Source organism: Vicia villosa, linkage group LG2 (genome assembly GCF_029867415.1).
Source record: "Vicia villosa cultivar HV-30 ecotype Madison, WI linkage group LG2, Vvil1.0, whole genome shotgun sequence".
Lineage (NCBI taxonomy): Eukaryota > Viridiplantae > Streptophyta > Magnoliopsida > Fabales > Fabaceae > Vicia > Vicia villosa.
The window spans coordinates 176,125,590-176,196,051 of record NC_081181.1 but is presented as its reverse complement, the minus strand read 5'-3'; the positions used below and the strand labels follow the sequence as shown (position 1 = coordinate 176,196,051).

Here is a 70,462-nt window from a genome sequence, read left to right as displayed (position 1 = left end):
ATCGCCTTTTTGGGCGTTCAAACCTTGCGTACGAGGGTTTACATTTTGTAAACCCATACTTCAAATTGATGGAACATGGTTATACGACAAATATAAGGGAACCATGCTTATGGTGGTTGCACAGGACGGGAACAACAATATATTTCCAGTGGCGTTCGCAATTGTTGAAGGTGAAACTGCCGCTACTTAGAGTTTCTTTCTAAGAAATCTCCGAGAACATGTTACTCCTCAGCCTGACCTCTATTTAATCTCTGATAGGAACGCTTCCATTGAGAGTGCTTATAACAATCCATCAAACGTATGGCATGACTGTCATACCCCTAAATTTGCCCTTTTATTTTAAGCATGTTATTGCTTTTCTATTTTATTTACTATTAAGATATAAGGGGTATATTCAAAATATGGAAATTATTGGTTGTTACATTTTAATTGTTAAAGCCCATTTCTAAAAAGGAGTTATCTTTCTCTAAATTTTCATTCAAATAGAGGGGTGTATTTTTTAAGGGAAAAATCATATAGGCCCATTAGGATAAAGTCCATTAAATTACTAAGCTTGTTTTTTATCCTTCTTTTATATAACATATGTTTTTTATTAATTAATTCTTTTATAAAAAAAATATAGTAACAAGAGGGCGCTTGTGTCCATGTTTTTAGGCTAAATTTCTGTACTATTTTTATAATAATAAACCAACGTAAAAATATAAATTATGATGACTTTTTCAATGATAAAAACTACCACTAGTACACTACAGTACATTACTTACTACTCCCTCCGTCCCAAAATAAGTGTCACATTTACTTTTTAGGTTCATTGAATATTTAATGTATCTAGTTTGTATAGAGACCAGATACATTAAATATTCAATGATTAATTAATTGTTGTTATAATTTGTTTTAATCTCTTCACGTAAATCATTATAATTATGATTATTATTTTAGTTAACACTTAGTGTCAATGTTAACCTCTAATTGTATTATCATGCATTATTTGCTATTATTGTTAACTAATATTATTAATCATTATTGTTAAATAATCTTTTTTTAATTATTATTATTAGTTTATTTTTATTAATTTATTATTTATTTTGACTAAATCAAAATTAGGGTTCTTTGAGAACTATTCATCTTCTTCCCCAACCACCAAGCGGCCGCCACCCTTCATCCAACACCAACCACTAAAACAAAATTTGAATCAATGAACAAAACTTGAATCGAATCAAAGGTTTAAGAAAGGAAATGATCTTCATTAAAGAAATAAACTTATTACAACCAAATCGAATCAAGAGTTTATAGAAGCAACAAATCCCAAAATATTAAATCCACCTCCAAATCTGGAAACAATTCATATCGAAATCAAACCTATTCAAAACCAAATCAAATCGTAATATTAATCTGAATCAAAGCTATTAAAAGTGATTTCCTAATTCGTTTGGTCCTAAATCGCTATAAATTAAAACTCTCAAATAGACCGAAGGAAAAGAAAAAAGAGAACAGATTTAGAGAAGAGGAGAAGGAGAGAAGGAGACGGATAAAGAGCTCGCCGCGCTGCCGATTTAAAACCTGGAACGAAGAAGAAGCGGAATCAAATCAAGATCGGAGAGGAAAACTAACGTAAAGAATTTCTGGGAAGAGGTAATCCGAATACTTAGCTTAAGATGTTATATTGATGAACATGATTTGAACTTGATTGTTGTTTAAGTGTTGATTTCTGAAGAAATTGGGTTGGGTTTCATGATGTCTGGGATAGGGATTGGTGTTTATGTTCTTGCTTTTTTTTCCTAGAGATTCTGCTAATGGGAGAGAGGAAGGGGATGAAGATCATAAGATCTTCATCTTGCTGTTCATTTTCTGGGTTTTGTTGTTCTTTACAGAGAAAGAGAGAGACCGTAAGGTGAGAGATAAGAATTAAAATTGTAAAAACAAAATATAATTAAGTCCCCACCTCAAGCGTGATCGCGACACGTGGCCATTTAAAGGCCACGTGATTGGTCAAGTGGGTGGTGCCCCACATAATCTTATCATACTCTCTCGTTTAAAATAAATACATGCAGACTATTCGATTAAAATATTCTAGATCTACGTCTACAAATCATGATTTTGTTGACCATCTGATCTGGATCAACGATCGTACCTCTGCAACCCACCGTAACACCGTGAACCCTTCCGCACCATGTCCAACGGATCTTGAATCATATTGGGCTGAATCTATTAATAATAACAACCCCCACAATTACTTGTAAACATAAAACACACCTCCCGTTTTTTAAATTAATAAATTTCTAATCTTATCCTTTTTAATAAACAATTAAAATAGTATTATAATAATTATTTTAGTATTTCCCTAATATATTATTTTATTAATTAAACATATGAATGATATTATTAATTTCCTTTTTATACATGATTTCTTATATACAACAACAATTATTTTCCTAATTTATATCGTTTTATTAATCTAGATAGTTAATAACTAAATTGTATCTAGTTTAGAAAAGTAATTTAACGACTAATTTAATCAATTCTTTTGGTTTAGTATATTTTCTAACCATGCTAAGATGGACTCATGTAATTGTTAATCCATTAATTCTTTTAGACGTGGAGCATTATTAATCTTTTAGATTACATTCCGGTTAATATCATATACTTGTAATCAAAAAGAAAACATTTAGTTAATTTCTCTTTATAAAATTATAAGAGCGCTTTAATTTATGTTTTGTTCCTAAATTAATAATTTCCAACCTCTTTTTTAAATAAAATATCAAATTATCTAATTTCAAATTTAACACACATAATTATTTAAATACAAAAAAATATTTAAAAAATAGGGATTGTACACAAGAATCATTTTTTCAACTACGAACTACGATAACTGCGAACTGCGTGAACTCACTAAAACACACTTCAACATACAAAAATAATGGTGTACAATCCCATAAAAAACACCAACAAACACTTCGAACTACGTTGACTCTGATCCTCCATAAGGAGGTACGTAGGCACTTGGCAACAAGGCGAGTCCCCTTTCCCTAAAATTAAGTAGGTTTGAGATCTTATTCTCTGCCCTGCTTTTAACCACAATTTTTTTATTTTTTATAGATCATAAACCTTGCCATAAAACTCTTACCCTAGAGACATTTAGAAAACCTTAAGGAAGGGTCAAGGGTGCCTAACACCTTCCCTCGACCCTAATTTCTCAACTTACCTAGAAAATCTTATTAGGTTTTTATCCCATGTTTACCCTTATCTTAGGATAAAATAAAAACATAGGTGGCGACTCTGTTGTTTAAGTTAATAAACTTAAAATTTAAAGTCGGTCGTAACAATGACCCACCATCAACTCACGTGTATTATATTCTCCACATCGCCCAGAACTTCATGCGGGAGATCAAGGATAGGAAGCTCAGGAAGGCTCTGGTCACTGCTGGCTATGCATTAATCCAACCTACATTCCAGCATTATCGGAGTGAGATTGTACTGACAAATCCATATGCGGTAACTTGGATAAATAACCTTTCTAGGGAGTAATGGACAAGGGCTTATGACAACGGCGTGCGATGGGGCCACATGACGACAAATCTGGTAGAATCCATGAATAGAGTTTTCAAAGGCATTCGTAACCTTCCTATCACTGCACTACTGGAGGCAACCTACTTTAGGATGGCTTCACTTTTCTCAACGAGAGGGAAGAAGTGGAGTTATGTTAGACAATCGGGTCAATTGTTTAGTGATAATTACATGAAATTTATGCAAGAGCAATCGACAAAAGCAAACACTCATCAAGTAACTGCTTTCGATCGATTCAACAGCACCTTCAATGTTCGCGAAACAATTGACAACAATAAGGGTTTGCCAAGACAACAATATCGGGTTCTGATAAAAGACCATTGGTGCGACTATGGAAAGTTTCAAGCTTTCTGCATGCCTTGCTCACATGTCATAGCAGCATGTGCATTTGCGCACTGCAACGCAATATCACTGTTGTCTCTAATTTACAAGGCTGAGACATTGCTCCGAGTTTACAGTGCTGCATTTCCAGTGGTGGCCAAGGAGGATTAATGGCCTGAGTATGATGGGGAGGTAGTTTAGCATAATGATGCAATGCGGCGAAAGAAAAAGGGTCGCCCAAATAGTACACGGATTATAATCGAAATGGAAGTCCACGACAAAATGGAAAGAAAATGCAGCATTTGTCGTCAGGTGGGGCACAATAAAAAAAATGTCCTAGTCGTGGCTCGACCTCGTCACAAGTTTAATATACTGTGTAATTATTTTTTTACGACAATGTATCAATTTCGTTTACCACCTCTTGTAACCTTTCTTTAGTCTTTCATCAATAAAGTGTGCTTTATTAAAAAACCGAAATGGACAACGCAAACATTATTCAGGGTTATTATGAATTTTACGAAATCGATTTATCGGACGTTTTTACGAAATTAAAAAACCGGAATAAAAAACTTTGCGCGAAATTACACAAAAGGGATTATTTAAAAAAAAAATACCCCAACACATCGGAGCTAAATGAAATGGCGCCAATGTGTGGGTTCATGTATGCATGTGCCAAATCAATTGGCTCACAATGTTTTGTCCTAATTTTTGCTCATATGCGCCAAATGGTTTGGCATGTGGTACACTGATGCGCCATTTCATTTGGCACATTCACCTTTCGGGGTCCCAAACCTAGACATTTTGGTAAATAATCTGAAAAATATGGTTTTTTTTGTATTTTTTTTAAACATGGTTATTTAATTTTCTGCTTCCTTTTCTTACACTTAAATTAATAATATAGCACGCTTTAGAAAAGCCTTAAAACAAACCAATTTAATATAAAAAATAAATAAATATTGATTAAACAACATTAAAGGAAAAAAATTAAATATTTAGGTTTAAAAAAATATACAAAAAAAAATCAGTTTTTTAGAAAACTTACCAAAGTGTTTAGGTTTGGCAGTACACTCTGGGGTATGCGCCAAACCAAATGGCGCATTGGTACAAAAATTTGGTGAATGAGCCAAACCAAATGGCACAAATGTGGAAGCCACAATAGGTTAGCCATATCAAATGGCGCCTATGTGGGCTTCCTTTTTTTATAAATAATAATTAGGGGCCTATTTGGACTACCGGAATCAGCTATCGAAACAACGATTGAAATAAATAAAGTCGGAAGTAAACAATTTTGTTAATTTGAACGGAAAGATACAACGGAAACAACAAATGATAAACTGAAACTTAAAAAACCCTAGTGACTGTCATCACCATAACGCCCTTCCCTTTCACATCTAGGTGCTTGTGTAACACGTTGAGGACGTGTATTGCCGCCGCGAACCTTAGGGACACCCCATCCCCTTCCCCTTCCTCTCGGTGGTTCATGTTGCGTCTGTGTAGATGGCCCTGGAATTATGGTATCCCGGATGTCACTGTCAAGGAATTTGTCAAGGCCACCATAATGTCCCGGAAGCCGACTGTCGTATCGGTTACCCAAGCCCTCAAATATGCTAAATAGTGGTGGGGGAGTAGGTTGAGATACGAATTCTGGTTGGTATCACTCAGCGGCACTTGAAATACCTTGATAAAAGCCAATTTGATTGTTTGATGTTGCAAACCCAAACGGGGTACGATGGGGAGATGATTGTGATATTAAAGGGTCGCGGGGGTCATATTCATCAGGTGGAGCCTCGTCCGGACTTAGTGGGAGTCTTGATGAACCAGGCTCGTTGTGTTTGCTGAATGATCTTGGGGAGCCTGCCTCTTGGTAGTGGGAGGGGTGTCCAAGGCTTTAGCGAGGTGGTTGACTACAAGGTTGAAAATGGTTGGGAATGGGTCTGAATGGGTTTTCATCTTGGTGTTGGTTGTCATGTTGATAGAGTGGTTGGGACTGAGTTTGGAACGGGTTAAACTGTCGGTAGTTTTGTTGCTCGGAGTGGTATTAGTATTGGGGGTATTGTTGTTGTGTGTATTTTTGTTGTTGTTATTGTTGTTGTGTGTATTGTTGTTGTGGGATGATATAATTTTGACGGTAGGGGTCTATTAAGTTGAACGGTTCAGCCACAAATAAATTCGGGATGGTAACAGTTATGTACCAACTCATGTATTGTGGTGATGGTTTCATTTCATGATCACTTACAAGGAAGTTGAGGACATGTTGGGCACGATATTTCCACAACAGGCGTCATTCGGGAGCGAAATCCTTCCAATTTTGGACATCCCATTGATAATTGACTTGTTTAATGTGCCATTCTCCCAAATTAGTTGGAGGATAAGGGATACCTTGATGCATCTCGAACTGGAGTTTCACCCGGTCACTTTGATGCATCTCGACGATGTTGTATCGAATAATGGTCGTCTTTGCAGTCCAAACATCGGCATCTTCAACTCTAGGTTCATGATTGCAGTCCAAATATGGTCTCCATATAAACTGCATAAATAAAACTTATAAATTATTTTGGACATATATTAAAAAATAGGGATTGATAAAAGAGGAAAATATTAGAGATTATACATCCTCCTGTCGTAAGTGATCCAGAACCTGGCGGTACATCGTGATATTTTACCTCGAATTCTTTTTGTAGTCCATCCCTTTTATGCAAAATCTAAAACGCAATATATATTTGTTAGTTGAAGTAAACCCTAAATATTTTATTTTAATTAAAATATGATTAAAATACTTACTTTGTTGCGTAGGGGAACGTCCAGTGGGTTTTGTTTTCGGGGGCCAGTATAGGAATTATCCACCACCCCCAAATTTGGACTAAGAGAGTGCGTCCATAGAACGTGTAAGAATCCTTCTTAACATTCTTACAAAGGGATTGATACAACATAGCTAGGACAGCAGACCCCCAGCTATATTGACCCATTCTATTAATGTCCATAGGCAAACGTAAATACATTAAATTTATCGTGTTACCGGTACTGTCTGGAAATAACACGTTTTCAAAAAGCAACATCGGGTAACTCCTTGTTTTCATTAGTATTCTCTCTTCAGACGAATTTTCGTCCAAATGAAATTGACTATAATATAACTTTAGGGCCTTTAGGTTGACACCCTGGCCCCTAGAACCTACATCACCTTCTATCAGATTGATGCCCAATGCTTGCTCGCAAAGGGCGTTGGCTTGTTGTACAGCCCCATTAACGGCCTTACCTACTATCGGAAGGCCCAACAACATGTACACATCTTTCAGGGTTTTGGTGCATTCTCCGGTTGGAAGATGGAACGTGTGAGTCTCTGGCCTCCATCGTTCTAACATGGTCAGCACAAATTTTAGATTAATGCTTGTGTTTGTGATGCTGATGATGTGTCTGAAACCAGCCCTTCATAAATATGGTATTGTAAATTCATCAGGAGCGACGACAGAGTGACTACGGGTACAAAATCGGGCAATGTCCTGAAAAAATTAACACAAGATTAATATGCAGTTATAATAAAATCTAATGATAAGCATAGCTAAAACAATTACATATGTTTCGATGTTTTCCTTCGTCCCTCGGTGTAACACCCCATACATAACTGACTAGTATATTATGCATGAAACGTTAAAATTGATATTGAGTACATACAAAAGCTATAGTTATAGAAAGATCCATAATACAATACAACATGAAATTCTAATAAGAATTACAGAACATTTGTCTTCAATGGATCTGCACAGCGGAAAAAGAGATCTGACGAGGTCTCCGAGCCATCACCACTTCCAAGTCTTCAGTCCAAACCTGCTACTGACCAAACACTACTAAACTGCACCTGAAAAAATATAAGTTGATTGGGGTGAGATTACTAAATCTCAGTGAGTCCTCTTATCCTATGGGTCCACTCGGATCTACAGGGTACATGCATCAAAACCGAATCTGCCATTGATCCGGGGTTTAACCTCACATCCGGTACAAATACGGAGAAAACAAAGTGACTCGTCCACCATTGGACTTGTCTCAAGCAAATACACACTGTATAGCAAACAAGTATGCAAACCTGCATCCACACACGGGGAATCCAGAAGTGTAACAACCTCGGCTAGATTATGGAATAAATGCATCTTCGACGAGTAACCTCCTGCCTATATGTCAAGGGACTTGTACAAGCACACTGCAAGACGGTTAAACGGGTTCGCACAAGCCTAAATGGTCGCGAGATGACTTTTGCCTAAATGGCGTCATTGTTCTGTTAACCTTCTTCACGCTAGTGAGTTATGCCGAGTACAAACCGCCACCTTGACGCCTGAGCCCATCGGGCGAAAGCCTAGTATTAGTCTACGTGACTTTACTAGAGGTGAGTTACCACATTATGCATTAGCCTACGTAGCCGCATAACCCCACCATACCGAGCACGCAAGTGTGTTAACGGCAAGTGAGTAAAACCCCGTACGGAAACTCACGAGCACACTGCAACGGTAGCTTAGATGCACACCATATCGAACAATACACATGAACGGGTTATTCCATTGGACTACACGGTCCGGGAGGGCTCATAGACTACATAGTCGGAGCAGCGTCCCAATCGAGCCTTCCGGCCACTTCGATTCAAGCATACCGAAATTTGACGTAATGTCAAGGTCACAAACAAAGCAATCAATCCAATCGTTTAGCCAAAACGACGTTGTCCACAGGTTCCATGTATCATACATAATGGCATAACATTTTCAAACATGGATATACTATTCATAGGAGCAATAGGCATTCTATTCAATGCATGACATAATAAATTATTAATCAATTGGTAAAGACATAAGTTCCCATACTAATTCATTGATTCACTAAGTGGGGATCCACTATTATTAAATCAAACATTCTGGTTTGGGGACCAATTCTATTAGAAATTACACATCGCTATCTTTCCAACGATATAAAGTTTGCGCAATTCCGATACCCGAGCCGAAAGTTACGAATTTCTGAAGTTTGCTGATTTTTCCCTCTGCGCCCAGGGTATCCGATTACCCAGAGTCCAGTAACCGATTACTGGCCCTAAAACAGCCCAGAATTGCATTTTTAACAGCGTAATCGGTTACCCAAAGACCCGTAACCGATTACTCTGCATCAGAATGTGTTTTTTCAGCATTTTAAGGGTTCTAAATCCATTCTAACTTTAATCTAAACACTTCTAACATCCCAATATCATTTCAAAAGAGTGCATTATCAATTATTAGTAGAATCAACATGGAACACAAGCATACTATCAACATGCAATATAGTTTTATCATCAAAGAACATATATCATGCATCAAGTGTATCTCACCCTAGCCCCATAACATGGAATTTCCCAATTTCTACCCAAGTTGCTATCTAAGGACTCACCTTGATAAAAGGAGGTTGAGATGGTGCTCTTGTTACTATTGCATCTCCCTCTTGCTCAAACTTCCATCTCCATTATCAAGAAATTCGTAGCTCTCCATAACACACATTCAGCATAACTGACACAACTTCAAGGTCAGTTTTCTCCTCCAAAACAGAAGCTATGAACGCGAACCATAGGTGCAAATCGAAGAGAAATTCGTTAGCTATCCAACGAGACCAGAATCGAGGTTTGGTAGTGGCAAGTATGGGTCTTCACCAAAACAAGACCTAATATTCCATGCATTTATTCTTTAGTGCCCATGATGCCCTCCAACTTAGTGTTAATTACCATCATGCCATATGGTTGCACCCCAACTAAACACATGTGATTCTAACTTCTCCACTAATTCTTGTTATTAATCATTCTTTAGATTAATAGAGAATAAGACCAATGCTTTCTCTCTAATTACCATTTACTCATTTAAATGATAATTATCGGTGTCGAAGGATCGGGATATTACACTCGATGCTTGTTTCTCATTGTTAAGAGACACATACTTGATATTTGCAGACTGAAAATACTTAAGAAGCAAGATGAAACGAAATTTGGAAACTAGAAATTTTTGTTGCTGATGAGAAAGATGAGGAGATATTGCAAGTATATATAATGAGAAAGATGAAACGGTAACATGTTGCATGCTGGACACGTCACAACATGTAGTAGTGTTAGGTGTTGCTTGTGTAGACTAGGGTGGCATGCATGCAGTATAGGTGTAGGACAATCTAGGGTGGCATGCATGCAGTATAGATTTAGGTAACAGGATAGGGTGGCATGCATGCAATATAGGTTTATGTGACATTATTCGATTCAGACGCATGCAAGAGTAGTAGTACAGATCACATGATTCCATTCAGATGCATGCAGGTTAAAGGATTCAATTCTGACGCATGTGTGATAGGTGGGGACCACAAGAATGCCATGTGTACATGTGCGCCAAACCAAATGGTGCATGCTTCAAAAGTAACACATATGCGCCATTTCATTTGGCAATTTTCCTTCTTATGCGCCATTTGAAGTGGCACTTTCTAGTAAAAGGGAATTCCAAAACTAGGGTTCTCATTTTATCCTGCAGTGAAGATGCCTTGATGTCCCATGCCTTCAGTGTGTGTTTTGGATAGTCAGATATGCATGTTTTTGTCTAATCCCGTCATTTTTGAGTCTTCATAGTAGGCATTGATCTGTGTGCTTGCACTTATCAGAAATTTTACAACTTAGGCGTGTCTGTAAATAGCAGGCAACACTACTCCTTAGTCACCCAATCCTTCTATAAATTAGGGTTTCCTATGGATGAAATACTACACACAAACACAATAATGTCTCGCATTAGGTCAGAAGGACCGCACTGGAAATCATAGCCCCGACCATCAATGAAGCGTCTCGACTATGAACTGGAGTATCGCAGAAGGAACGGGCATGCCATATTCTCTCCCGTAAGACCCCCCATGCCGGTTATGTTTTGGAATATCAATTCCGTGGACCAACTCAAGAGGATTATCCTGAGGTTTTTGGATGGGGCGTACAAACCCGGCGAAGAGATCAAAATTATTAATAGGCTTATAACAAGGGGTGGTGTTGTGATCAGAGAAAGGGAACGTTGATGGGAGAATGTGGAATACGACATCGATTGCACTCGAATGATGCATGGAACAGATGACATTGTTTTAACCGTTGTAATTTCTTAGATGTTATAGTTTTCTTAATTTTTGTTTAGAACTTTCAATGTATCTTTCAATCAAATGCTCAATGCATATTGGCACTTTCAATGAATGGATGTTTTATCGTTACCACGTTATTAATAATGAAGAACACTAAAAATAATAAATAAATAAAAACAAATTATTAATAATTAATAATAATATTTCCCGTCAAAAATAAAATATTGTACTATATTTTCCCTCCAAAAAATTGGTAGAAGGGGTTTGATGTTCTATAAATAGAGGTGTGTGTGAAGGTTGAATTATCCATTCTTTTGTTGTTCTTACTTCCAGTAGTTACTAATCATGTCTGTTTGGGATGTAGTGTTTTTTGAGGAAGATAATCACATGAGGGTATGTTTGAATCCGCATTGGGATTTTAGTAGAATTGTGAGAGACATCAATGCTGGGTTTCGACAACTTAATGGTCCTACCCGCAAAGTTAAAAAAAATAGATTATCATTGTCCATACATAACCTTGACGGATGCAAGCCCAAAAGGCACCTACATGTATTATTGGAATCGTGTGCAAAATGATGTGGATGTGGATCTAATGTTTTGGACATACAATGGAGAAGTTAATCGAGGCGTTCAAGATACACTTGTTCTAGCAGCTATAGTTGAGTAGTTTAAATGGTGTATGTTGAGTGAGTCTTGATATGATGTGTTTTTGTTTGAAGTATGTATTTCAATGTTATGTTTATTGTGTTTCAATCTAATTTTAAATTGTTGTGTTGTTGCAATCTAATTTTAAATCGTTATGTTGTTGCAAACGTTATTATGATGTAACTAAAAGTTGGATAATTTAATTAAAGTTGTCATGGTTGTTGCAAACGTGATTTAGGTTAACAAACATTGATCAGTGTGCTTTCGTCTAGTCCCGTCATGCTGGAATCTTCAGAACAGACATTGATCAGTGTGCGTTTGTCTAGTCCCATCATGTTGGAATCTTCAGAATAGACATTGATCAGTGTGCGTTCGTCTTGTCCCATCATGTTGGAATCTTCATAACAGATATTGATCAGTATGTTTGACTGTAGGCGTGATGATAAACAGTATGCAACAGTAATATCTTAGGCTACTTAAGAATGCCAATATCTCTTTACAATCCAACACACACGGCCAAACACTTATCCAAAAGAATGGCATCCCCGCCTCAATATGTAGTCAATGCCCATCTAAACGGTGAAACATTCATATGTGAAACAGATGGTTTTCTAATGAGAAACACTGAAGTTATTACATTTTCATTAAGCCGAAAAGCCAAATTTGCATACTTCCGTAAGAGATAAGAGGAAAAGATTGCAATGGGTCATATTGCACAAAATTTCTACTAATATCCTTTTTTCCGTGACAACAACTCGGTTAAGTTTTATCAGGTTGAGGTTCAAAATGACGAAGACCTCTAGAATATGTTTGCTAATCATGAATATTCTGGGTACAAATGCATTGAGTTGTATGTTACCATACAGGCCGATACACAACAATCACAAGTTGTTCAATCACAAGTTATTGACCCACCTTCGACGAGCAAGCAGAGGTGGATGTTATAGACAAAGAAGAAGATGAACAGGAAACTGAAGTTAACGACATGGTCAATGAAGAATCTGAAGACGAGCAGGACATATCGGTGCCTCCAAGTCATGTGTACAAACCCCCTGCACATATGACTAACTTGAAATTACAAGGCGGCAAACCTTCATCTGATATCTTCTTCACCCCGTACATACAAAGTGAAGAAGTGTTAAAGAAAGGAGATAAGTTTCCTTCTAAGGAGGCATGTATGAGAACTATCAAAAAATGAAACATGACACATAATGTTGATTTTGAAGTAGATCGCTCGAACCTAGAAAGGTATATAATCATTTGTAAAAACCCTGAGTGTGTATTCAGACTGTGTGCTTCGTATAGGAAGAGAAGTGATGCCTGGGTCATAGGGTCAATTTCACAACAACACACATGTGCCAACTCCAATACGTCCCAAGATCATACGAAGCTTAGTTATGATCTTATCTGTTAGGAGATCTTGCCTCTTATCAACTGTGACCCGTCTGTGAAGGTGAAAACGATTATCTCACATATCGTTATAGCATACAACTATACTCCATCCTACAGAAAGGCTTGGATAGAGAAATCAAATGCCATTGAAATTGTATACATAAATTGAGAGGAGTCGTACAAAAATCTTCCACGTTACCTAACTGCGCTTCAAACATATGCTCCTGACACCGGTTCTATTCTTGAGACATTGCCAGCGCATGCCCCGGATTGAACTCGTGTCTAAGAAAAATGGAATATTCCCTCGCCTTTTCTGGGTTTCCAACCTTGCATACGAGGGTTTGCATATTGTAAACCGATACTGCAAATCTATGGAACTTGATTATATGGTAAATACAAAGGAACCATGTTGATGGTTGTTACACAAGATGGAAACAACAATATATTTACAGTGTCCTACACCTATAATGCATGCATGCCACCCTAGTCTACAAAAGCAACACCTAACACTACTACATGTTGAGACATTTCCAACATGCAACATGTTACCGTTTCATCTTTCTCATTATATATACTTGCAATCTCTCCTCATCTTTCTCATTAGCAACACAAATTTCTAGTGTCCAAATTTCATTCCGTCTTGCTTCTTAAGTATTTTCATTCTGCAAATACCAAGTATGTCTCTCTTAACAATGGGAAACAAGCACCGAGGGACGAAGGAAAACATCTAAACATATGTAAGGGTTTTAGTTATGCTTATCATTCGATTTTACTATAACTGCATATTAATCTTGTGTTAATTATTTTAGGACATTGCCCGATTTCGTACCCGTAGTCACTCTATCGTCGCTCCTGGTGAATTTATAATATCATATTTACGAAGGTCATTCAGACAACACAACGATACTGGTTCATCAAGACTCCCACTAAATCCTGACGAGGGTCCACTTGATGAATATGACACTCGCGGCCCTTTAATATCACAATCATCTCACCACCGTACCCCATTTGGGTTTGCAACACCAAACATTCAATTTGGCTTTTATCAAGGTAGTTCAAGTGCCGCTGAGTGCTACCAACCGGAATTTGTATCTTAACCTACTCCCCCACCATTATTTAGCACATTTGAGGGCTTGGGTAACCGACTTTACGACAATCGGCTTCCGGAATATTATGGTGGCCTTGACGAATTCCTTGACAGTGACATTCAGGACAACACAATTTTAGGTCCATCTACACAGACGCAACATGAACCACAAAGATAAAGGGGAGGGGGAAGGGGTGGCCCTTGGGTTCACAGCGGCAATACACGTCCTTAACGTGTTACACAAGCACCTCGATGCGGAACGGAATGGTGTTATGGTGATAACAGACACTAGGGGTTTTTTAAGTTTCTGTTTATCAATTGTTATTTTCGTTGTATCTTTCCATTCAAATTAATAAAATTATTTACTTTCGGCTTTATTTATTTCAATTGTTGTTTCAATAGCTGATTCCGGTAATCCAAATGGGCGCCATTTGATATGGCTAACCTAATGTGGCTTCCACATTTGCGCCATTCCATATGGCTCACTCACACATTTGCGCCATTTGGTTTGGCTCATTCACCAAACTTTTGTACCAATGCGCCATTTAGTTTGGTGCATACCCCAGGGTGTACTGCCAAACCTAGACACTTTGGTAAATTTTCTGAAAAACTGTTTTTTGATTTCTGGTAAACAACTGCTAGTCTTCCAAGTTATTAAATATATTTTGGTTACTTGCATGACCGACTAGATTGATCCTAGGATATATAGTGAAGAGTGTCTATCATGATGATTGAATTCATATCTCTGAGTTCTTCTTCTACAAGCAATATTTTAATCTAAGGTTTGATGTAAAAGACAATATAAAGTGTAACGCAACAAAAGAAATTGCAGAAAGGAATTTGAAAGTAAATTGACCGTAAATGTAAACGACTCGAACTGGAAACGTAAAAGTATTTAAATACTTGTGTTTATAAAACAAATTCTAAGTATTAAAAATACAATGGTGTTACAAGTACATTCTCAGCGAAACTCTTTCTCTTACCCCTTGGATCCTACCACTATGATCCTTCTTTATAGTAATTCAACCCTAACGGTCTTACTCTAATGAGACGCCACGTTTCTTGTTTGCATGCGTTTCAAATCCCTAGAGTTCCACGCGTCCTTCTGATTCAAACAAAATACTTTGAAATTCAAATATTGTTAGAATATAGTTTGGTTCTAATCTTATCGTAGTGTTTTGATTATAACAATTAAAAAAATTTTGTATAAGTAAATATGATACTCTAATTATATATCTCTTGTTTCAGAAGAAGTTCTAAACATATGCTGAAGTTCAAGCAAAACAAGTACCATCAGAACTTGGACTACATAAAAATGCTGAAAGACAGTCATGCTGAAGTCTAAAGAAGTTCTAATGAAGAAACTTCTTAAAGCACCAACCGCTAAAGCATAATTCTGATAAACGTTATCTCTACACAATCAGAAAGAAGTTTTCTTGAAGAAATACAAAGATAAAATAGTCTCACAGAAGAAAGATTATGTGTTTTAAGCAAACAATGTGCATATTACGTGCATCACATGGAATAAGTCAAAGTTACAAAAATGCACATTATGTGCTTAATAAAATGACAATAACACAGAAATTTTTCAAAATGTTGATAACTACTGAGTCATGCGCCTAGCAATGCCCTTCCACTTCTTCTTTGATGTACTACCACCATCTTCATCATCAATGGTCAAAGGTGCATCAAGTGTTGATCCATGCCCACCATGTCTTTTTGCATTTTTCTCTTCTTTCAATCTTTCACTGACCCTCTTTATTGATGACTTCCCAGTCATGACCTTTTTCTTAGTAGAAGATTTTTTTACATTAGTAGCAGCATGGGGTGTTTCATTCATTGCAGCAGGTTGTGTTTCATGTGATGCAGGAGGTTGCTTAGCTGCTAGTTGTGTGGGGTTGTCAACTTGTGATTGTTGTTCTTCATAAAGAGTCATCGTATTATTTAGCAATGCATCCAACTATGGGTCTTCTTCCACATGTCCATCAGCCACACTCCCACCTCCATCAACATTTGTAGTAGTTTATTAATGTCCATCAGCAACACTCCCACCTCCATCACATTTGTAGTAGTTTCTTGATGTCCATTTCCATCAGATTTTTTTAGAGACTTTGGTCCTGGGAGTCTTTCTCTACATTATTAAGTAACAAATATAAGAATCATATAAATGTATCAACAACATTGTAGACTTATCTCTCTACCATTTAAGACTGACCACTCCCTAATAGCATCTTTAAATTCAGTAAGAGATATGAACTCCATACCTAATTTGAATTGAAAGTATTTGTTAAGCAGCTCTGATCTGAACTTCTCATACTTTGGCTTGGAAGGTTTGTCATCCATGTCACTTTCATCAGCATTTGAACTTTCAAGTTCCTCACTAGCATAATCCACATCTTCACATTTGCTTGTGTTCCTCTTTGAACAAGATCCTAAGACACTCTTGGAAACCAAAACATTAACCTTCTTTATCATGTTCCTTGATTTCATCTTTTTGGGATCCTTGGATGCACAACGCTTGAATCTCATTGATTTCCCATTAATGTCCACCCTATTCCCACTAGCTGGAAAAACTACCTCCACATGTTCAAATTGTTCATCTTCTACTTCAATTACTCTTTCCTCTTCACTGTCATTGAAACATTGTCCTGCATCAACATCATCATCACTGCTATCATCTTCACTAGAGGTGCCGAAGTCATCGACATTAGGTAATAGCACATTGGTCGTCATGCCTTTTACACCATGCTCTACCCAAAAATGACCATCAATCTTACAAGACATGCAATGCTTAGCAATTTCTACATCTCTTGCATCATCAACAACATTTGTAAAGCCTTCATCCATTTGTAGAATCTTTCTCCATAGCCTAAAACCTTCATAGCCCCAATCTTTAACCAGACTTACAGCTTCAAAAAAGCTCCATTTATCTTCATCCTGACCTTTAACAATAGTCTCACTATCTCCTCTATAATACATATGACCGTCTTGCACAAAATTTCCCCCATGGTGAAACACTAAACTAAACACACCCATGTCTGCAGAAAACAAACAATAACCCGTACACCTTTTTAGAAAGATATTCAGTTGGGACCACATTCTTGTACTTGTATAAGTAGAAACTTTTAGAGAATAAACGTACCTTTTTTATCAGCAGAGTGGGATTAAACCCGAATGGAGCTTGGAAGTGATCCAAGGCGAAGTCGTATTCCCTTCAAAGTAGTTTTGCGAACGCAGGTTGACAAGGTTGAAAACGAATAGATTTAAGAACCCTAAAAGTAGGGTTTGAAATGAAACTAGAAATGTCACAAAAATATGTGTTTTAATAGTGTAAGAGGTAAGGGTAATAAGGTCATTATCTCTGTTGATTAAATGAGGTGGTATAATAACTCATTAAAAATTCAAAAAAAAAACTATTGAATCAGCATTTTTGATGATGTGGCGGGCTAAAGGTCCAAATTGAAACTTTTAAAATTTGTTAAGACAATAATTGCAACTTTTTTTTTGCAGGGGAGTTTTCAAACAAACTGCATATGACAGTAGGCAAAATAGGTATTAACCCTAGTTTTTATTCATACAAGTAAAAAATTAGAGGTATATTATAATTACATTTGTTAATAGTTTTATTTTCAAATGTTTTAATGATAAACATTTTTAATATCAAACATATTTATAATGTAAATCAATTATAATTATTAATTTGTTAAAAGTTTTTAACTTTAGATAATATTCTTCACTTTTTATCTCGCGTATGTGTAGCAACCTGCCCTAAAAATAAATGTTTTAGAGTCGCCACCTATTCTGAAGGGCGAATAGGAAACCCTACGCAGTAAGAGATCGGGGTAAGTTATTATAATCAGGTCGAGAGAAGGTGTTAGGCACCCTCAACCCTTTCCTAAGGTTTTATGTTCAAAGTAAAGGTTAATGGCTAAATATTGAGGTTTATAGCTAAGGAAGTGAATAGGGTGAAAATTGAGATTTGAACTGAATGGAGGTTTTAGGGAAGGGGACTCGCCTTGGTTATCCAAGTGCCTACGTATCTCCTTATGGAGAATCAGAGTCAACGTAGTTCGGGCACAGGGTTGTACGCCTTAGAATTTGATTTGAATGGTTTGAAGTTGTTTTGAGGCTTTTTGAATGGCCTATCGTAGTTTGTGATTTTGATTTGAAAGGCGTTTTGAATTGCCTGATTGAGAAGGATGAAAATCCGTAGTTTGTGGTTTGATGTGTTTTAAGTGTTTGGGCGTACAACCCTGATTAGATATAGCACCGTTAGATGCGGTGACCAATAGATTTGGTCAATATAGCTAACGGATTACGGGGCATTGCTGATTACTCGGATCGATAGATTGATCGTCGCGGGCAGCAAATTAAATATGTTTTGAATTTTATGTATTTTTTATCTCTCGTCTAATGCGACTAATAGCTTTAGTCGGGTTGAGGAGAGAATGATTGAGAGTTACTTAAATTTATAAATTAATCAGAACAATTTATTTCTCGTCTAATACGACTAATGGATTTAGTCGGTTCGAGGAGAAATTAAGTCATCAACAAAAACAATTAAACAAATTTTAGAAATTTGATTAATTAGTTTATCAAAATAGACAATTGACACATTTTAGAATTTTAGTTAATTAGTTATCAAAAAAACAAATTAATCTTTATTAAAATTAATTTAAATAAGTTTTATTTTGTTTATTCACAGGGGGTGTATTTTGTTGGGTGTTAGCAAATTGGGGTGGTGTAAGAAGTACAAGGCCAAGCCCAAAGCTATGTGGTAATCCGTTTGGTTGTGTGTGGCGCGCGTGTATGGTTTACGCTGTGTACCCAAGTGTGGAGCGTTGGATCTAGATCTACAGGCATCCTATGGCCTGCATGTATTTGCGTTGAAGGAGTATGATGAGGTATGCACACAGAATCAAAGTTCACGTGTGAGACGTATGGCTATCAAGAAGCCACATGTCATGCATCGGACAAAAGACGCTGCATATTCAGGATGAGATGATGTCTTATATGAGATTACCTGAAGAGGTTCCTGGAAAGGATATGAGATTGTCTTGAACAAGATTGTACTTTAAACAAAGCTCGGGGAGGCACGTTTGCAAAGAGGGTCAAAGAATCCCATAGAGGACAAGGATTATCTTAAGGAATGTGGTGTTTTTTTAAAAAACTCGGGAAAAGACCTTTCGAAGGAGACTGTCCTAGAAAGGATGGGATGCCGCCCTGAAGAGGACCGTACTTTAAACAAAGTTTGACAAGGTTTATAAGAGAAATTTGAAAATGTCTGAAAAGATTGACGGGTGTCTTTGAGAAGATTACCTAGAAAGGTTCCTGGAAAGGACAAGGGATTTTTTTTAGAGAATATTACCTGAAAAGGAATATCTTAAAGAAGACTGAAAAAGTTAAGAGACGTCTTACAGAAGACTACCTAGAAAAGGTTCTTAGAAAGGAATATGTCTTAGAGAAGACTATCTGAAACGATTTCTGAAAATGACAAGAGACACCTGGAAAGGTTTGTGGTAAGAACAAGAGGATGTGTCTTAAAGAAGACTATCTGAAGAGGGCTCCTAGAAAGGATAAGAGGTATTTGAACATGTCTTTAAGAAGACTGCATGAAAGGATTAAGAGACGTTTTTAAAGAAAATTGCCTAAAAAGGTTCCTAGAAAGGATGTGAGAATAGTATTAATACCATTTTATATGAAGTGACCTTTGCAACGTGCCCCCAGGTAATGGACTTGCCCCATGGGCTATTCAGAGTCCTTGAGAGATCCCATGGATCTTGATTAGATTGCCCCAGATAAATAAAATAACAACGGGCTATGCCCTGTGTATGCAACAGCCATCCGAGTCAGGAGATATTTCTACTTTGATGTGCTTTTAAAGCTATTGCGCCTGTCGGTAGGATTTTTTTTAGCCATTAGCCATGCCCCATGCAACTTCTCCCCGATGTTAAAACATTGGAATCTATATAGACTAGTGCGCTTTACGATGAAATTCATAAGATGCGAATGCATATGTCTGTCTTGAAAGCTTTAAAAAAACATTTTTTTTGAGTAAAACAAAGTCTTTTTTTGTACGAATGTGATATCAACTCAAGAGTTATAGTAGACCTTAAGGAGTCGGGATACCTTTTTGTAACGGTATGCTTTCGAACTAACCATGTTTCAGTTAGGACTTTTTAAGGGTTGTAACGTGGCCTGGTTCACGGTTTTAAGAAACAATGGATATAAGGCTCAAAGTTTATTTACCCCACCCCTTTCTCCTTGATGTTCTCCAGTCCTACGCTCAGTTAACCATGCATTTAGGCTCCAAAAGACTTTGGGAATTATAATATTGACATTTATGATGGTTCAAAAACCAAAGGTTTATCTGCAAAGACAGCCATCCTCCTTTTGTAATATTTTCCTTTTGTCAAGGGTATATAGTGACCCCTTTTTTTTACTATCCCTAATTTTTGCCTTAACTGTTTATTTAAAATTACAGTCAGCGGGATGCCCCAATCTCGCCTAAGTCTCCCTTAATAGGTTTTGACTTGGCGGGCCTTGCGTTGTTTTTTTCTTTTTCTTTGCGGACATTGAATGTCAAGCTTAATTATGACGGAGAACCATCAGTGATTATGTTCAAAGGAACAGTTTGGGATAATCAAGTTAGCTGAGCATCTACCCTACCCCAGGTTATATTTTGAGGGTTTTTATTTTGTACGTGAAGGAAAACTCCTACTTCTTAGGCTCAAAGGGGTTGACGAGGGATTAACATCCTTATATCTCCACTGTGTTGGAATTGAAACAATGCTTGTACATCGTCAACACGGTCTGTTCGAAAGCGTACTGTATGATATTGTGGTATCGTTTTCGTCATTCTCCCTCTAAAGGTACACATCTTTGAACAAAAGTTGAATATCACAAATAATAAAACCAAGTAAAAACACAGTTTTGAATATAGTGAAAACACTAGGAATAAACCAAGACAAACGTAAGAAATGCATTAATGATCATTGTAAAGTACATAGCGTATACCGCAAACCAATGTTTAAACAAACTGAAAGGAAATTGCAAATGAAAACAAAAACTAATGATCTAAGAAACCCTCTTTCTAGCCACTTATAGCATTAGGCTTGCGAGGCTCTTCGAACTCAATGAGCCCTTCTTCAATTAGATCTTGGATCTTGTGCTTCAATGGCCCACAATCCTCTGTATCATGACCAGGACTATCTGAATGATAAGCGCACCTAGCATGATGCTTGTACCCAGGAGCGGGGTTAGCTGGAGCTGAGTATGGAGGTAGCAGAGTTATCAAATTTTGACTGAGCAGGTATTGCAAAGCTTGAGACAGTGGCATGTGCAATGGAGTAAATGATCGTTTTGGCTTGGACCTCCAGGGGCGTTGGCCACCCTGTTGCGTTTGCTGATCCTTTTGTTGTACTGTCGGGGTCTGATTAACCAGGATTGCCCCCACAGTGTTGGGTTCCTTTTTTCCATCATATGATTTCTTTGCTTGATAGGAACCTGAGGATGCCCCTTGTATCTTCCCATTTTTTATCCCATTTTCAATCCTTACACCAATGACTACCAAGTCCGAGAACCCTGAAGATATGCTTCCGACCATCTTATCATAGTATGGTCCTTGCAAAGTACTCATAAATATGTCCACCAGTTCTTTTTCCATCAAGGGAGGTTGGACTCGAGAAGCCATTTCCCTCCACCTTTGGGCATACTCCTTGAATGATTCATCCTTCTTCTGTGACATGTTTTGTAATTGCATCCGATTGGGTGCCATGTCCAAGTTGTACTTGTACTGCTTCAAGAATGTATTAGTGTCATACCCCAAAATTTGCCCATTAAATTTTCATACTCAAGCTCATTTGAATATGGAAGTCTCAATACTCGACTGAGTATACACTCTCCTAAACAACAACCTTCCAACTAGGGTTTTCTCTTTCTCAAAGAAAAGTCAGGTTCTGAATGCCTCCAATGGACTCCATGGCCTCCCATATGATTCAAATGATCCTCATGTCAAGTGTCAAGCTCTGATTCAAAAGATTGCTCACTCAATGGTCCGAACGATCAGTAATCGACTAGTTGACCTAAAAGTCAAACTATGGTCAAACCACAGTCAAAACTTCCGATTTTTGGTCAACATCCTCATTATGAAGTACCATTCATCATTTGATCAAGGATTGAGCAGGATTCATCAAGAAAAGATCAGAAATCAACAATTCAAAAGTTTCTAAATTAGGGTTTCATAGGAGAAAGTCAACTGAACTTTGACCGGCCATAACTTCTACATGGAACATCAGAAATTTCCCATCCAAAGCTCAATTTGAAGGAAATTGAATTCTCTACAATTTTGTCTCTCACATGCCAAGACCAAAAATGCTTCATTTGAGAGATATGAGCCAATACATTACAGGTCCCTCTAAAGGATCGCGAAAAAGTCATTTTTCTCAAAGCTCATAACTTGGACATGGTAGACTCAATTGAGATGAAACCAAAGGGAGCCTTTAGAGGACCCTTTGAGCTTTCTAAAAAGTCCTATAACATGTTCATGCCACAAAAATTGAAGGAGATATGAGGCTCAGAAGTTGGTTAAATTTCAAGAAGTGCATGAAACCATAATTGAATAATTTTGTGTTTTTGAACTAATGAGCTCAAGTTTTGGACTTCAGACACATATATGACACAAATAAGGACCTATAAAACAATTCTCATATTTTTGGCATTTTACATATATTTATTTGAATTTTATTCATTTAAATGCAAAATAAATTGGGTAAAATATCAAAAATAGTAAAATAAATTATGGGGCTTTGTTTTGGATCACATAAGGGCCCAAGAAATACCTTGAGGGCCAGGGAATTTCGTTCAAGCATGTTTTGAATTTTTATTTTATTTATTTTTGATTTTTACTCAATTTAAATCAAGAAAAATAAAATAAAGATCAAATTGATATATGATCAAATCTTTTCATTCAAATATTATTCTTAGGACTCAATTAAATATTTGATTTGGGAAGAAATTGATTGAATGAAAATAGAAAGGTTTCATACAAAATAAATCAAATTTTTTCCAATATTCTCAAGTCATCAATCACACAAATTCTTTCCAAAACAATTGACCTAATCTCTCCCTCTATATATACCTAACTTATTCAGAAACAAAGGGGACGAATTGGCAGCCAAAGAACTAGGGTTTTCAAAGACACAAAAAATCAAAGAAAGATGTGGAACTAGGAGTCATCGTTGCAGCCACTTGCCAGGCCTCATACTCATTCAATCCCCTTTCTAAGGTAACATAGAACAGGAATCGAAGGTTTATTCGCAGCTGAATCTCCAGGAGAAGGCGCGGGTAAATCCGCAGGAAAAAGGGACCGGGAATGTGAAGAAGATGATGATCCGTACTGGGGTCCACAAGCCACGCGTGTGTGATTATGAGTAGCCGGTCAAAGTCAGCATCTCCTCCCTCCATTGTGATTGGTTCGTCAAACGTGCAAGAGGGGCCCGGTCTGACTTTTTCCATTTAACTAGTAATTTTGTATTTATTATCTTCTTGTTAATCCACTAACAGTTCATAGCGCTTAGTACAGTGGTTGGAGGGATGGATCTATGATCAAGGGGACGCTGGATCGATCCCCATTGTCCAGCAATTTATTTTTCCTTTTGCTTATTTGTACTTGTCTATATATCCAGCGCGTATAGTCAATGCAGGTTCATGGTGCACCTGCGCTTATCAGCCATAAGATCTCTATCCACGCAAATCCAAGGGTCCTGGAGACGCTGCCTCACCATACACCCTCATAGACCAGCAACACAAAATCCCAGCTAAGTAGTGCCTATTTTTATTATTCTATTATTGTTAATTTTAATTACAAACAATTTTATTTAAGTTCTTTTCCCTTCTTTTTTTATTATTATAACTCTTTATTCATATTTTTTATTTCAATAAGTTAATTTTTGCATTAAAATTTTAATCATTAATATTTAATCGAAATTCCGATTTTGTTTATATAATATTAAAAATAATTGTCTTTTTGCTAATAATGTCTTAGGGTAACTATTTAGCGTTTTGAACTAATTAAAATTATTTTATGTCTTAAATCTTGATTTCATCATGAACACTAATCATTGTTAGGTAGGTGTCATCCATCACATTAGTGTCTTTTCTCCTAAAAACTTCATTCCCTAAAAAATCAGGGTTTCCCTGAATCTTTTCAAAAAACCTCGTGTTTTTCTTATTTTATTTATTTTTAAACTATTTTATTCAGGGTTGACCTTTAAATACACTAACATCCTTTTTCTTTATGCCCAACTTTTCAGGGTTACCTCGAGATTCTCCGACTACGCGCCATGCCAATAAAGCTAAGTCTTGATTCTACACTCATTTAAATATTTTATATTTCGCCCTTTTATTTATTTTAGGGTTCGCCTTCAAAATAGAATGAACTCTGCATACACTCATCCTTTTCTGTTCGCCTTTTAATTTTCAGAGTTATAAAGGGTTCGAGGGTTGATCCAAGGTTCGAGGCAGATCAGAACATTCAAGATTTTCTAATTAATTATTGTCCTTTCATATTCTTTGCCTTTTAATTCCCCCGTCCCCGCAGGTGTTTATTGTAATAGCGTAGGTTTTAATTCCTGCCTTTAATTTCTGTCATTTTACAAACTGCGTGGTTAGTAATCTTAGGGAGTGCAAGCCTTGAAAATAAATTAGATCACTAATTATAAGATAAAATTATCTGAATATTAATCACGTGCTTGTTGCACACACTCACCTTTAGGGTACCTCTCTTATGTTGCCTGTTGCCTGTTGCCTTTCAATTCAAACATAATAGTCAAGTCCCTTCGAATATAGGGATACCTTAGCCTGCTGCCTTCGATTCAAAATCACCACGTCCCTCTGATAAAAGATCATAGTCCCTTCGAGTTGCCTACGATAAATATGATCTCGTCCCTCGATAAGATGGTGATAGTCCCTTCGAATGCTAAGGTATCTTTATTGTTGCCTCAATGACTATTTTATCCTTCCCTAAAGACTACTCACCTCTTCATGGTGAGGACAGTTTGTGGCGAATGATATTCTCTCGATGACCCGCACATCCAATTGAAAGACTTCCTACCTTCTCATGGTATGGATAGACCCTTTCAAACGAAAGACTTAAAGAACACGAAAGACAATGTAGGGTAGGTAGCTATTAATTGCTCGCTCGCATTCAAACAAATTCAAAATACTTTTCACACATCCTTTTCAAAATAATTTCAAAAACAAGGCTACGCTTATTTACAAGCTAAAGTCCTTAAACGAAATCTTTTACTATTCACACACGACACTTCAAACTTTTCAAACAAACAAGTGAGCTAAGCAATTAAGAGCCCATGGATAACCATGGATGCAAAGGGTGCCTTACACCTTCCCTTTGTATAACTTACCCCCCGAACTCAAAATCTTTCAAAGGTCTTTCCTGTTCTTTTTGCCTTTCCAATTGGATAAAATAAAAGTCGGTGGCGACTCTTGCTATCCGCGACATTTCGATCGATAAAAAGTCAGTTCACCGTGTTACAATTAGCAAGATCATTCCAGCTTCGGATATAGGATTTCTCCAATTGCATGTACCAGTCAACAGATGCCCCGCTTAAGCTATCTTGGAAGAAATGTATCATCAGCTTTTGATCGTGGGCATATGCAGCCATTTTTCGCACATACATGCGCAAGTGGTTTCTCGGACACGTGAGTCCTTTGTATTTCTCGAAGTCAGGAATCTTGAATTTGTGTGGGATAGTCAAGTCTGAGACCAAGCTCATTTCGAAGGCATCCACATCGAAAGCATTGTATCCTTCTACCACCTTTAGTCTCTCCTCTAGCGTTTTGATCTGTTCACTGTCCTTGAGGTCTTCCCTAGAGTTGAGATTAGACTGCTGCGTCTGAGGTGCTTGGTCTGTGTTGTCCACCTCTTGTACTCCGTATTGTAGATCCAGGTAATCATTATCCTTAAGGACATTGTTAGCAGGAACGCGAACTGTGCGGGTTGTCCCTTTTGTTTGTGGAGTGGGGACAAACCCTTCTTGAGAGGTCTCTCCTTTCTCTTGGAATTGGATAGCTTTCCTGACAGATCGGACCTGAGGTCTGTCCTTAGCCGGGCCAAAGCCTGAAACAAATCCTAGCAGCAAGTTTCCGTCGTTGGGGATCTCCTCATACTAGTCTTGAACCTCCTTAGCCTTTTCTTACTTATCCATGAGATCTTTCATGAAGCTCAGCATTTGGGTCATTCCTCCTTTGAGATCCTCAACAGTGCCTTTCAATTGGGTCACTTCCTCACGAAGGGCGGCTTGGTTTTGCTCTAGTTGTTCCATCGCTTTCTTTTGCTGAAATCTGGTCTGATAAGACGGTCGGGATGTTAGATTATCCTTCCCAATGGTCTCTTGCTCTGAAGGTAAAAGAGAGATCTTCTTTCAATGCCATGAAAATGATATGCATGCCATGAATGATATGCTTTATTCGTGTTTATGCCTTATCCACATCCATTGGTTAAATATAATAACTCCTTCTTTTTTCTTTTTTATCACCTTTTTTTTTATAAGACCCGATGCAAGAATGCACATGATGCACGATGAATGCCACAATTATATGAGATATATATATAAGAAATAATGAAAGCGTACAGTTAAACACATAAGCACATAAGCCCTAGGTTCATAGGTTCGACGTAACGGCTCAGGAGCCTACCCTTCCCACGGGAATGTTCTAGAAGGTCTCATGGGATTGTTCGTAGCCGCCGAGACTTTTTGTCTCTTTGGATTTTGGAACAACTCATTGGTCCATGAGGTTCGAATTTTAGGGGTTGGTTCCCAGAGAGATCAGCTAAATACCCAGTCCAGCCCTCAACAAGGTCGAGCCTCGTATCAGACCTTTCCGAATATTTAACCCACTCTGAGTGAAATTATAATAAGACTCGTAGGCGATGTAATTCCCCTCTGGTCATTATGATAATTCCCACGCTTAGGCTTAACAGCAATCACATATAAAACCCAACAGTGCAAATTATAACAATTAAGCATTTTATACAGATATGACAAATAAACATTTAATGAAAACCATAAATAAATAAATAATTAAATATTTATTATTAAAAAAATAAACCTTCCCCCAAACTCTAAAAATGGCAAATTTCCAAACCCTAATCGCTCGCCAAAAACCTAAGTAATTTGCCAAACCTAAACCCTCTCAAGCCTTAGGAGCATAATAATTCACCATTGATGATTTTCCCCAGCAGAGTCGCCAGCTGTAGCAACCTGCCCTAAAAATAAATGTTTTAGAGTCGCCACCTATTCTGAAGGGCGAATAGGAAACTCTACGCAGTTAAGAGATCGGGGTAAGTTATTATAATCAGGTCGAGGGAAGGTGTTAGGCACCCTCAACCCTTTCCTAAGGTTTTATGTTCAAAGTAAAGGTTAATGGCTAAATATTGAGGTTTATAGCTAAGGAAGTGAATAGGGTGAAAATTGAGATTTGAACTGAATGGAGGTTTTAGGGAAGGGGACTCGCCTTGGTTATCCAAGTGCCTACGTATCTCCTTATGGAGAATCAGAGTCAACGTAGTTCGGGCACAGGGTTGTACGCCTTAGAATTTGATTTGAATGGTTTGAAGTTGTTTTGAGGCTTTTTGAATGGCCTATCGTAGTTTGTGATTTTGATTTGAAAGGCGTTTTGAATTGCCTGATTGAGAAGGATGAAAATCCGTAGTTTGTGGTTTGATGTGTTTTAAGTGTTTGGGCGTACAACCCTGATTAGATATAGCACCGTTAGATGCGGTGACCAATAGATTTGGTCAATATAGCTAACGGATTACGGGGCATTGCTGATTACTCGGATCGATAGATTGATCGTCGCGGGCAGCAAATTAAATATGTTTTGAATTTTATGTATTTTTTATCTCTCGTCTAATGCGACTAATAGCTTTAGTCGGGTTGAGGAGAGAATGATTGAGAGTTACTTAAATTTATAAATTAATCAGAACAATTTATTTCTCGTCTAATACGACTAATGGATTTAGTCGGTTCGAGGAGAAATTAAGTCATCAACAAAAACAATTAAACAAATTTTAGAAATTTGATTAATTAGTTTATCAAAATAGACAATTGACACATTTTAGAATTTTAGTTAATTAGTTATCAAAAAAACAAATTAATCTTTATTAAAATTAATTTAAATAAGTTTTATTTTGTTTATTCACAGGGGGGTGTATTTTGTTGGGTGTTAGCAAATTGGGGTGGTGTAAGAAGTACAAGGCCAAGCCCAAAGCTATGTGGTAATCCGTTTGGTTGTGTGTGGCGCGCGTGTATGGTTCACGCTGTGTACCCAAGTGTGGAGCGTTGGATCTAGATCTACAGGCATCCTATGGCCTGCATGTATTTGCGTTGAAGGAGTATGATGAGGTATGCACACAGAATCAAAGTTCACGTGTGAGACGTATGGCTATCAAGAAGCCACATGTCATGCATCGGACGGCTGAACGAGTGTTACATCCCACCCTTTCTCATTTCTCCATTTCATTTCTCCACTTTTTCTCTCTCTCTTCTTTCTCGGTCTCTCTCCTCTCTCTTCTCTCTTCCTTACACTCAAACGAGACCCAGAAAATAAACCACAACCACCGTCGGCCACCCCTCACACCACCCTCCAGCCACCGTGAACCTTGAAAACCGATGAAGATTCCGATGAATCTTCATCGTCCCCACCCAGACCTTCATGTTTAAACCCAGAACCCTTCGAAACCCATGAACCCTAAGCCTAACCCCTTGAATACAAAAACCCTAACCCTAAATTGATGAACCCTAACCCTAAATCGAAACCTAAAACCTCCCAATTCGTACCCAGATTCAAAGCACAGTCACAATAGAGCATGCAATTCAAGATCTTAAGCTAAGTGGATTCGATTGATACCTTTAATCTTGTATTCTGGAAGTGTAAGCTCCCTCCTGATCTCCCTTTCTCCTCTTCTGTTTTGCAGGTTAAATCGAAGATGAAGACGCTTGAGCTTGCCGCGGCGAAAGGGTTTTTTTTCAGAAGAAATTTTCCGACCCTGCTTTGTTCTTTTTCTTCTCTTCTTATAGGCTTAGGTTTTCTTTTAATTAGGAAATCTTAGATTCACTTTAGGTTATTATGTTAGTCTCCTTACGTTTTGATTCAGATTTATTCATTCGTGATTGTAATCTTGTTCTGAGTTAATGAGAAGATTTGATTCAGTTTTTGTTTGTTGTATGATTGTGATTTTCTGTTATGATTCGTGTGGGCCTGGGTTGAGAGATTGGAACTAGGGTTTCACAGAGCAGTGGTGGCGCAGATGCGTGAGGGAGATGATGAATAGTGGCCGGGTCGGTTTGACCCGGTCCACTCCTTGGTCCATACGTGACCCCACCTGATAGGCCCATTGACCGTTTTTCTTGCTATTTGCGGCCCAAAGAAACAACAAAAATGACAACAACAAAAAAACCCAATTAACCATGAATTAATTTGTTTTAACTTAATTAATCAATTAATCAGTAACACTAATTAACTAATATAACCCAATAGAATGCTTTAATGAATAATGTTTTGATAACCAATTATATTAATACTAATAATAATAAAACTTAATTAATCTTTGATAACCCAATATTAATTTTAAAACTAATATCTAGGATTTAACAAATATTAATAAGCTATGATTAATAGTAATGTAACTGTTTAAATGATGATAAGCAAATGGGTCTATTGGGCCCCAAATTTTTTCTAAAACACACCTATCTGTTTTCTTATTCCTAAGAAGCAAAAAAAAGAAAAGACCCAATGCCAATTGGATTTAGAGAGATTTTTGCTATTTACACCCTTTTTATTTTAAACCAATTTATACAGGATTCTTATAGGAGAGCGAGTTTAATAATAGATATATCAAACCCTATGGCTCCTAATTTTTAACGCCCTTAATAAATTGGCGGATGCAAGTTTTATCGGGTAAATTTTGGGGTATGATAGTATGCATTCAGGCAAGTCATAGAATTATCAACCAGGGTACTCACATTGTACAAGTATCAACCATATCCATGTACCATGCACAACTGAACAAGTAGAAGCAAGAACTTAATCCAAACAACTGAACAAATTTCTTCCACGCACGATAAAAGGCATTAAGCAATAAGCATTAAAAAGAACTTACACTAAACACCAACAGTCATCATAATGTCTTCCATACTTACAAAGCATGAACATCAAATAATTAGAATCATGATCATCAAATAAATAGTATCATGATCATTCACTAAGTTGCAAACAGTAACAAACACTACATAGACTGTTAAGTTCAATTTTGATGAAGATCTTGAAGAGGTAGCCTCTTAGCAAACTTATTCCTTGAGACAGTCGAGCTAATGTCTTCCTTGTCAGTTTTAATGTTCTCTTTCATAGCAAAAGTACCAACACTATCTCTTGCTGCAGGTTTTTGAGACAAATTCATTTCAATCCTCATCTTTTTATGCATCATTGATGACTCATGGAGCCTGGGAGTAAAAATGATGCTTTTCTCTCCACTTGCTGCAATTGGTGTACCTGCTGATGATGAGTCCAATTTCTTTTGATAAGTATCTTCATCTTCAGAAGCAGTGTCTGGAAATCAAGGTTTACAAAAAAAAATCAATTCATTGGTTACGTAGAAAGACAGAGTCACTTATTTCAGAGAAAAAATACAGGGCAGTGCAATTGCAATTTGTTGAATACCATAAACACTTCAAATTTAAACTCCTACCTTTGGCAAAAAGTTGTTGAAGGCCGAAACCACATGACTCCATTTCACTAGATTGCACCGCAGCTGGAAAAAGCTCATCTGTTTTCAGCTCCTCATCTGAATTTGCACCACTAATATTATCGACATCACTCATTTTCCTTTTCCGGCTCGTCGAATAAGCTTGATTTTCATCTTTAGGTCCATCTAGACCAATATCATCATGAACATTGGAGGTGTCAAAAAACTTGCTTATTTCTCGCTGCGCTGAAATGCAATCCTCCCGATGGCTTTCCTCTTCAATCATGGAAATCTCCATCTCTTTATGCATCATGGATGATTCATTGAACTTTGGAGTAAATAGAATGCTTTTCTCGCCACTTGAAATTGCTGTAGCCTTTGATGGTGACTCCAACTTCTTTTGAATAACATCTTCATCTCCAGAAGCAGTGTCTAGAAATCAAGATTTACAAAAACAAAAATCAATCCATTGGTTACATAGAAAGACAGAGTCACTTGTTTCAGAGAAAAAATACAGGGCAGTGCAATTGCAATTTGTTGAATACCATAAACACTTGAAATTTAAACTCCTACCTTTAGCAAAAAGTTGTTGAAGGCCGAAACCACATGACTCCATTTCACTAGATTGCACCGCAGCTGGAAAAAGCTCATCTGTTTTCAGCTCCTCATCTGAATTTGCACCACTAATATTATCGACATCACTCATTTTCCTTTTCCGGCTCGTCGAATAAGCTTGATTTTCATCTTTAGGTCCATCTAGACCAATATCATCATGAACATTGGAGGTGTCAAAAAACTTGCTTATTTCTCGCTGCGCTGAAATGCAATCCTCCCGATGGTTTTCCTCTTCAATCATGGAAATCTCCATCTCTTTATGCATCATGGATGATTCATTGAACTTTGGAGTAAATAGAATGCTTTTCTCGCCACTTGAAATTGCTGTAGCCTTTGATGGTGACTCCAACTTCTTTTGAATAGCATCTTCATCTCCAGAAGCAGTGTCTAGAAATCAAGATTTACAAAAACAAAAATCAATCCATTGGTTACATAGAAAGACAGAGTCACTTGTTTCAGAGAAAAAATACAGGGCAGTGCAATTGCAATTTGTTGAATACCATAAACACTTGAAATTTAAACTCCTACCTTTAGCAAAAAGTTGTTGAAGGCCGAAACCACATGACTCCATTTCACTAGATTGCACCGCAGCTGGAAAAAGCTCATCTGTTTTCAGCTCCTCATCTGAATTTGCACCACTAATATTATCGACATCACTCATTTTCCTTTTCCGGCTCGTCGAATAAGCTTGATTTTCATCTTTAGGTCCATCTAGACCAATATCATCATGAACATTGGAGGTGTCAAAAAACTTGCTTATTTCTCGCTGCGCTGAAATGCAATCCTCCCGATGGTTTTCCTCTTCAATCATGGAAATCTCCATCTCTTTATGCATCATGGATGATTCATTGAACTTTGGAGTAAATAGAATGCTTTTCTCGCCACTTGAAATTGCTGTAGCCTTTGATGGTGACTCCAACTTCTTTTGAATAGCATCTTCATCTCCAGAAGCAGTGTCTAGAAATCAAGATTTACAAAAACAAAAATCAATCCATTGGTTACATAGAAAGACAGAGTCACTTGTTTCAGAGAAAAAATACAGGGCAGTGCAATTGCAATTTGTTGAATACCATAAACACTTGAAATTTAAACTCCTACCTTTAGCAAAAAGTTGTTGAAGGCCGAAACCACATGACTCCATTTCACTAGATTGCACCGCAGCTGGAAAAAGCTCATCTGTTTTCAGCTCCTCATCTGAATTTGCACCACTAATATTATCGACATCACTCATTTTCCTTTTCCGGCTCGTCGAATAAGCTTGATTTTCATCTTTAGGTCCATCTAGACCAATATCATCATGAACATTGGAGGTGTCAAAAAACTTGCTTATTTCTCGCTGCGCTGAAATGCAATCCTCCCGATGGTTTTCCTCTTCAATCATGGAAATCTCCATCTCTTTATGCATCATGGATGATTCATTGAACTTTGGAGTAAATAGAATGCTTTTCTCGCCACTTGAAATTGCTGTAGCCTTTGATGGTGACTCCAACTTCTTTTGAATAGCATCTTCATCTCCAGAAGAAGCAGTATCTACAAATAAAGGTTTACATACATCAATTAATTCTTATATAGAAAAATAATAATGTGTACAAAATTTTATCAAAAAAAAGATCTGCAACTGCAATCTGATTTGCATCACAGATGTTTTTAAACGTAATCTGTCTTCACAATTTTAGAAAAAATATATATATTTTCTTCAAAAATTTTGAAAATATATCTAACAACTTTAGAAATTTTAAAAATATCAATATTGTTTTCTTTGTTTCTGAAAACGCATTGTTTCCAAAAATAAACAGGGCAACGAAATTGCGACCATAACAATGATTTTAAACAATTCATGAATACATAAGCACTTGAACAGGAATTGAAATGAATTCCTTACTCAAAATTTAAACTACCTTGAGCAAAGAGTTGTTGAAGGCCAAAATCAGATGACTCCATTTCACTATATTGAGGCTCAGCTAGAACAAGCTCATTTGCTTTCACTTCCTTATTTGAATTTGCACCATTAATATCATCACCATCACCATCACTCCTTTTCCTTTTCTGGCTCGCATGATAAGCTTGATTTTCATCTTCTGCTGAGTCCAACTTCTTTTGATTAGAATCTTCATCTCCAGAAGCAGTGTCTACAAATAAAGGTTTACATGAACATCAATTTATCAATTAATTATATAGAAAAGATCATCTGTAAAATATTTAATTATATAAAGAAAATATCATGTGTAAAATATTTAATTACAGAAAGATCTGCAACCACAATCATGTATTTAACTGCAATGTAAGAGAAAGTTTACATTCGTATCATTTTAACTTCAATTAACAAACATAAAAATAATATCGGTCCAATATTTTCCTCATGAGTTAAAAACTACGTTGTTAATTTCGGATAGCGGGATGACCGCTACTGTGAGCTTTTAAGACCAAGGCAAATACTTAAAATAAGTTCCAACAACATGCATAATGCCTTAGAAACAGAAGTTCCAACAACACCATCAACATAAGTTCCCACCAAAATCAAATTATAAATGTACTCAAAATGACTAAACCAAATTCTAAACGTAAACAAAATGACTAAATCACATCCCCGTCTGTCTCATCTTCACTTCTAAGTTCCACCACATTAATATCATCTTGCTAATCTCTTGATTCAAACTCTTTATAGGAGTTCCAATGCCAACCTATGTCAATATTGTCACCAATAGGTTTTAAAAAAACCTTTGTTGTTGGAAGTGTGCCAACCTATCTTTCAAAATTTTGGAAAACAGATCTAACAGTTTTAGAAATTTTTAAAATGTCAACATTGTTTCAGAAAATAATCAGGGCAATGAAATTGTGACCATGACTATGATTTCACTCATTTCATGAATACATAAACACTTGAACAGAAACTGAAGTGCGTTCTCTACTCAAAATTCAAACTACCTTGAGCAAAAAGTTCTTGAAGGCCAAACTCACATGACTCCATTTCACTAGATTGCAGCACAGCTGGAACAAGCTCATCTGCTTTCACTTCCTCGTCTGAATTTGCACCATTATTATCATCCATATCACTCCATCCTATAAATGGTTACAAGGTTAAGAAATCTTGCTAATATATGTCTATACATGGCTAATCATCAACTATTTGGGTGGAAAAATTAATTTACCTGTTTCAAACATTTTGTGAACATTGAAATCACTAGTCTCTGCTTCCCTTAACAGATCAGTAGGCAGAAACTGAACTGGTGACCCAGCTGATTCTGCAAAACTAGATGAAAGAACCTCATCTAGAAGATCTCCACCAGTCACATAGGTGTTCATCAAACCAGTTTTTATGTTTGATCCTTGAGTGCTATTTCTGTCACCTGGGTTAACAGATCCAGGAACATTAAGATCACTGGACTTGCCTTTAATATGTGGAGAAGTGGTTGGAAACTGATCTGGTTCCTTATCAAGTAAATGACCAACCCTCACATTGGTCTTCTCCCAAAATTCCTTCTCAGCAACAGTATCTAGAAATATAAAGTTTGAAAAATTATAAATAAAACTAATATTCTTATAAAAAAAAAAAACAAAAATCAAATATAAAACTGATATAGAACTTGATATACCTGAAGCTTCCATTTGAACATCGATACCAATGTCAGAGTTCAATTGAGTGTTATTTGTGATACCTGGATTAACAGATCCAGGAACACTTTCAAGAAGATCAAATTTATCATCCACATTCGCAACTTCATCCTCCAACATAAGATCCTCATTATGGCTCATGACCATCGCATTAGGTTCTGCATGCATAACATCTTCATTGGGATCAATGTTCTCCCTATTAACACCAATCTGCACGCTTTCTTCCATATTACAAAATATAACATCTCTTGGGGACACTGAATTAATTTGCAACTTGGTAGATGAACCGACTATTTCCTTTGAAGCTGGATTTATACACATCTTTTGCGACAATTCAAACTTTGCCCCACTTGTACATGCATTTTTAGTAGCTGTGCCTAAAATATCAAGGTTAGAGATTATAACTCATTTGTATTAAAAAATGTTGAATGGTTAAGAAATATTTCTAACATGTACACTATGACTATATGTTATTTGGCTAAAGAAAACAATTTACCTGTAACAACCATTTTATCAGCATCAAGATCACTAGTGTCGACTTCGCTTAATGGATTAGTTTTTAGAAACTGAACTGGAGTCCCATCTGAATCTCCAAAACTAGACGAATGAACCTCATCTAGAGTATTCTCAACATTCACATTGGTGTTATCATCAGTACTTTTTGCACACGGTGATGCATCAAGGCAGGTTGTAGCAGCTTGGGATATTACACAATGATAATCTCCTAATTTGGGAACTTGATCAACTGATCCTTGATGGACATCAGTATCTTCATGAACATCAGTACTTTCACTCGATGTCTGAAAATCTCTCAACATCATATAGTTGCCAAACCCATCTAAAATATTGGCACTCATTTGAATGTCTTCTTCCACATAAAAAGATCCAACCTTGTCACTTCTTTCAGCTGACCTCACTTCACAGGCATCTATATGCCCAGCAGCAGTGCCTAAAATATAAGTGTTTCAGAAACTATACATTAATTCCAATAAAAAACAACTATATCACTTGTTTATGTCAGGTGGAAGAAATATTCAAAAAAATCATACTTCTATACTAGCAGAAAGACACACGTGATAGTGCTTGTCTGTCAACATTTTTCAATTTTCTTTACAATTATGACACCAATAATTTTCTATAGCCTTCATAAATAGTTGGAGATTGTAAGTTATACACATCAAATCACAAACTATCAATAACTTTCAAAAATCCTCCATTTACCTGAATCAATCATGTCATGAACATTATGATCACCAGGTGTTGCAATCTTCACTTCATAGGCATCTGCATTTTCAGCAGCAGTACCTAAAATATAAAGGTTTGAGATATCAAAACTAACAAAGTGTAAAAGATAAAAGTAAATTGATGTGTGGAAGTAATTTTAAAGAAAATAACAAATTAGAGGATTAAGAAATCCCACTTATATACTAGATTAGAAGAAAGATTAGTACATCAAAAGGTTTATGAGAACAATCATGGAAAAAATTAAAAATAAAAAATTATCCACCAAAAACTGGTAATTCCTTTATAAATAGTCATATAGATTACAAATTACAGACTAAATAAAATTTCAAAAAACTTCTCTGTACCCGAATCAACATTGTATTGATCGTTAAGATCGCGGGACTTGACTTCACCAAGTGGAGAAGTGTTTAGATCTGGTTCCTTATCAAGTAAATGCCCTGCTCTCACATCTGTCTTCTCATTAGAATCCTTCTCGGCAACAGTATCTAGATATATAGAGTTTAAAAAATTATAAATAAACTATAAACTAATATTCTGATAAAAACAAAAACCAAAGACAAAACTAATATAGAACTTGATATACCTGAAGCTTCCATTTGAGCATCAGTATCTTCGTCAAAGTTCAATTCTGTAATTTTCAAATTCGATTTGTCTTCATCGAATCGTAAGGGGCATGACACGAGATCATTAAGGTCACTGGACTTAACCTCATCAGTATGCGTTGCAACTGTTGATGCATCAAGGCACATATCAACAATCACAAACTATTATTAAATTTTAAAAAAAAAAAAAGAACTATACCTGAATCGACAATGTGACAAGTATTAAGATCACTTGGTGCAGGTGACTTCACTTCACAGGCTTCGGCATTTCCAGCGGCGATGCCTAAAATACATAAATTTGAGATTTTTAAAAAAATGTTCCAATAAAATTAAACACAACACTTTAAAATCCAAAACGTTCCCTATACCTGAATCGTCAGTGTGAGGAGCATTAAAATCAGATTTGCCTTCACTTATTGGAGAACTGGTTAGAACTTGATCTTGTTCCTCATCAAGTAAGTGTTCAGCACTTACATTAGTTTTCACATTAATATCCTTCTCAGCAACAGTATCTAGAATTATAAAGTTTGAAAAACTATAAATAAACAAATACTTATAAAAACAAAAATCAAATACAAAACTAACATAGAACTTGATATAACTAAACCTTCCATTTGAACATCAGAATCACTGTCAGAGTCCAATACTATAATTTCCACATTCGATTTGTCAGCATCAGATCGTAACCGGCGTGACCCGGGATTCTCATTTTTTTCTTCCTGTTTGCATAAGTAAGCCAAACCAATAACTAAATAAAGAAATAACTCAAGAGTAAAGACTATTTTAGGCCCTAAGACACACTGAAAAAAATCTGTAAAAAAAAAAAACTAAAAATTTAGACAACAAAACTAGTAATTATTAAGTTTCATATATTATCAGATGGACTAAGGTTCCTTTGTTACATACTATCACAACAACAAAAAAAACTTCTTGTATTAAAAAAATATATATCAATCAAAAATGATTTTAAAGACAAGCTACTCAAACAAAACAATTCTCTTATATTTAAAAATTGATTTTTTTTTTGTCTTTTCTAATTTAATCTACTTATCTACTTAATGTTGTAAGGGGAAAAACATGATTTTACAAAAAAAAAACTAAAATTCTATTTACCACTAATAATCTTGTTCCAGAAATCAAAAATAAATAAAACAGAAAAATACAATAAAACTGTGCTGTGCAAAACTATAAAAGATCACAAAAAGTGATTATTCAAAAACTCAATTTTTTTAAACTAGTTTATGTTCCTAATAATCACGTTAAAAGAGGAAAAAACATGATTTTTCCAAACCCTATAATTATAATTACCCTTAACAATTCTGATTTCAGCCATCAAAACTCAAAACAACCGACACCTCGGAAAAAAAGCGCGTCTTGTGAGACACTTGCACCGACACTTGTAGTTACGCTTAATTTATTATTGTTTTCAAATTATTATCGGTGTCGATGTATCAGTGTTAGTGTCGGTGTTCTATGTGTCCATGTTTCATAGCAACAAATAGAGAAAAAAAACATTAAACATTAGAAAATGAGCGTGATGAGAAACCCTAACCTTGTAGATCAAAGAAAGCTTCTCAGCCATGTCTTTATTCTTAAGATTAGCAGGAATACCGTGCTTCTTGCAGAGGCTTTGAAGCTTCTTCCTCTTCATTGCAAAGAAATCCATCTTTTTCTTTTGAGTTTGTGTAGAAAAAATCGCAACAGTTTTGGGAATTTTTCAGAGGGTTTGAGAGAGGAAAGAAAGTGAAATGAAAGGTTTGTGGAATTTGAAATTTGAAAAAGTGAAGAAATGGTTCGGTTTCCCGCTGTTGTTGGAACTTATTAACTGTATTGGATTTTCTTTTCGGGTTCGGTTTTATAGTCGTTTGGGGATTGTTTGTTTTGAGAGAATTAGGAGGGGGAGAAAGTGGTAAGAGAGAGTTATCAAAAGTGGTAAGAGAGAGTTATCAGAGAAATGAGATATTTCTTTTGTTTGGTTTGGTTTGGTAGTGAAATAGATACAAGAGAAAACAAAAAAAGTGGGTACAAGGAGATTTTTCTTTTCTTCGGCGGGATAATGATCTAAATATGATTTCAGTATTTTTAAATTATATAATAAATATTAAATATACATTATTTAGGATCGTTAGATTGAAATCTCACCGTCAATAAAGTCGTGACTATAGTAAATTACTAACTACAGCAAATCATGTTTCTTTTCTTTGTTGTTCGTAAAGAGATACAAGATGAGACCGTATTTGTTCATTCTTTATTTTTTATTTTGGTTTATATTGTTATGTGTTTGAGTCGCAAAAAGATAAATATTAGACAGAACGATACAATACAAATCTTAAAGGGTCGTTTAAGAGAAAGGGTTTTGGAGGCAAAGAAATGGCATATTGACGTAGCTCGCCAGTTTCTAAGAAGCAAAAAAAGAATGAGCTTTTTTTCTTGTGAGAGTAACTTGCAAGGGAAATTGTTGAAGATGTACCAAAAATGATCCATTTAATTGCTACCTCTTTCATTGATTCATCAAGAACTTCACTTTGTGGTGTCGGGAGTATATGTCACTCGTGTGGTCGACCTATGGCCTTTAAGGCGTCAAGCGGCCTTTGCAAAATACATATGACCCGTTTGATGGCCTTAACCTATGATGTCATCGATTCAGACAAGGCAATGTATGCAGAAATGAGCAATTTATTATAATTTTGTCGAGTCTTAGGAAAATATGTATGGTACTCTAACTCAAGAGGATAAACTATAATATAAGTTGACTGATAAATGGAAGAAGTTGAAGCGGTGTTAGTATAGTCTGAAGCAATGTTAGGAGAACATGGAAATGACTAATGAAATATATGAGGCTTCTGAGAGAGAAGTGGGGAAGCTTTAGGATATGAAAAGTCATATACGAGTAAAGTTGTTATTGCATACACAACATGTGAGTCAAAGAGTTACTCGTATGCAATGATTCAAGTTTCCCGAAATTGAAGCTGCAATATTCTCCCTGGCAAGTTTCCTTGGAACTTTATCTCAGTCTTCTCTGCTTATATTAAACATGCGGCATCATTGTCTCACCCTTCAATGCTTCAATACACTTTGCTTAAGTTAATATTTCTTGCATCTTCACTTTCCATAATCTAACAAAGTTCTCTCTAGAAAACATGTTGATCTACCATTTAGAATCCACGGTGCTCATTTGTATACAAAATCTCTTTGTCTCACGGTGGGTGCCACTTGTTGTGAAAAACTGGTAGAATAATTAAAAGCACTTTAGAAGAAATATTCAGAGTTAAATCACACCAAAAAAATTGATGTGTATGGATAATATACAATGACAACCAAAATAAATGATATCCAAAATGAAAGAAAAAATTATTTGTGCAATAAGACACCAATTTAACTTTGTAGAATAAATACAATAATTTATATATCCAGTTCGATCAAACGATCCAGTTCGATCAAACGATCTAGAGAGAGAGAGAGAGAGAGAGAGAGAGAGAGAGAGAGAGAGAGAGAGAGAGAGAGAGAGAGAGAGAGAGAGAGAGAGAGAGAGAGAGAGAGAGAGAGAGAGAGAGAGAGAGAGAGAGAGAGAGAGAGAGAGAGAGAGAACTCTCAAATTCACTATTCTTCCAAAAGTTATTACAAAATATTAAAGACGAGTTAGAAGAAAATAATCGTTCAAGTTCCTAAAAACAAATCTTATTTTTACCTAGATGTTATTCATTTTTTCCAACTCTCCATATATGAATCACACAAACCCAGTGTATTTAAAAGTGTTCTCAATTCCCCTTAGATATCTCCATGGATTTTCCATATTGTAATAACACTCTCTTAAGAATTTATTCTTGTCCACTCTAAGATTAGTATTAGGATTCTCAAACCCTTTTTTATGTCTTCGCCTCTAAAGTTAAGAAGGTTGTGATAACAAAGATGTAAGATATATATATATATATATATATATATATATATATATGTGTGTGTGTGTGTGTGTGTGTGTGTGTGTGTGTGTGTGTGTTTATAACTGCTGAAATTTATTGGATTCATAATAAGTCCAAAACTCAACTCATTGACGAATGAATCCACATACGAAGATGAAGAAGCCTAAAACACATGAATTGAGAAAATCGGATGGACATCATGATTACTTTTATGTCTTTTTGATTTCAATAGTCTCGAAATATATTTCACTTCTCCTGTATGTTAACATTTACTTTTATTTTTGAAATTGTAAAATATAAAATTGAATTGATTAATGTATAAGTAAGTTTAAAATAGAGTTATTAAATATAAAATTATTAAAAAAATTATTTATATTTGAGACCATTATTATTAGTTCTTTATTGCTTACTCACTTTCTAACAAAATATAGTATAGTAGAAACTTAATAATTTTTTATAATTAATTATAAGTGTACAAATCATTTTTATATATAAATTTGTTGATTTATAAATATTAAAAACAATTTTTTATTAATATATAATAAAAATATAAAAGAATATTATTTCGAAGGATTGGACTATAAAACAAAAAATTATATTTATCTATTTCAACTAATATTGTTCTATCACATTTACTTTTTTATTTTATTTTTCTTTATAAAATTATAAAATTTATTTCATTTAATTTATTTTTTCTCTAATCTCTCATATAACAATCCATCAACTAAATTTATTTTTATATTTTTCCCATAAAACTTACTACTATAAAATATGATCTCAAAGGATGGTTTTTGAGTTTTATTATTAAATATGATTTTTTTAATAATGAAGTTTATTCGACGAAGTAATACTAATTTGTCTATTCATTTTCTGTCTTAAATAAACATTAAATAAATAGTGAAAATTCATAATAATCAATAAAAAGATCACATACCGAGGGAGTAGATAATGAAATACAAGTTACTATAAAGTATGATCTCAAAGGATGGTTTTTGAGTTTTATTATTAAATATGATTTTTAAATATTTTGCTAATGATGAAGTTTATTCGACGAAGTAATACTAATTTGTCTACTCATTTTCTGTCTTAAATAAACATTAAATAAATTGTGAAAATTCATAATAATTAATAAAAAATCAGATACTGAATACAAGTTATATAGCGCCTGTACTGGGAATACATTTTGTAGGTAGTCACCACGTAAATAAAAGTAGATCTCAAAAACCGAAAAAGTACTCCTGTGTGGCTTGTACATGAATACTGTACTTCTAGTCAATCTAGTAATGTGTGTTTGGTTTCGTAGAATAAGAAAGGGGGTGATAAAGTAGGAAGAGAAATCACATAACAGTTGGTATTTATTTGTTTATTTATTTATTTGAAATTACCATTGGTATATATTTTCCATCGTTTGGAACCAACAGGAATCTCAAGGAAAGGAAATAAATGTTTAAGCAAATAATTAAGACAATTTTTTTATCGTCCCCATGAGATCAAGATTCGTGTTAAGAACTCCAAAATATCCGTAAATTTTTTTATCGTCCCCATGAGATGAAGATTCGTGTTAAGAACTCCAAAATATCCGTAAATTTCGGAGATGCATCTCCGAAATTACTCATTTTCACATTTTCAATTATTTCGAAAATGCATATCCAAAAATACTCTTTTTTGAATTTTTTTGGATATGCATATTTGAAATAACATATAGATCAGTTTCGGAGATGCATCTCTGAAATATTCTCTGAATTTTTTTTCTTTTCTAAACAATGATCAATCTCATATTTTACATTAATCTACAAAATATAACATAATCGACAAAATATAACACGTAAATTAGAATAAAATATCAATATTATAACTACGAAAATAGTTGTACGGGTAAGTGCTCAGTGTCAAAATATTACAACATGAGTACAAAAAAGTCATGAATAAAACATAAATAGGCAACTGCTAATGAGTATGCCTAATGTGAACACCCTACGACCTCCTCTGCCTCATATACGCCGCCACACCGGTCGCGTCATTAACCATCCTCTCCACAATGGCAACAGCCTCTGGACCGCCCTGCTCAATAATACGTCTGTCTAATGCATCATACCCAAGCATTTGTATTCGTTGGCATATCAGCAGGAGATCTGTGGCATGGTCATCCTCGACCGGCTGGTTCTCCAAGATCTCTTCATGTGCTGGCCTAGGTGGATCTCCAGGAGCATCGGATGTCATCAAAGGATGTGACACCCGATAAAACCATGCCACGTACCCATCTACACAGTGCCAGCTCTGGATGACCACCATCTGATACTCCTCAAGCACCAAATGATACACCCAATTGTCAAATATAGCAATGAGGCCCACTCGGGTAACGGTGTCAGGAGCAACCTCAAACGGAGACCTCAGTATCATCAGCATGCGTCCAAACTGTCTCATGCACCGCTCCGGCAGATACCTGACCATGGTGTTAGTCCCATATGTCAACCATCCAAAATATAATGTGATGCGATCGAATGGGACACCATTACCGTAATCAGTGAAGGGCATCCAATGGATGTCATCGTGAACAGTGCGGTCGAGGTACACACGATATGGGTCCATCTTGTTATTCCCCCTTTGGAGGATGTATCGTGCGGCCCTGGGCATGGCGTCATCGTACACAAGATCAATGTCGAAGTTGTGGATGCGGTGGAAGTATGAGATGATCCAACCTTGAAATACAAATACGATAATATGTTAAAAATAAATATGAACCATAATTAAATGTGAAATAATTAAAAAGAAATGTACCGTAAGGAGTGTGCAAGATCCAGTCAACTGTTTGGTCATCCAGTTGGAGGCTTCATTCAGCTTCTAGTATAGGTATACCAGAATGGCGGTCCCCCAGTTCCATTCGTGAACTGTAGTCAGATCAATAAAGTATAGGAGATAAGTCATGTCGACGTAGGTTGCACTTTTGTCCACAAAGAGTGCAGTGCCTACCAAGAACATGAACCAACACTGCAGAGCGCAACCACGGTGATACTCAACAAAAAGCCTTTCACCCTCCTCTTCAGACTCTGCTGCCACCACCAAGTGGTTCTCATAAAGCTCTTTCAAGCTGGAGAATCGGATATGCGTCCCACTCGTCGCTCTACACTCATAATCCACCATGTTTGGGTCCATACCCGGATAGTCCACCATCCACTTTATGGCTTCAACCCTTTGAATCCGAGAATGGTCCAGTAACCTCTCTTTGATCGGCAGGTGGAGCAGACAGACCACATCGTGTAGGGGATCATCAACTTCCTAACAGAAAAGTGGAAAGAAGACGTCTCCTTGTGCCACTGTTCGACAAAAGCCCCCTGCATGTCGTCGCTGATGGAACTATATTCGGTCATGAATAAGCCACCAAGCCCGCTCCCAACTACAACGTCATTAAACTACTGAGCCCGTGGTTTAAACAGATCACATATTTTTCGCGCATGGTTCACGGATTTTATGGTCGCCCGTTCCTGTCATAACAAAAACAAAAAACATTATTAGTTAAACCGCTAGAAGAAAGTGCAATAAAAACATAAATAAAAAACGGATAAATTATAAAGTGCAATAAAAAAACAACCTCTCCCTCCCAAGCTCGTTGAGCGACATGGTCATGGTAGTAAATCAACACAAATGTGTCTGCAGGCCCTCCCGAGTAGCCCTCCTCTTCCTCCGCATCATCCTCGTCGTGCTCAGAGTGAACATCGGGTATCTCTTCCTCCCCAATTCCCACCTCCTCTTTATCCTTACGTACCTCAACCTCACGGGAAGAAGACGCCCGAGCCAGCCGACTCCTCGATCCATACGAGGAACCTACAAGCGCCTCATCCATTTAGACGGGCACTCGTACTCGACCCCGCCCACGTGTCGCTGCTAGTTGTGTATCCCGCTTGCGTCGAGCCGATGCCGTCTGGGTTTCCCTACCCTGTATAAGTCGTGTCTGGTTTCCTGACATTTTCATTAAAAAAATTGCACCAGGTAAGACGTTGAAACAATTAAGAAAATAAAAAAGCAGTTCAGACTATATTCAAAAGTGCATTTTCGAAACTGGTCAAAGGTGATTTCGGAAATGCACTTCCGAAAACGCTTACGATTCTCCATTTTTGAAGTCCCCATTTCTTGCCCTAAACCATTTAAAATCCTATTTTTACCAACCAAACACTACTACATGTTGCTAATAACTTCAACTAACTACATTTTGTTAATTTCTATCACCCCTAACAAGATTAAATTCAATTCAGTTTAGTGTTTAGAAACTTACAATTTGTTTGAAGCTTTTAGTGTGCCTTTGAGTGAGCCTTTGAACCCTTTGATGTTGTAGAGCAACTTTAGATTGTGTAGAAAGTTTGGAGAAATGGATGTAGTGGTGAAATTTTGAAGTTTTGAGTAGAATGAAATCAGAGGGGTGGCTCTTTTGAAATAACAGAAAAATGCAGCATAATTCGGAGATGCATCTCCGAAGACGTAAAAAAAGGGTTATTTCAGAGATGCATCTTCGGAAACACCTTTTTTTTCAAAAATAATTAATTTCGTAAATGCATCTCCGAAATAATCCTTGTTTACGTATTCGGAGATGTATCTCCGAATTATAAGGGCATTTATGAAATTTTTCTAGGGGTTGCCAAGAAGCCAGGGAGGAGTATAAAGAAATTGTCATAATTAATTCTTGAAAATATATCCTTTTTTCTTTTAATATTTATAATTTCTTCTTTTTGGATTTGGTATTTGTAAATATTTTTATTTGATTTTTTGGTTCACATTCTTATGTTTTTTTGTATGAAAGGAATGAGGGCTAAGTCCAAAACAACAAACAAAACTCAACTGATACCACTAGAGCCCCTAAATAAAATATTGAGCATAAAATTCAGACAATCTAAAAACTCCAGACGTCTTTCTCCATAAAACTTTAGGCTATGTTTAGCCAAGGTGTCAGCACACATATTGACTTTTCTGTGAATTTTCACAACGTTGACCTCTTGGAAAGAAGACATGGTAGCCTTGATGTTGTGAATTAAATTCATATCCATTAACTTGTTGATCTTCCCCTAGATTATATTAACAACTTCTAGATTACTCACTTGGATTTCAATTTGATTGTAGTCTTTATTAAGAGCAAGTCTAAAACTTCAAGAGCACCCCAAAGTTCAGCGGTTAGGATACTACATTTACCAATACTCTTGGAGAAACCACACAACTAAACACCTTCACTATTTCTAGCTAAACCTCCATATCCAACATCGTTATTCTTTGAGACTGCACCATCAATATTGATGGAAATCCAATCTCTTTCAGGCGTTATCCACTTTGTATCCATGTTGTTTGGCTCTCTATTGATAGCCTTTTTTTACAACATCATACTTTGGTTGTAGCACCTGACAGGCTCCTTTATATACTCAACCATGTTATACGAAGTAACAAAATCTGGAACGAAATACCTTTCATTACGCCAGTACCAAAGTTGATGGCACGTAGTCGCCCAATGGATGTACCAATTATTAATTCTCCCAGGTTTCATCTTCACATTCAGAGGAAGCCAGTTTGGAATATTAGCTTCGAAAAATATATATGTGTAAAAAATTGTCAACATTTAAAGCCACACGGTTTTCGCATGCCGACAATCTCTCATAACATGAAGAATAATTTCTTCTTCTCTAGTGCAGTCTTCACAATAAGGATCCCTTAGGTTGAATTGACTAAGGTATTGATTGGTTTTGATTCCTTTATGGTGCAACATCCAAATAAAGCTTCGTATTCTCTCCAGAACATTCAATTTTCAAATGTGACGCCACAAATCCATATATTCTTCTATTGTTCCTGCTATAATGTTAATTCTCTATTTTATGGTTGGGATTATGTTTGGTAAAAACTAACTTATGGCAACATGTTAAACAAGATGTTATATCTTCAATCGGTGAGACATGTCGAGCAAGATGTCCTATGCAGGATCATCCGACAACGTGACTGTTATGGACAGTTGGTTCTTTCAAGTCTGTTTCATTTACAGTTGTAGAATGTTTTGGAATATTATGCAATCCTATGTGGTGCTTGATTCAGGGACAAAAGATTGTCTCTATTTTCAAGATACCTGATTAGCTTTTAAATATGGAGAAGATTTAGGAAACTAACAATTGGAGCCTTATCTTTATGGAGAAGATTTTGGAAAATATTTTGCAGGGCCATACTGCGATTTGAAGGCCCGATCCAGTCCAGAAGATTGTTTTAAATAGCAAGCAACAAACCTAATTGTTTCCTGGAACTTACAGTGTATTTTATGTTAGGGTTTGTGCAATCTTGTGAATTGTGAGCCTCTCTAATATTATCTTGATAGAAGAGTAGGATTGTGTCTTTGAGTTGTAAGTTTTGTCATTCACTCATAAGCTTTTAAGCATTGAGTGATTGTGTGTCTTGGAAGTGTGTCTTCTAAAGTTTTGAAATTGATTATCACAGTTGTGATTAAGGGGGATTGAGAACGGTCTCATACCTAGGTGAGTCTTAGGTAGAAGTGTATAACGGGTAGTGATTAGGCAAGAATGTTGTAAATTGGAGGTTGGTTACGTGTAAACTAGAGGTTGTTTGCATAGAACTTCAAACTGATATTATTATAGTGGACTTATCCCTGACTTGGTAGCCCCTGAGTAGGTGTTGTTATACACCAAATTGGGTGAACAATTTCTTGTGTTCATTTAAGTTTCTGCACTATTTTATTGTATACCCTGTCATTGTGTGTTGTTTAAAGATCATTGTCCCGACATCTCTTAGGACATTTGTGATCTAAACACCAGAATTTCAATTGGTATCAGAGCAGACATCCTGCTCTAACTCTGGGTGAGATTTTGGGAATATAATTTTTGGTACAATGGACAAGGAAGGATTAGGATTCATGAATAGTTGCTGGCCTCTTCGGATCAGTTTGTGGCTTTTTCCTTTGTTTTGGATGGTAAGGTATTGGCTTCTGATGTGGTTTGCACTTCCAATAATATGCCTAATAGAAAAGTTTTGTGGGATGATCTTAGTAATGTTTTGGAATTGCATTTGATTCTTGGTCGATTCTTGGTGATTTTAATGCTATCATTGGTGCCCATGAGCATAGTGGTATTCATGCTCTGGCGAATGGTCCTATGTGAAATTTTTAGTTAGGAACTGATGTGAACCAGCTGTTTCATGTCCCTACTAAGGGAGTTTATTTACTCGGTCCAATAAAAGGTTTTCCCCTTGTCTCATTAAGAGAAGGTTAGATAGGGTCATTGTCAATCAGGCTTGGTTGGATCTCTGTGTAGGTAATGCTATTTGTACTCTTACGAAGTTGCGTTTAGATCACTTTCCTCTTCTTCTTGAGTTCTCCATATCTTCCTCTAAAGTGGTTTCACAATTTAAGTTTTTGAAGACTTTGTCTCTACACAATGGTTGCAAGAAGTTACTTTCGGATTGTTGGAATCATAAGGTCTCGGGGTGTCTGTTAGAGGTTCTGGACAGGAAGCTTAATATTTTAAAGAAGGAGCTTAAAGTCTGGAATTATTCTAGTTTCGAGAATGTCACAGATAATGTTTTGATGGCTGAAACAGAGCTGGACCAGATTCAGCTTGTCCGATAGGGGCTGATGGTAATTTCAATAGGTTGGAGAAGGATGCTCAGGACCAGTTATCTCTTGCATTGGATATGGAGGAATGGTTTTGGAAAGAAAAAGATAAGATTAAATGGCATCTTAAGGGTGATTGGAACATATCATTCTTTCACCGTATGGCTAAAATTCGTAATGCGTTTAAGTCGATGTCTATTCTTAGGAAGGGAGAAGAGACTTTGACGGATCCGGTTTAGATTGCCTCGCATATGGTGGATCATTTCAAGAATCTTTTTGCTCATACCGTTTCTTTTTTTAGGATTGCTATTTGGTGGCTGACAGCATCCACTGGTTGGTAAATGTCGAGATGAACAAAATGCTCACTTTTATTCCCTCTTTGGTTGAGATAAAAGTTGCGGTGTTTGCGCTCAATTAAGATAACTCTCCTTGTCCGGACGGGTTTGGTGCTTCCTTCTATCATTCATATTGGGAGATTATTCATCACGACGTCGCAACTGCGGTTATTCAATTTTTCTATAATAGGTGGCTTCCCCCACAGTTTCAATGCTAATGTGTTAATGCTTATTCCGAATGTTGATAATGCAGATTCTTTGGATCTTTTTCGGCCTATAGCGTTATCTATCTTCAAGTGTATAGTATCTAAAATTATTGCGGTTAGACTTGCGACTATAATGCCGTTGTTAGTTTCTCAAGAGCAAATGGGTTTTATTCAAGGTAGACAAATCAAAGATTGTATTGCGTTGGCTTAAGAGGCGTTTAATCTTCTTGATTCCAAGACTTGGTGCGGTAATGTCGCGCTCAAGGTGGATATTACGAAGGCCTTTGACACGTTAAATTGGAATTTTCTTCTTCAAGTTCTCCATCAGTTCGGGTTCAATGAAAAGTTATGTCAATGGATTAAATGTATGATGTATCTTGCAGTTTGGTTGGCTTTCTATATCGGTAAACGACGCTCTTCATGGTTTCTTTAATTGTACTAGGGGAGTCCGGCAAGGTGACCCATTATCTTCGTTTTTTATTTTGTCTTGTGGAAGATGTTCTTGGAAGGAAAATCAGTAAGATGGTTAGCGCTGGAGCTCTTTCTTTGATTAGGGGGCCTAATCTCATTAAGGTTCCTTCTCATTTATTCTATGCCAACGATGTGCTGATTTTTTGTAAAGGAAGTGTTGCTAATACAAAGAACATGGTTATGACTTTTAAGGCTTATGAGGCAGCGTCTAGCCAGGCGGTTTATTGCATTAAGTCTTATATTTTTGGTGGAGCTATGTCACAATCTCAGTTGAATATTATCTCGGCTCTGTCGGGTTTCAATATTGCAAATTCTCCTTTAGTTTATCTCGGTGTCCCTATTTTTAAGAGAAAGTCTCGGGCTAAGTTCTTATGCCTATTGCGGACAAAATTATTCTTAAGCTTGCGTCGTGGAAAAGTTCTCTTCTTTCCTTCGCGGGTAGAGTGGAGTTGGTTAAATCTCCGATTCAAAGTATGCTTATCCGTTCTATATCCATCTATGATTGGCCAGTTTCGCTGTTGAGTTATATTGAGCGTGTTGTCCGTAATTTCATTTGGAACGGGGAGGTATCCAAGAGCAATATGGTCACTATAACGTGGAAAAAAATTGTAAACCTTATTTTGAAGGAGGGCTTGGTATTAAATCTCTGTTTCATCTTAATGTGACAACAAATCTAAAATTGGCGTGGGACTTTCTCAATTCGGCAGACTCTTGGGCTACTCTTGTTAGAGGAAAGTTCCTAAAGAAGAATAACTTCATCAAGCATCATATTTTTTCCTCTTGTTGGTCGAGCATAAAAAGTGAGATGTCGGTGATTTCTGATAATTCTTCACGACTGCTTGCAAATGATAACACTATTCGGTTCTGGTATGATTCGTGGTGTGGGGAACCGTTTAATGTAGAGTGTGGAAGCTTTTCGAATCCTACATATTTGATGGTTAATTCTTTTATTTCCGACGGGAAATGGTCTTTCCCGAATGATTTGGGTATGATTCCGGCTACTGTGAAGGACAAAATTCTACAATGCCACATTCCATACGATCTTTGTGCTATGGAAGAAGATATAATTTCTCATCTCTTTTTTTACTGTGCCTATAAGAGGCAGTTTTCGTTCTGGTTGTGCAAAGCTTTAAAGATCTCCTTCAGTATTTCGTCATGGGATGACATTTGGAGGGTTTGCAAGCGGAATTGGTCAAACCAATGTAAGTTAGTTTTTAACGTTGCCGTCATATTCTTGCTTAATTCTATTTGATTTACTCGTAATAGTTGCAGGGGTATTGCTAGAGATTTTGACGGTAGGTTTTTGGGGGCTTTTGCTAGCTTTTTAGGTGTTACTAATTCTCTCATTGCCGAACTCACATGTTCTATGTTAGCCATAAGTTCGTCCATGAGAAGGGTTGGCGTAAGATTTGGTTAGAAGCTGACTCTTTGGCTGTGGTTCGAGCTTTTTCTCCTCCTTTAAAAGTGCCTTGGCAAGTTCGGAATTGGTGAGTCAACTGTGTTAATATCACTAATAATATGAATTTTGTGGCTTCTCATATTTTCAGAGAAGGGAATAGTTGTGCTGATTTTTTAGCAAATATTAGACTAACAATATCATAATACACTAACTATAATTGCATTCTTAATTTTTTGCGGATAAATTTTATAAAGAATAAACTTGACGAGCCTTTCTTTAAATTCATTTTTTTGGAGAGAGTTTTTGTATAGTCCCTCTGTTTTTTTTTGTGTGACCGTTTTCTTTGTTTCAATGAAACTTTATTAAAAGAAATAAATTTAACTAATTTCAATTTTTGGGCCTTCTAACTCAATTTTATTAGGTCTTGTAACATACTACTACATAGAGCTAGAATTTCACAACTTAAAAACGAAACATCCGAGTATAACATACAAACGCACGCTCTCTCTCTCTCTCTCTCTCTCTCTCTCTCTCTGTCACCTACCCGCAAATACAGGTCAGTGAAAATATAAAACTCAGATTGATAATGCTAACTAAAGGCTACAAGACTCTAACTTTTACTGATAAATTGTTTGCTTGCATTTATTATCAATGATTGGTCCTTAAATAACCAATAGGTACAAAGCATATTCCTAAAGGATAAGACTGACAGCTGTTACATTAGTACTATGCTAGCTGTCACAGAAATGCTCTAGATTATTCTATTACAAGCAAGCTTTCTAACGGTACTCCCTTCTTTTACTTCATGGGCCCAGTGGCATAGTCTTTCAAGTATTTGGGCTTAACCTTGTTTCTTTTGGGCCTCCCCTGAGGTATTGTATCAGCCAACTTGTCCAGCTCTTGGTCCATATAGTCATCTTCTGTCACATCCCTCTTTCCATGCACAGAAACCTTGTCCTCAAGGTTTAACTCTGGATAGCGTAGCAGAATTTCCGTAGCGGGTTCCCAGGTAGCATCCTCAGGAAAAAGACCACTCCATTGAATTAGAATCATGTCTTTGCCATCTTCCTGTTTGCTGTCAAGGATAGCAATTGGTTCAATGAGAGGTTGGTTCTCAAAAGCATATGGAGGTAATTCAAGTGGGGAATCTGTAGGTCCATAATACGGTTTGAGTTGAGAAACATGGAAAGTGGGGTGGATTTTGCTGCTAGGAGGTAATTCCAGCTCAAATGCCACTGTTCCGATAGCGCGTCGAATCTTGAAAGGCCCATAGAAGCGTTTAGCTAGCTTCTTAGGATGGTAGCCGGTGACAGAGACTTGTCTGTATGGTTTCAGCCTCACAAGCACTAAGTCACCCACTAGAAAGTAATGGTCCTTCCTATGTTTATCTGCAAACTGTTTCATTTTTTCCTGTGCTTTCTGTAGGTTCTTCTTGAGCACAGTGAGAATTTGGTTGCGGGTAGCTAAGTCAGTATCAACTGCTTCGAGCTGACTAGCACCAGGGATATACTGATTCAGGGTAGGAGGTGGCTTACCGAAAACTATTTGATAAGGACTCATGCTTGTGCTCTCATGAATGGCAGTGTTGTAATGCCATTCCGCCCAATGAAGAAATTTTCCCCATGATTTTGGTTGATCATGAGCGAAACAACGGAGGTATTGTTGCAAAGCTTTGTTAACAATCTCCGTTTGTCCATCACTCTGTGGGTGGTAAGCTGAAGACATGCGAAGGGCCGTACCACTCAAGCGAAAGAGTTCTTGCCAAAATTTGCTAAGAAAGACCGGATCCCGATCACTTACCATACTTTTTGGCATGCCATGAACAGTAGCGACCAGTTTGGTAAATAATTCCGCGACTTTGACAGCTGTGAATTGTGTAGGAAGCATCCCAAAATGAGCCGCTTTCGATAGTCGATCAACAACTACAAGTACCACAGTAAAGTTTTGGAACGAAGGGAGCCCAACAATGAAGTCGAGAGAGATGTCTTCCCAAATGTTCGAAGGAATGGGAAGGGGCTGAAGTAATCCATATGGAGAGTGAGTTGGGACTTTTGTTTGCTGACATATGAGGCAGGTCTTAACAAATTCCGTGACATCGTTCCTCATTCCTTCCCAATAAACATTTTCCTTCAATCTTCCCAATGTTTTAGTTATTCCACTGTGTCCTCCGATAAGGGAAGAATGAAATTCCTCCAAAAGTGTGACCTTTAGATTGGAGGAAGTGGGAATATAGAGTTTCCCTTTGTAAAACAATAAGTCTTGAATGAGTTGTAGATGGGGAAAATCGGCAGCATTGTTCTGAACCTTAGATAGCAGCTCTTGATATGTTTGGTCTTGAAGACAATGAGAGCGCAATTTGTCGAGAAAAACAGAATGAGAAACTGTCAAGCCCATGCAAACAGGTGGTGACTCATGGATGCGTGACAAGGCATCAGCAACTTTGTTTTGGGCACCCGGTTTATAAACAATATCATAGCAGTAACCAAGGAGTTTGGCGAGATAGAATTGTTGTTCTGGTGTCTGCACAATTTGTGTCATTAATTCACGCAAACTGCGTTGATCCGTGTGGATAACAAACTTTCTGCCAAGAAGATATGTGCGCCATTTTTTAACTGCCGAGGTAATGGCACACAGTTCCCGTACATACGTCGAGGCAGCCAGCATTCGAGGGCAAAACTTCTTGCTGAAATAACAGATGGGATGGCTTTGTTGACATAATACTGCACCCATGCCTAAACCAGAAGCATCTGTTTCGAGCACAAACTCACCTTCAAAGTCAGGCAAGGCTAAAACTGGACTTTCGGTCATGGCCTGTTTCAATATATTAAAAGCAGAAGTAGCAGATTCATTCCAAATAAAAGAATCTTTCTTTAAAAGATCAGTTAAAGGCGAAGCAATGGATGCATAGTTCTTAACGAACTTGCGGTAAAACCCGGTTAACCCCAAGAAACCCCTTAATTGTTTCAAATTCTTTGGAATTGGCCAATTGACCATGGCATCAATCTTTTCAGGATCTGGACCAACTCCTTTGGCAGACACAATATGACCAAGGTACGAGATAGAAGGTTGAGCAAAAGAACACTTAGACTGTTTCAAAAAAAATTGGTTATCAAGTAACAATTGAAAAACCAGTTTTAGATGATCAACATGTTCTTGCAAAGACTTACTGAATACCAAAATATCATCAAAAAACACAATGACAAATTGCCGTAAGTAAGGTTCAAAAAGAATGTTCATGGTGGCTTGGAATGTAGAAGGTGCATTACAAAGACCAAAGGGCATTACCAAGAATTCATAATGGCCTTGGTGAGTACGAAAAGCAGTTTTAGAGATATCACCTGGATACATGAGGATTTGGTGATAACCGGAGCGTAAATCCAATTTGGAGAAGCAGTGGGTGCCATACAGTTCGTCCAGCAGCTCGTCGATGGATGGAATCGGAAAACGGTCTTTGATGGTGATAGCGTTGAGAGCACGGTAATCCACACAGAAACGCCATGTGCCATCCTTCTTGCGTACCAATAGAACTGGAGACGAAAAGGCGCTCATACTAGGACGAATGATGCCTTGAGTTAGCATGTCACGAATTTGAGTTTCAATTTCACGTTTCTGAAAATGCGGGTAGCGATATGGTCTAACATTCACTGGATTGGCCCCCACTTGGATGGGAATTTGGTGATCAGTGAGTCTAGAGGGAGGAAGGCTGGTTGGGGTTTCAAATAGAGGTTTAAATTCGTTCAATAAGCTGGTAATGCTGGCTGGGATGGATGTGGCAGTATATGGTGATGGTGGTGGGGAAATGAGGTGTAGTTGTAAACAAGTATCAATGGCTTTGGTTGAGATCATTCTTTTTAACTGGTGAAGAGAGGCTTCAGTTGGGTGAGGTTTGGGAATACCTTGCAGGAGAATTGTTTGGTTATCGACAATGAATTTCATGGTGAGTGTGTTGTAGTCAGTGAGTATTGGGCCTAAGGTTTTAAGCCACTGAACACCCAAAACAAGTTCCGCTCCACTTATGGGTAAAACAAAAAAATCCACAAAGAATTCATAGGAGCCCAATAAAATAGGTAATTGACGGCATAAGTAGTTGCAAGGCAATTCCTCACCGTTACCTACTAACACGTTAAAGGCCTCAGTAGGCTGAAGCTCTAAGCCCAATTGTTTAACAAGGCGGTCTTGGATGAAGTTGTTCGTGCTGCCACCATCTATTAGCACCGAGACCTGCTGCTTGCTGATGCTACCCATTACACGCAGTGTTTGAGGAACTTGATGGCCCACAAGAGCGTGATAGCTTATTTGAGCCGGGTCTTCAAGGGAAGAAGGTTCTGGGGTATGTGTAGTTGCGGCGTCAAGGAGAAGTTGTGTAGCAGTGTTTGGGTTATGGTCAAGTGGGTCTGGTTCAACAATGAGAAGGTGAAAGCGGCGTTGGCAACGGTGGCCAGTGTGGTATTTCTCATCACAATTATAACAGAGGCCTTTTTCACGGCGAATCTGTAACTCAGTTGGGGATAGTCGTTTGATTGGGGTAGGTGATATAGTTGATGGGGTGGGAGGGTTAGAGGGATGATTAGGTCGAGGGTTGTTACGGTGGATGGCACTGTTTTGGTTGTTGGGTGTGTTGATGAAAGCTGGTGAGGTAATTGGAGTGGTGGTGTTATCGTTGCGGCGAGGGTGGTTAAATTGGGTACGGTCATTAAATTTGGCTTCTTGTAAACGGGCGAGGCTGATAGCATGTGAAAGGGATAAAGGTTGAAAGGCTTGTACCTCGCGACGAATAGCTGGTTTGAGGCCAGAAATAAAGCAGCTAAGGTAGAAATCAGGGGGCAAACCAATAATACGATTAGCGAGAGATTCAAAGGCAGCTTGGTATTCAGTGACGGTTGTTGTCTGACAAAGCTTGAACAATTCGCCTTTTGGGTCATCGAAGTGAGATGGGGCAAAGCGAAGTTCTAACGCTTGCAAGAAGGCTGGCCAAGAACGCAGTTGTCCGTTAGAGAACATCCATTGGAACCAAGTAAGTGCCTCACCTTCCATGTAGAAGGAAGCTGTACGGAGACGTTGATCTTCAGCGGTTTGGTGGAAATCGAAAAATTGGGTGATCTTGAAGATCCAATTTAGGGCATCAGTACCATCAAACTTCGGAATGTCGAGTTTGATGGTGGTGTTGGAGAGGGGGTGTGTGAGGTGGTTGTTGTTGAAGGCGGCGAAACCCGGTGGTGGAAGGTTGGCACGGATCTGGCCCATTTCGGTGGAAAGGGTGGTGATTTCATGGCGGAAAGATTGTTGGGTTTGGAGGATTTGGTTGAGGGCGGCGAGTATCTCAGAGTTATCGGAGGCGGAGGTCATATTCAATGAAAGCACCAATGTCACCTACCCGCAAATACAGGTCAGTGAAAATATAAAACTCAGATTGATAATGCTAACTAAAGGCTACAAGACTCTAACTTTTACTGATAAATTGTTTGCTTGCATTTATTATCAATGATTGGTCCTTAAATAACCAATAGGTACAAAGCATATTCCTAAAGGATAAGACTGACAGCTGTTACATTAGTACTATGCTAGCTGTCACAGAAATGCTCTAGATTATTCTATTACAAGCAAGCTTTCTAACGGTACTCCCTTCTTTTACTTCATGGGCCCAGTGGCATAGTCTTTCAAGTATTTGGGCTTAACCTTGTTTCTTTTGGGCCTCCCCTGAGGTATTGTATCAGCCAACTTGTCCAGCTCTTGGTCCATATAGTCATCTTCTGTCACACTCTCTCTCTCTCTCTCTCTCTCTCTCTCTCTCTCTCTCTCGTCAGGCAAGCGCTCTCTCTCTTTCCCTCTAACTTTTTCTCAATGTAATTTTTTCCTCTTTTCATTTTGTAAGATTTTTACCTCCGCAATTTTGATGAATTATTTGCGCTCTTTTCTTCAACGAATTTGAGACACTCTTTTGCTCTATATCAATTTTTCTTCACCACTTTTCATTCTACTTCACTTATAGATTCATATGTTGAAATGGGTACACGAGTTTCTATCGAGTTCGATTGAGTAGGACATAAAGTTTGAATTTTCATGCGATTAGCACTTTGTTTGAGAAACCCTCACGGTTTTATCCAATTGAATATTGATTTACTGTAAATTGGGATTTGAAAATAATTTGGTAACGATACATATGATTATCTTTCGTTTTTGTTTTTTGGTTATTTTTGTTTTTTATGATTAGAATTGTGATATTGAGTTTCTTTGTTAGCATTTCCATGTCTGCACAAATGTTACTAGAGAATTTTAGGGTTTGATCATTGATGCTGTCCTTAAATTGGAAGAGAAAGAGATGAAAATTAAAGAGCTATCCAGCTCGATTGATGAGCCGTCTAATCTCAAAGGAGTTTTAAGCAAGGTTTAATAATACTGTCTGTTCCGTTACTGCGAAAATGACTGCGACAAAACGGCATTGAAAGTTTTATGATAAAGAACAAATTGTGATTAATTCACACTGCGACGACTGCAATTACTGTCGCAACAACCGGACCGACCGAAATCACAAAAGCCTTTATACGTTTAAAAACTTTTTAGGGTTTAAACTAAGATAATTGCTCATGTGTTAATATTTGTCCACCAATCAATTGATGAGCATAATGAATTCTAATGAGCAGTTTTAGGGTTTAAATCTTGGAAACTAACATAATCACTTATTTACTAATATTTCATTTTCTGTTTTTATAGGTGATTTGAAATGGCTGAACCTTCCAAGGTTATTCATGTTCGAAATGTTGGTCATGAGATATCTGAAGTAAAATCTCTCTCCCCCTCTTTATATATGTTTGTACTTGTTGCTTATGGTTTTTAATATGATCATGTCCAGAGTCATCTCGAGTTTTTGGAGGTCCTGTGTAGGTTAACCACAGTTTAACCATAGTAAAACAAATAAAGGTTCTGTTTAACCATGATTTAACGCTGGCTATATTTTATGAGACCTTATTTAGCCATGGTTTAACCGTGACAAACTTTGGGTGCGGTAGCCCACCTTGCACGCCCTCAAAGACAATCCTGATCATGTCATGGATTTAGTATGGGCTATGCTGCACACAGAATGTGTTTTATGTTATATTTACTCTTGTTTAGGAATCGAAGTATCTATGCTAGATCTTTATTGTAATCTGTTCTACAATACCTATATCTCTGATATTAATTGTTTTATCTAGCTCTAATGTAATGTCGGTAAAACTAAGTTGGATATTATTGTGTTAACTTCAATATTGATTTTTCTTTTTGTTATTAATTGCTAAATTTGTTAAAGGAAGCTGAAAGATCATGTCAGTAGATTATATTCTGTTGACATAATTCGAGGTTTATAATTTGATGCAATTATGCAAGCCAGTGATTCGTATGAATTATATGTTTTAATGAATACAAATGAATTTGAATCGTGCGGTATGTGTATGAATTGTTGACATTCTGTGTCCTTTAAGAGATCTAAGTTTCAAATTTCTTCATTTATTTATATACTGTCTCATCTGGTTGCAGAATGATTTGCTTCAGCTATTTCAACCTTTTGGAGTCATAACAAAGCTTGTGATGTTGCGTGCTAAAAATCAGGTTTTCTTCATGCCTTCATATGAATCATTTGGTTTTTCTCAGACTCATAGAACTCACAGATTAATTGCTATCGTTCTTACAGGCTCTTCTCCAAATGCAAGAAATTCCTTCTGCAGTTAGTGCTATACAGTTCTATGAAAATGCCCAACCAAGCATAAGGTATGCAATTGTGTCAACTTGATGTTAGACGGCATATTTTTGGTATTTAGAAAACACTATTCATTCTCTTTGATGTTAAGAAGTTGCTGTTTTAATCTCGTTCTGTTGCATTCAAGGGGGAGAAATGTTTATGTCCAGTTTTCCTCTCATCAAGAACTGACGACGGTGGATCAAAATCAAGGACGAGAAGATGAGGTTGGTTTTATTTTGCTTTTTCTTTAATTGGATGATATATACTCCTTTTGTTCCCTTTTACTTGTCGCATTTGCATAAAATTTACGTTCCTATTTACTTGTCGTTTTCAAAGTTCAATGCAACATTAGTTACCATTATGTCAATATAACCCTTAATTATTTATTGCAGATAGAGTAATAGATAGATAACAATAATAAATAATTGAGTGTAATATAGGAAAAGACAAATACTTATATCAAAGGCAACAAAATTTATCAATTGTTTTGATATGTGTCAGTGTTATCAAATAGCGGTGCCATGTCCGCTATGGCGGATATACATGGCAGTTTTTGGGCTCGCCATAATGGTAAATATCGATCAATATTGTGGGTTTTTCCGGTATTATCCGCTAGAACGGCGCCACAAAACGGCCGGTATGGCGGGATTTCAGCTCTATGTCATAGGCCGCCATTGACAACACTGATATGTGTAAAAAATCCTAAAATGACAAGTAAAAAGGAACGAAGGGGATACATTTTTCTTTTAGCATTTGTATTCTCCATTTTTCATGCAATCTCTTTATAAATAATTATCTTACTTTCCATATAATGAGCTTATTATTAAATTCTCTCTTTCTCTTACCATATACTTCTTTATTTATATCCTTTCTCTCTATCTCTTCTCCTTCTCTATGCTGTTTGCTGTCTGCGGTCGGCAACTCTTTGGATGCACAGCCAAATCGAATTCTCTTAGTCACGGTTCATCAAATGCTCTATCCTATAACAGTGGATGTGCTACAACAAGTATTCTCTCCTCATGGATATGTGGAAAAGGTTGTAACATTTCAGAAGTCAGCTGGTCAGATTCTCTCAGATTTCTTCCTTTCTTTCTCTTTCTTTTCTTATCAAGCGCTTTTATCACGAATATCACGTCATTACATGCATCACTTTTTAAGAATCAAGAATTAACATCTCAATAAGATTTTGACGAAAAACATGGGTGAATGGCCAATAATATTATTTTAATGGATAAAGATTATCCTTATATTGGATTTACACAAGTTTAATGGTTGCATAATCTGTTTCATCGTCTTTTTGAAAAATTGTGTAGGCTTCCAGGCTCTCATCCAGTATGAAACTCGCCAAAGTGCCATTACTGCCAGAACTGCACTTCAGGTTGTTTTGAAGTTGCATAGGTTTCACACTCTACTTAGCTTGTTGATTTTGATGTTGTTTTTCTGGAATGATGATTGTACTTTTGGATCTTTCTAGGGACGCAATATTTATGACGGTTGCTGTCAGCTGGATATTCAGTTCTCAAAGTAGGTTAAAATTATCTCTTTCTCAGCAATTTCATCTGATCTTCATCTTACAAGCTAATTTATAAAAATGAGTTGTGCCCAATATAAAACCTACCAGGGTATCAAAACAAAACCTATCAATTCGGGCCACCCACCAAAACAAAACCTACTAAAACATATATTGTTGGGATCAGTGTAGTCAAGAGAGTGCTGAATCGTAAGATCGTTAAATCTTATGTGCTAAGGATGCTTGAGAGTGCTACGATCAGAGAAAGATCGTTATTGCGGCCGGCGTGGTCAAGATCAAACTTTTTGAATCAAGATCGTAAAAAAAAAACACGATGGGACTTTTTTTGGGCCTGTATTATAGTTTTCATGTTTTTTGTATGTGTGTGTATATATATGTATGAAATTACCATTTGATCTTACACGTCATACTAACGATCCGTGTTTTACGATCTTTCACAAGCCGAACAATCCTACATAAGATATCATGCTTGGCCACATTGGTTGGGATGTGAGGGGGTGTATTGGAAAAAACCGACGTTCTACATTGAAAAGAGAAAAGGCTTGAAAATAGTGTATTAAAATTGACACCCTCACCTTACAAACTGGTTTTCATAGATGAGTTAGGCCCAATATAAAAACCTAGTACTTGGTTTAGATAATTACGTTCTCGTTTGCTGGCTCATTTTGTATCTCTCCCAACCTTCTTTTAATCTTTTCTTTTATTTTTCTGGTTCGATGTTTGGTTCATGTTAATTGCAGCCTTGATGAACTACAAGTGAACTACAATAATGACCGTTCAAGGTGATTCAATAAGTTCTGTTTATATCTCAACGTCATCTATTTTTTAACAGCATATTCATTGTTGCTGAGTTTGTTCCTCGTTTCTGCAGGGACTTTACGAACCCAAATCTGCCTACAGAGCAGAAAGGCCGAGCTTCACAAGTATGTTCTATGTGATTTTCTTATAATCTATTTACGAACAAATTTTCTTGTTGATCATTATCAACTACTTTCTAATTCTAGTTTCATATTTCAATCTTCTATGAAATAGTCTGGATATGGCGATGCAGGATATGGGGTTCAAGGTTCTGGACCTAGATCAGGTGCTAAATATTTTAAATTGCTTTGGTTGATTCACTTTGTTTGGTTATTGAGGTCTGTTTGTAATGTACTAATATTTTGTCATATCTATTTTTACAGCTGGATTCTCTCAGGTGGGTACTTTTCAAGCTAAGTTGAAGTCACCATATGCAATTATTGGTGCCCGGTTTAATATATGAAGAAGTTACTATCGGTTTGCATCTTATAAGAAGTAGCATTAAAAATTTGCGACAGTTTCTGTCTCTTCATTTTCTATTTCAACAATGAAATAAAAATTTAAATATGCTAAGTACTTGTTTTGCCTGAAGCCTCTCTAGCGAGAGTCCCAAATCTCCCTCACGTTACAAGCCGGTTTTGTAAGGTTGTGTTCAACCTAAATTTTAAGATTTTAGTAGAGCTTATCCAAGAACTGTTAGGGTTACTTGCTGTCGGGCCACTCGGGTACTTCAAATGTCCGGTCCTAGCCGCGAGGGTGTGTGTTGGGAGTCCCACATTAGACGTGTGTAGGAAATATGACCTGAAAACAGTGTATAAGGGGGAGACACCACTCACGTTACAAGTCGTTTTTAGGGTTGAGTTCGGTCCAACTAAAATTTAGACTCCCATTTGCAATCAATTGTGGGAATATGATTTTGTTTATATTTGACAATTTACTTAGATGATGGGAAATGCATGGAAATATCATATTTTAATGGAGAGTTATAAAGAAGCATTTTTTTACCTTATGTTGGGTTTGATTAAAGGAAGAGTTTATTTAGCTTTTTGCATTTGTGGAACTCTATTGCGTTTTCATCTATTTTTGTGATTAAGTGACATTACATAATCAACAAATTACTATAAATTTCTTGTTTGTAAATCAACTGTAGATATGCATTTAATAACTTTTAAGATTTTCATTTACTTTATGATAAATGACATTATACCGTGAACCCATTATTATAACTTATGACATTGATGAAAAAAAAAACTTTCTTATGTATAGATTAACTGTATACATGCATTTGAAGTGAACTTTTTTTGCTTATGTGTAGTGCACAATTTGTTTATTTAATGTTTTCTACCCAAAAGATCTATAAATAAGATTTTATTATTTTAATTATTAGATGTTTTAAACACAAGTTAATCCCTCTAATACTTATCATTTATCCCTGGTGTTTTGAATTATAGATGGGCAATGCTGCGGCTGTTGCAGCTGCTTTCGGGGGAGATTTTCCTCCCGGAATAACTGGAACCAATGACAGGTGTACACTTCTTGTCACTAATCTCAATCCTGATGTAAGTACATTTGACTAGAACATTTTCTTTCTGGTAAAAAGTTGTCTCCCTTTTATTTAATTATTTGCTTTAAATTTGGTTATTTCAGAGAATCGACGAGGATAAACTGTTCAACTTGTTCTCCATTTATGGGAACATTGTCAGAATCAAAATACTCCGGAATAAACCAGATCATGCACTTGTTCAGATGGGGGATGGTTTCCAAGCCGAATTGGCAGTATATTTTCTGAAGGTTTGTATTATGCATACGTTGGCGATTCTATATCTTTATACTAGGCTTGGTGATACTAGACCTGTTTTTTCTGTGCCTGTATAATAGTATGGTGTGAATATGTGATAAAAAAAAGGATTGATAGTGTAAACAATAAAGAGAGTGCGGAAATTAATCTGTCTGAAACTGTTCAGTTTGATTGATTTGAACCATGGTTTTAAATTGCAAATGCGATTTGCATTGCGCCTGTGGCGGTGTGAATTTTGATTGAGAAGAGTTTGAAACACACCGTTAAAAAACACTTAATATTAAGATTTTTCAAAAGTAAATTGAGTTTTGGGTTCAAAATTGAGTTTTGAGTTTTGACGAAAATATTTGAGGAGACCTGAGCGAAGTTGTTTGATGTGGTTCCTAATATGGAAGGACGCGTGATTTCAAATCATGCAATTGCGGTCCGATGCGGTTGCGGAGACTACTGCTTCAACAATATTGCGGCCTCAATTTCGGTTGCGGCCCATAATTTAAAACCATGATTTGAACAGTTGTATTTTATTGAGATGCATTCAACACTCTTAAGACAGTTACAGTTGGGGAGAGTTGTTCCATTATAAGTTATAACAGAAAGCTGACTTGACATTACTAACTGCTAACAGTTAACACTACTGTCTTTTGGCAACAATATACTCTTCACAATGCAGTTATTGATATATGAAGTGTACTTACATGATCATAGTGTTACACACAATATAAACAGATACTTGATACTCTTTTATTTAGAAGATATTACAGCTATTAGTCTGATTGTTAGCGAGCTTTTCTGAATAGCTGATCACATGTTTTGTTCTTTTCGCTTTTGAGTTCAAAAGCTCTTACATCAGATATCTGTATCTTATCACGTATGCAATGATCAACGTGGGTTCTTTCAAATATTGGTTTTGATCGGATTTTCTAGTTCTAGATGGTAGAATCAAACATGTGGCTGATACTAAAACCTTTTCAATTTCAAATTGTAGGGATCAATGCTATTTGGAAAGCGAATGGAGGTGAACTTCTCAAAGCATCCAAACATAACCCAAGGTGCTGATACACATGAATACATAAGCTCAAATCTCAACCGATTCAACCGAAATGCTGCTAAAAACTATCGTTATTGCTGCTCGCCGACAAGGATCATCCACTTGTCCTCCCTCCCACAAGACATTAATGAAGAGGAGATTGCAAGTCTTCTACAGGAGCATGGAATCATTGTCAACTGCAAAGTCTTTGAGATGAATGGGAAAAAGCAGTCTCTTGTTCAATTCGAGAACGAGGAAGAGGCAACTGAAGCCCTTGTATGCAAGCATGCAACTCCACTTTCTGGCTCTGTGGTTCGCATCTCCTTTTCGCAGTTGCAGAATATATGATGCGACACACTTTGATAAGGGATTCTGAATTTTGGAAGGATGATTTTTATGGTCTCATTTTTAATTAACTTATAAAACCTGTTCTAGACTTTTTTCTCCATTGTCTCGACTAGTTCTCTTATGTTAGATTACTCTAACATAATGTTGACGAGGTGAGTATGGTTGCAGAAGGATGAAGTTTTGAGGCGTAAAAAAGAGAAAATTAGTACCTTGTTTAGAGTTGAGGGATTGATTTAAGGTTTTTATTATGACTGTTGATGTATATGCTTTGTAATTTGGGCTTAGTTGGCCTTTCTGTTGTAACATCTTTAAACACCAAAATTTTCTTCCCAACTAAACAATAAGCTACATTGTTGTATTTTCAATAAACATCAAAATTGTCATGTTCATCTAAACCAGAAGCTACATATTTAAAAACATGTTTCATTGTATTTTAGTCTTTGCTCAACCTTGGATGGAAGAATAGAAAATAAAAGCATAAAGTAAAAGAAATGTTCCTGTGCATTAATGCAGATTTGAGGAATGTGTTCTTATGATCTTCTATTTCTCTCAAATAGATCCTGCTTTTATTTCTATCAAAAGAGTCTTGTATTTTTCTGAACAGCAACAATGTTGTACCTTCAATGAGATCTGCACTAACGTTGAAGATTATTATTGGATAGACAATGAGAATTAGGGAACACAATCTTTCTACATCTCCAAGAAAAGGGTAAGATCTTATGTGTCGGAACTAGGGGTGGACAAAAGTTATTCATCCGAGAATGACCGACCGGTCCGATTCCAATTTTTTTCTTCGGTTTGGATTACTTTGGATTAACGGGTCAAACGGATGGTTGACTCGGTTCTTAGGCTATGTACAATGGTTTGCGTATTCAACACCCTCTTTTTTTCACTTTTTATTCTCCACATCATCTTCTTTTTCTTCCGCATAATAATTCAACACTTATTTAATTTTTAAGTAATATATGTGGGCCCACACTTTCTCATTCAACATGTTGAATGTTTTCAACACATATTAATCCACATCACTTTCAACTCTTTATTCAACACCTTATTGCACCTATTCAACTATTGAATAATTTTTTCAACACCCCTATTGTAAATGGTCTTAATGGATTATTTCGGTTCGGTTCAAATGAAAATATTGGACCCATCGGTGACCGTCCGACCGAACCCAATTAATTCTTTATTATTTTATATTTATTTACTTACACTACTAGGGTTTGAGGATGCAACCCTAACTTTTTCTCATTCACTTCTTTCTGAGTAGCGCGACTCACTCTCCTCTCATTTCTTCAACCCTATCTATCTCCCAAATCTCAGAAACAACAAGATCATCACCATAATTTTCACCCTTCTATATCTCCATCACCATCAGTCCATCACAGTTCATCTCTCCCACTCAAAGTCTCTCATATTCTCACCCTAACTCACCAAGTTTTGAAACCCAAAACCTAACCCCCAAATTCCGAAAAAACATCATAATAAAATTTAAAGGTTGAACTGAAAGAAGGTTGTATGCGGATGTTTTGAGAGTCTCTATGGACTTCGATTTGATTATTTCAGTGATCAACTTAAGGTATAAACTCATTTTAACTTTTCCATTGTTGTAGTGACGCTTTCTCTTTTGATTCTTTTGTTATTTTTACTTTTACCCTTGTCATGTTGCAGATCTTTGCTTGCTTCTATCTTCATGATACCTGTTGATATTCTCATTGATGTTCTTGCCATCCTTCTCGTGGTAGGTATCGATTTATGGTTTATAGTTTAGTTGGTCTTCATTGGTTATTATTCCTGAAGCTGTCTTTAATATTTTTAGATCTAGATCTATTTTGCCTGAGATCTTCATATTATTGTAAATCTGGGAATTGCTTTTGGTATTCTTCCCTGCAATTGATTTGTTTCACATCTTTCTTTGTTGATCTTGTCTTACAGGGGGTGAAGAGAATCAGAAAACAATATCAAATGTATATATACTTTCTTCAAATGGCAGATAAATTTTTCTATATTTGATTTTTCTTCTTATTGTTTATATTTTGGATCTAGTATTGTTTTATGTGAAAGTCTCCTTTCATGACAATTTAAATTTTTTTCTTTTTTTCTCTGTAGTTTATTTGTTGGTGGATGTGAGATTCTATGTTTGAATTTCTAACTAGTTTTCCATGATTGATGATTACATGAAGCTAGTTAGTTATGCCTTCCATTTTCAGTTTTGTACTTATTTTATCTGAAGATTCTCCATTTATGATTTGGCTGAAGTTAGCATTCATTTCTTTGTTTTTCGAGTTGTTAACATAATGTATGAATGGTTTATTTTTCACCATAATTCTTCTTCCTAACTATTTCTTCTGCAGTAGAATATAATGGTTTTCTCATGAACATTGTCTCAAGCTGAAGAAATCATCAAAGAACTGGTAAAACTTCTCTATAAATACTACAAAAACATTGCTTTCTCTTGACATAGAAACATATTCCACACTTTGTTGTTGAGGTAAATTCAACTCTTCTCCATTTCTTTATTACTTTTATTTTTCCTTATTTTAACTGCTTATAAAATATTTTATTTCTTCATTTGGTTTTTAGAGTTGAAAGATAGGAAAACTAATCAAAACCCATATTATTGGTTTTATGTTAAATCAATAAAAATGTTTTATTTTTTTTTCTGATTAATTCCTATTTGTGTTTTATTAACAAATTTGAGAATTTATAAATTTTATTGTTTCATTTGATTTCCAGTTTTATTATAGTCATGTTTCTAGAGATGTTAATGTAAAACTAAGCAAAATAAACATTATTGGTTTTATGTATAAAAATGTTTTTAAGGATGATTAATTTTGAATTTATGAGTTTTAATGTTGTCAAATCAAAAATTGATTATAGGAAATTAGTTATAGTTTTAATATATTGAGTTTATGAGCTTTAATATGAAATTCTAATTAAAATTAAATAGTATTAAAACTGGTTATTTTTAGTATTTATTAATTTTGAATTTTTTTGTTTATTGATTTATTAGTTGAATTGTAGTTATTGTTTAATATCACTTTCGTTTAATTTTTGATTTTTAATCATTAAAGTGTTGACAACTTTTAACAGGTTTTGCGTGGATCAGTAGGAGGAAGAATGGACAAATTATAAACATTGGATAGAACAAGATTAAATCTCACAATACTGAATATCTCACAATATTGAACATTGGACAAATTACAAACAATGGACAAAATACTATGTTTTATTGTAACTATATTTTTTTTTATGTTTTATTTAAAATATTTTTTAAAAAAATTTATTGGCTTAATCAACATTTAATATAATTTCTTTTTTAATGAAAATATATTAAATGAAATATGAAAGCTGGGTGAAAGTTATTCAATTATAAATTTTAAGATGTGTTAAAAAGAAAAATTAATGAATTAAGTTAGGCCGTAATTTTAAACTGGCCCAGTAAATAATATTACTGACTTAAATTGTAAAAAAAATTGATTGATTTTAAAGTTGGGCTCACAATTTGATATGGCCCAATAAAATGGTAACCGAAAAAAACCGATCTTGTTAATCGAACCGAGTTAAACCAAACCCGAAAAAACCAAATGACAAAACGGTCGGGAATTGGACCTGCACTTCTCACCTGTGGGTTGGCTCGGTTCAGTGGTTTGGGCCATAACCCAAACCAAACCGAACCGTTGTCCACCCCTAGTCGGAACATAGGGTTATTCTCAAATTGGCACATTACTATCCCTAGAAAGGACAATTTGAATATGTAGCCAGTTTGAGGTACGTGGCCCTTTTGGACTGAAAACGTGCAAATACAAATGTAGTATAAATTGTGTCCACAAAAATCACATTTGGCAAGTTAATTTAAATCGTCTTCATAAGAATTCTTTAAGGATTCCAAATATAGAAAACGCTCTTTAAATAAATCAATTATTCAACTTCCAAATCATTAAATACAAGTATATTCAAACAAAAACATACTATTTATTTCTTAAAAAAGTCAACTATTTCAATTTCTAATACATTAAATACAAGTATTTCAAAACAAAAACATATCTTTTTACATTCTTAAAGAGTGCCCCCGGGGCACTCGTTAGCATTTCCCTTATTTTAATTCCTACAAGATTAAGGAAATTATACTTTCTATTAGAAACACGAATGACATAACTAACAAGGTTGAAAATACTAATGAGAAAAATGATTAAGTTTGCTTTTGAATCCTTTGACCCTTTTTATGTGGTTAATCCCCGCCTGAACATATAACGATTCTTCTTCTATGGCGGCTATTTTACAAAATCTTTGGGAGCAATGTTTCATCACGCAATTTGCTTCGTTTGATTACAGTTCTCCATATTTTAGGCAAAGTTGCAACAGACAAAGATTTGATAGAATATAAAATACCGATGCCACGAAAGAGTACACCCTATGTCTATGGATATAAACAAGATCCCAATAATCTTTAGTTCCAATCCAATTATCTACTGTTAGTTCACAAACACATTCATTATAATGAGAAAATCTAAACGGATCATATGATTCAAATAAATAAGAAAAAATTCATATAAGAAAACTTATTCTAAAGAAACTAGTCACTCATCATTAAAAAATTCATGAAAATTTCAATGAGAAAAAATAATTGCACTTTACAGACAATGAGGGATGAAATCCTTGATAATTTCTTGCCTTTTCCTTGCTCCAATATCGTAAAATATGTTTATTATCTTATAAAATTCAGAATCCTAACATTCATATAAAATTAGAGTATCATTGAATTAAAACCCCTTATAATATTAGCGAAATTTGATTTATCTCCCTGTAATTTTTTTTAAAGATTTTTCCTTGCAATGTTTAGATTCCATGTCTTTACCCTCTCAGCTGACCAAGTGACATGTAATCTTCAATTTTGTTAACGTGACATGTCCACGTGGATCAAAATTTGCTAACATTGCAGGAGTAAAATATAAATTTTTTATTTTGATAATTTTTACTAATTTTTTTGTCCACATGAATTTTTTACTAATTTTTTATATAATCTCAATTATCTATTTGAATTTTTTAATGTTAAATAAATATTTCATTTATAATTTGAACATTAAAAAGGATGCTTCCATTTAATTTAAGTGTCATGTTAATAGCGCTTCCTTTTAAATAATTATAACTTTTTACGATTTATATTTTAAGCCTAAAACCTTATAATTCAAGGAAGGGAAAAACAAAGGAAATGACAAATCCCAACCTGATCCTCTCAATGGTTAACAAATCTAAAGCTTAACATTCCTAACTTGTTGTAAATGAGTAAAGGGGCAAGGAAAGAAAAGAGAGTTTCCCAAACAATAAGAATAGACAAGAGGAATTGTAGTGCACCAACTCAGCAAAACCATAAAAAAACTCCTTTGATGGAACATGCACAAACTGCACATGGAAGGAATACTGCAACCTCTCAATCTTAGATTATCCTCCTTAGGTATTTTATTATGACAGAGTCTCCAAACAAGGAAGGCCTTAGAGAGAGGAATGGTTAGATTTCACAAGTGCTTGCTCCAAGTGTGAGATTGAAAATTGATACATTTGAAGGTATATGCTTATCTCATGGACAAATTATCCCCTGCAATGTTTGCGAATTAGTAAAAACTCATGTGGGCAAAAAAATTAGTAAAAATTACCAAAATTAAAAAATGTATTTTACCCCTACAATATTAGCAAAGTTTTGATTTACCCCTCATTGATTTTAAAAATAAATAAAAATTAAAAGAAAATCCACGTGGACATGCCACATAAGCAACATTGAAGATTCGATGCCACTTAGTCAATTGAGGGGCTAAAGACATGAAATCTTAATATTAACATGGGTTAATACCTATTCCCCCTGTCATATAGGCCTCTTTTCAAAAATTCCCCTGCAAAAAAAAAAAAAAAACTTGCATGGAATCCCCCTACTTTTGAAAAATATTTGTCTTTAACCCTTGGTCAAGGCACATCACTAAAAATGATGATGTTGCATCGGTTTTTTTTATTATTAATTCCTAATAGCTGCCACATGTGTTTATTGTCTCATGGAAAGTCCAAATTGCCCTTCTACAATCAAAACACAAGCTTAAGTATAGTTCACAATTAAGATTAACCCTTCTACCACCTACACCTTAAACTTGTCCCACCAAACCATCATTTCCAATAACACCACCATGTTGTTGGTGTTGTTGCTGCTGTTGCAACTGCACAACCCCTGCCTTCCAACACCATCAATACCTCTCTGCTCTTCAATTTCACTCAATTTCCCAGAAGCTTGACCTAATTCAACTCTCATCCCACCACCGCCACCTCCACCACCAATCCCCAAACCCGATCAAACTATAGAATTCCCCCTCTAAACCTTGATTTTGAAACCCATCAACTCTCCTAGAA

The 70,462-nt window shown here is 36.3% G+C and overlaps 2 protein-coding genes across 2 annotated transcripts; one reads left to right on the top strand and one right to left on the bottom strand.

Moving 5' to 3' along the window:
- Positions 1-30,280: 30,280 nt before the first annotated feature.
- LOC131653055 (uncharacterized) lies at positions 30,281-38,731 on the bottom strand. The gene is made up of 17 exons (XM_058923093.1): positions 38,493-38,731; positions 37,548-37,659; positions 37,309-37,452; positions 37,140-37,223; positions 36,922-37,065; positions 36,683-36,823; positions 36,315-36,398; positions 35,590-36,042; positions 35,075-35,470; positions 34,631-34,975; positions 34,407-34,541; positions 33,380-33,610; positions 32,580-33,011; positions 32,010-32,438; positions 31,440-31,868; positions 30,870-31,298; positions 30,281-30,730 (listed from the first exon to the last, which is right to left on the bottom strand). The coding sequence occupies exons 1-17, from the start codon at positions 38,604-38,606 to the stop codon at positions 30,429-30,431; spliced, it is 4,404 nt and encodes a 1,467-aa protein (XP_058779076.1). The 5' UTR covers positions 38,607-38,731; the 3' UTR covers positions 30,281-30,428.
- Positions 38,732-56,612: 17,881 nt separating this feature from the next.
- On the top strand, positions 56,613-64,464 carry LOC131653054 (polypyrimidine tract-binding protein homolog 3-like). The gene is made up of 15 exons (XM_058923092.1): positions 56,613-56,657; positions 57,565-57,631; positions 58,366-58,437; positions 58,520-58,596; positions 58,713-58,791; positions 59,505-59,628; positions 59,881-59,945; positions 60,042-60,091; positions 60,839-60,880; positions 60,970-61,021; positions 61,131-61,182; positions 61,280-61,293; positions 62,348-62,455; positions 62,544-62,687; positions 63,680-64,464. Exons 2-15 carry the CDS (start codon positions 57,575-57,577, stop codon positions 64,067-64,069), a joined length of 1,326 nt encoding a protein of 441 aa, XP_058779075.1. The 5' UTR covers positions 56,613-56,657; positions 57,565-57,574; the 3' UTR covers positions 64,070-64,464.
- Positions 64,465-70,462: the final 5,998 nt, after the last annotated feature.

What these genes read in the sequence shown, in the direction of transcription:
- LOC131653055 (XM_058923093.1), bottom strand. Translation starts at nt 38,606, where the DNA reads ATGGATTTCTTTGCAATGAAGAGGAAGAAGCTTCAAAGCCTCTGCAAG. An exon ending in AGCTTTCTTTGATCTACAAG is followed by an intron (nt 37,660 to 38,492) that starts GTTAGGGTTTCT and finishes TTATGCAAACAG; the next exon opens with GAAGAAAAAAATGAGAATCC. An exon ending in TCAATACAATGTTGATTCGG is followed by an intron (nt 36,399 to 36,682) that starts GTACAGAGAAGT and finishes TTTATATTTTAG; the next exon opens with GTACTGCTGCTGAAAATGCA.
- LOC131653054 (XM_058923092.1), top strand. Translation starts at nt 57,575, where the DNA reads ATGGCTGAACCTTCCAAGGTTATTCATGTTCGAAATGTTGGTCATGAG. An exon ending in CTGCCAGAACTGCACTTCAG is followed by an intron (nt 59,946 to 60,041) that starts GTTGTTTTGAAG and finishes GGATCTTTCTAG; the next exon opens with GGACGCAATATTTATGACGG. An exon ending in TGGCAGTATATTTTCTGAAG is followed by an intron (nt 62,688 to 63,679) that starts GTTTGTATTATG and finishes TTCAAATTGTAG; the next exon opens with GGATCAATGCTATTTGGAAA.